Here is a 71,819-nt window from a genome sequence, read left to right on the forward strand (position 1 = left end):
TAAAAAAAATTCATTAATATTTTACAAAATATATTCAAGATAAAAGTTAAATAATTTGAAATTCTTTCTAATATAGAAATAACTAAAGAAATTTGAACAATTGTTATCATGAATTTTAAAGTCCATCAATTCAAATGTACTTTTAATTATTGAGAATAGAATTGGTTTTCTAAATATTGTAAGAAAATTTTGTTCTTTGATACATGAATACTTATAATTTATGTGCAAGTATAATATTTTATTTTTTAATATTAATCATTGCACTATTGGTTCTTCTTCAGTCTTAGCTTATATATTTATACACACAAATATACTGTATATGTATTCATAACAAATTTAATATAAGTTAAATAATTCTTTTCTAATTAAATTATCTTTATAAGAGGAAGTGTACCTTTTAGTCCTGGTATGCATTAATATGTCAAAACGTATAAGGATAATTCAATAAGAAAAATTTGTTTAATCTACAATAATTCAGTAACAAACAAGAATGAATTTTCATCCCCCTTTTTTTTTTTTGTTAATATCAGCTAATTTCGTAAATTTTGACTAACAAATGACTCTTTTTTGTTTGATAAAAACAACAATTGAGATATTAAATGTAATTTTTCACCCTATAAAGAATTTACATATAATTACACCAAATTTAAAAAAAAAAGAAAAAAAGAAAGGGTATAATTATCCCTAATAAGTAACAATTTTTTTTATTTTCTTTTTGTCACACCATAACTTACATTTACTAAAACACACGAGGGATAATTATAATTTTGGTCCTCAAGTAAATCACTTATTCAATTTTGATCCTTAAAATTATTTGATGTTTGGTATTTTGAATCCTTCCCTTAATAAAACCATTAAAGTTAATAGAAGTTCCATTTGGAAAAAAAAAAAAAAAAAGTCATTTTTCTTCCATATTTATATTTTTTAAGTTTTAGTCCTATACACTCATTTTTTATATTTTTCTTCAAAACTTCGAGAGAGAAAAAATCAAAAACATAAATTTAAGCAATAAAGTTTATATAATCTCAATAAATTTTCTATATAATCTGAACTTTAACTTTTCTCATTTTACTTTTGTATTTCTTTTTGAATTTTTCTAATATATAGACAAAATAAATATGATACAAAATATATTAAAAAACTAAATTAAGTATGACAAAGTCAATATTATAAGGACAATTTTTTTTTTTTAGTTCCATAAAACATGGAGAGAATTTATTTTGGTACTGCAACTATGGCAAATTTTGCTTTTACTCCTATAAAACACATAATCACTTATTTTTAGTTCCAAAATAATCATGTACACTGTGGTTTTAGGACTAAAAAGACTTTGGCGTTTATGAGAATAAAGGTCCAAAAATCACATTTTTTGAAAAAATATGAATACCCGCACAAATAAGAAATAATTATGTAGCCCTAGACAGTGAAGTGGCCATTACTATTTTTTCCTTGCTGGAATTTTTTAAAAAATAAAAAAAAATATTTGAAAAGATAAAAAAAAATAGAGTTTGTAAAATAAATATTTCATAGGAAATATTAGTTCATAAAAATATTTTAGAGAATTTTAGAAAATATATAAAATTCTAATTTGTAATACAAAAAAATATTTTGATCAATTCAACACAAAAGTTGGATAAAAACCTAATGCAAGCTAACGAAATAAGCTCGTTGTTAGAAAAATAAAAAAAGTATTTATAATTTTTCAAACAATAAATTTTTTTTGTAATTATGCCAAGCTTCAAAGGAGTTGACTATAATTCACCCCAACTAAAAACAATAAAAAGAACAATAATTTAAAGACCAAAACTATATAACCTCAACCTGTTTGACGACCCAAAAACACAATAGTTCAAGAACTAAAACTGTAACTCAAAGTATTTGACGACCAAAACTATAAGTGGCTTTGCTTGAGAACCAAAATTTGTATCTATACCCACATGTAAAATCTTGATCCTTTGTAACCACATAAAAGCACTTATTGTTCACCTCAGATGCAACATTCCTTCCCACCTTATTACCAACACATTTTCTATATTAACAGCACAAAAAAACAAGCCATTCATAATCTCAATGATTCCTCAATATAATGGATGATAAAAGCATAAAACCCCAACTAAAGTGAATAAATATTACCATTTATCGCCTTACGGTTATTAAAACTCAATCAGTTGATTGAACTTGTCTCTCACAAGTTTGAGTTCGTTCGACAACACCTAAAAAGTCCGCAAGGTCTTATTCCTACACCAGAAAATGTCCAGTCTAATTCTCTACAGCAGCGCAAAAGTGTAAATAATCCATATATAAACTCAGCTCTTTTACCACAAAAACCAGGACACAAGTTCTTTGGGGAACTAAACAATGAACACAATTACACGTCATTCAAGCGTCTAAAATTTCATAACTGAAGAGGTTACTGCATAATTCCAAGCTAATCTATGATTCATGACTCAAAGTTTGCAAAAGCAGCATAACTTATGTCCAAAAAAGGGGGGGAAAGGAACATTTCCCGAATACTTGGCCACAAACAAGCGAGCTACCACAGCCTCTCAGGATACGACAAACGGCACCCCATCAAAATCTCAAGATGCGTACCAGAGTACATCATCACAAACTTAACGGCGATCCCTGGAGGACTGCCAAGTGGAGGACCTTGGGGCACCAGAACCAAAGGAAGGCCTTCGATCCTCCCGCCACCGGTCACCTTGTTGGGGTGTTCGATCGTCCATCCTGTTGCCGCTGGACCACCTGTCAGTTTCAGGAGGTGGGGCCTGACCCCCGCCTTCAGCAGCCACTCTTTTGAACCTGGGCACATACTTCCCAGTCGATGGTGCAGCAGCAGCAGCTGCTGCGGCTGGAGCAGCAGGTGCTGCCTCCACAGGGCGTGAAATGGAAGAAGGCTCAGTCCTTGAGGGCACTGCAGCTGATCTCCCCAAGACCTCTTCCCTCCACTGCCTTTCTTTTTCTTCCAACTCCCTCTCCCGCTGCCTCTGCTTCTCAGCAATTTCATCCAGCTTGGCCTTCCGCTCAGCTTCCTCTTTCTTCCGCCTCTCCAGCTCTGTAAAACCCAGCAATCCAAACTCAAGCATTACATCATAAGCATTAACCCAAGACATGGACTAAAAAAGTACAAAAACCAGGATATAAAATATGTTCTGAACTCATGATATTCACTCTAAATTCTTTACACTATAGCGTGCACATAGTGAGCTTTCAGTAAAGGAAGACAATAGATAAAATGCCATTCAAAAGCATTGCTAGTTTAAAATTGAGTGGAAAAGGAATACACAGCATCACCCTACTAACACACTTAGAAACCCTCCCCCAAAAAAATGAACTTCAGTGAAAGGGGCAGAAAAGTGAACTTTTGCCCTGGGGGCTTAAAACACAACACAAGTCAAAATGACGAACCAGGGAAAACTACCAATTCTCAACGAGAAACAGCAGTGTATTGCAAAAGAAAATAACTTCATGTTGGACCAGAGTAAGGCACAAGAGCATTCTTGATAACTAAATAAGTTTGTGACCAAAATTGGAAAAAATTGTTAGATATGCAATTCAAATAAAATGTACCTTCAAGCTTTCGTGCTTCCTCCTCTTCACGCAATCTTTTCTGCCTCTCCTCTTCAGATCTCAGGAAATATATCATTTTCCTCTTCGCATCCCTTTCCTGTTTCCTTGCCTGGATAATTTGGTGGATTTTTTCTTCTCTCTCCTCCTTAAGTCTGTCATATTCAGATTTCCTGCGGCTCAGAACTCTTTCTTGGAAGATTTTCTAGCAAGAAGAGAAATACATATATATCCAGAATTAGGACTTGCACTAGAAAAAAAAAAAAAAAAAAAGAATCCTCTGTGCTATGTATTAGCACAAGAATATCTAAATCGCAAAAGAACATAATGCAATTTGTGAAAAGCTATAATCAGCAATTCATTCTTATTTGAACATTACTATAGCAAGGATAAGCCAAGAAGCAAGTTGTAACTCGGTTAAGAGCTAACAGTTCTGGAGGATCGCACGCCTTAACAAGTCATCACAAACTCATACTTGAGAAGCACTACCCAAAATTTTAGTTTTTTACCCTAACCAGTTGAGGAATAACAAATCAGGCCAAGGCGCCAAGCTCGATTTGGAAATCTTTCTTCATAACATTAGCCAGTCAGAATGGCAAAAAGAACTAACAAAGGAAGCCACAAGCATTCATCTAGATCCAACAATGGTATTCTCTCAGGAGTCACAACCATCTAATGAACTAGGTAACTTGAATACTGGCATCTCTTGGAAAATGGCTAAATTATTAATTTTAATAAAAAAAATATTAAGAACCTTGTTCTCCAACATCCGACCGAGCCTCCTTTTCTCCTCCAGGTCTCCAGCATGTCGTTGTCGGCTTACATCAATCTCTTGCTGTATCAAGACAGAAAACCTCCGGTCAATTTAAAAGTAAAGATGCAGTCATACAACTAATCAAAATTCATTTGGTAGCAAGGCAACAGATATCCACGCATCAGAGCAGAATATCTCCCAGCAAAACATGCATGTTATAAATGAAGTTTCCAGCCCAAACAACATCCCACATTCAGACCTGCTGCTCAAGTGTGTGTAGAGCCTCTTCTTCTGCTAAACGCTGCTGGAATGCAGCGTCAATAAGGGGGGCTGCCTCTTCTCTTTTAGCCCGCTCCAAGTAATCCATAGTCTTGGCAAGTTTCTGTAATTTTTTCTCCATTTCTTGCTTCTCCCTGAGCTGCTCACTGAGAGCCAGCTCCATTAAAGTCTTCTTAGTTATTTTTTCCTGAGTCCGGATTACAGTTGTTAGTTCAAACAAGTTTAGCAAAAGAATGCATAAACCTAACCATGCAGCTTAACTCACTCCTTCCAAGACTGGTTTCTTCCCTTTCTTTTTACTGCGTTTTTCAGCTTCCTGCAGCAAAGCTTGGGCTTCCTCGAGCTCACGTTCCTCTATTTCCCTGAGAATTCTTTGGTTCTTCATTTGCTCAAATTCAGAGGCAAGCCTTTTCTGTTCTGCCTCTTCAGTTATCTTCTGTAATTTTAACCTCTTTGCCTCCTCCTCTCGTTCCTTCAGAATTCACAGGCCAATGTGAAAAAATTAGATAACTTATGACCTTTCAGGTAATCAATAAAAATAACACATGCACCAAAACACCAACTTATCCAGGCAAAAAATGACATACCATCTCCAAAAGCTGACGTTCTTGTTCTTCTTTCCGTTTTTCAATTATTGACTTGCGTGCAAGAAGTCGCTTGTGCTCTTTTTCAACCACTTCCACTAAATCTGGAAGTGTTTCCCCTAATTTTGAAATTCGCTTAACCGGAGGGTAGATCATGCCCCTGGCTTTGCTTAGGGATTCGGCAAATGTGGACAGGTGATCTCGTAGGCCTTCCGATTCCAGACTCTGCAGGGAAAATAATTCAATATATGACTTAGTGAATATACTACGAGTTATTTAATGAATTCCCAGAAGACAAAGGAAAAAGACCAGGAGTCCTGGATCAACATTGACTAGATAAAAGCTTAAGCATCTTTATTCCGGTAGTTATTACTCATTGATGGAGTGGCTCATTACCCAGCCAGGGAGGACAATTTTAGAAAGAAGTCCGTCATTCTAAGAAATGGAAGACGTCCTGGAGTGGGAAAAGGATACTTGAACTTGGCACAAATAAGAGTATAATAGTATCAGCAAATTTGGCAGAACCAAGTCAATCAATCACTGGATCAGATGCAAATAGAAAAACCACCAAAAAATCATTTACCTTATTGCCAAAGAAAATGGCACCCTTCCTATAATCCACTTTCATTGCTAAAAAATTATTCTTCACTGCATCCACGGAGATCTTCTCAACAATTGAAAAATCAAAGAAAGGAATTATCCTTGATAGATTCTCAATATTCATAGTCTGATACACCTGCGAGACCTGGACATAGAGAAGTAGAGAGACAAGCAGCAAATCGTCATATTACAAAAAATGAGACAATATTGCACAAGCAGTAGCTTGAGAACTAGTCGTAGAACGTACCCGTTGCAACAACCTAAGAGCAGCAAGCTTCTCCAGAGAAGGAACATACTGAGACAGCTGTATTTCTGGAACAGAAGAAGCAGAAGCAAGTTTACCTCCAAGCTTTGAAATTTTTGTTAGCAAGGGCTGTACTTTCAAGGCCAGGTCTAAAGGGAGAAACTCGTGCTCCAAAATATGGTAAAGATCCTTGACTTCCTGAGTTACACAGTTCATCACACCTTTGGCCACCTAAACAAAGGCCAAAAGACAAAAACTTAAGGATGAACTAGCATATAAATGAAATACCAATGCAAGTCAATTAACCCGAGACGCATGACTGTTCTTCCTCGTCAATGTAGCTTATTGAGTGAGGTTTTTGAAATTAAAAAAGTCAACAATGTGAATTAGCTAACACTTGCTTACCAACTCCAACAGAAGTGATGACCTGGAAAGCTGAAACAGAATAAAACAGAAATGTTAGAGAAAAGCAATTAAAATGATATGCTGAAGTCTTTGATCAACCAAGACATATATTACCACTTCTCTGTTCTCAGGTTTGGATTCAACATCAAATGCAATAAGGTTTGCCACTCTCAAACTCCGCTCTTTCTCATTTTCAAGCTCCAAATGAGATGCGCCATACGAACGATCATAAGGGGGCACGGACAGTGCAGCTAGAACAACAGATGATGCTATCAACTGCAAATCCTTCTGATTTAGGTTCTTATTAAAGCTTTTCTGAAGTGAGAAAAGCTTAAGCCATGCATAAGCATGATAAAGATGGCTGGATGACATCCAGAAAATTTCTGAAAGCTTGGAATAATAAACAACCATCAAGGAAGGTTTAGGTGTTTTTTTAACCATGCACATCAACCCATATATATCCTCAATAGAACGAAATGCTTCCTGCAAATGGAAAAGATACAAAATGGATAACTTAGAAAAGATCAGAAATCCTTGATGAAAGTTATTGGTAACCTATCAACTGATACAAGAGTGAGTATGCACAAGAACAGAGAAGTTAACAAACCTGCCAAAGTTCAAGCTCAGTAGCAACTTTCAGTTGCTCGAATCTGGTGTCAAGATACAACTGCAAACTCTCCGGAGCAGCAAGATCAGGCCTATCTCGCTGGTCTCTGTACTTGTTAAGGTTTGCAAGGTGATTCCTGATTATTTCACACAATCTCCGAAATTCTGTAGTTCTTTTGTATTGCTTACAGAATTGGAAGGCACGATGTGCAGTCATCTGAGGATTTAAGATTAGAAGCTAAGTAAACATCCATTTGATCATACGTTGCACCAAAGATAAATAAAAATTCTTACACCAAACCAAAAGAGATCTTGAAGTTCTCCACTGATAACATAAAGAGAATATGACAAAAATAAGTAACGCGCACAAGTAAGATGGAACGAAGCACCTAACATCAATGTCCAAATACTCCAATAGATATTTAGCAGACAACCATGTTAGTATACATAGCTAAATACATTCAAATAATTTGAAACTTTATAATTCTCTTTCCTTGAACAAATAGGATTCAGGTTGACAGGATTGATACTTAGACAAAGAAAATGATATGAAATGTGGACTACAATTAAATGATCAGGTGTAAATATAACTGACTCAAGCTATACAACAATCAATGTAAGAATTCTATTATGTAGTTCCAAAGAGAAAATCAACAGCCCATCATACAAACAAATGAAATCTTACTTACATAGTAAGAGTACATAAAAATCTACATATAGTGGAAGAACAATTCCCTTATGGTTTAACTGAACTAGCATATGCATCAATTTGTTATTGTAACATTTTGTTGAAAGAAGTAACTAAAGTGCCAGGGTGCTGGACAATTTACGAAAATAGACAACCTAATGAAAATCAAAGGAGATCCAGTTATGAATAGAAGTACAGTTATTGAGTTGCATGCATAAATATAAGAAAGAAAACTTACCGCATACAGGGCCTCCAATCTAGAGTTGTTACGTAAGATTTCCAACACCGTTCTGTAAGTCTCCCACAAGAACTTAAACCATGGTGTGACAAGCTCACGATCAGATCTGTCTTTTCCTTTCTCTCCACTAACATAGCTCAACATCAGATCTTCTGGCCTTTTATCTGCTTCTAAGTCATCTATATCCAGAGCCTCTTCCAAGGCCTGCGCCTGATTACGTGCAAGTTCGGCTTTCTCGGTTGCCAACTGCATGAAATGCTTTATCACCTCCTCTAGAGAAGTGATGTTAACCTGTTGGCAGATGCCACGGTACTGGATAAGGCCATCCTTAGCATGCCTTCCCCTCCTCATGTCAACACACAGCTCCACATACTTGAACATTATTCTCTCATGTGTCCTTGTCCAAGCTCTATACCTCCTTGAAGTAATAAAACTATGAAGAGCCTCAAGAGCTTCTTGCTTTTGTCCAACATTAATCAACTCTGCAACACCAGGTATACATATGAAACATGCGACAGAGGAAAAGATAACACTATGATCAAAGAACACAAGCTTGATGTTTAGCTGTTCTGCACAGCCCTGTACCAAGGTGTTCTATCCACCACCTTCTAAGCAAAAACAGAAAAACAAAAGGATGAGATGCTCAATTCCTAAAATGACTATTTTCGAAGAAGAGCAAAGGCCATTGCGATTATTTCTACACGTGTCGCCCTCAAAAAGCAAACAGTGTCTCATATCAATCTCAACAATGGAAAAATTGTTGAAAAATTAATTTACAACTGGTTGATTACTATCTACTTCAACTTAGAAATAATACAGGTAAATCTTTACCTACCAGTGAATATAGCACAGTATTCACAGCATAGAGTTCAAGGTGGTAAAAAGACAGAAAATGGGCAGCAAATGGGGGAAAATTTTGATATTAAGATTCTTTGAGCAACAACATAAGAGGCAACTTAGTTGTGCGTACCTTCAGCTCGCTTCAAAGCATTCTCAGGTCTAGCAAAGGTCGCCATCTCAAATTCCCAATGGGGGACGATAATTCAGCTGTTGAGGCATAAAATGGATTACAACTGGATCAGGAATAGAATCATATGAGTGGCAATAACATTAAACACAAGAAAATTGATTGTCTCTAAAAAGCACGGGGTAATTCAGCCGTGTATAGCAGGCAAGGTGTCTCCAATAAACAGATAAAACAGAAAAACCAATTGCACATGCAATCTGGACTGAATAATTTACAATAAAACCCACGGGATGGAATCCCCCATTCCTAACCCTTTTACAGAATCACATTTCTCATATCGGTTTTGTTTAACGGCAGACAGCTGCATCACAGAATTAATGGAAATATGACATCTATCTCCATAGGTCATCTATCATTTTCCTCTGTATCCTTGCTTATCGATCTGCGATATGAATTACTTTTTGTGTGGGGTAGGATAGACAGTCCTTAAATTTTCTCAAAAGAACAAAAAACGAAAAGTTACAACCGCATCGAATCTGCTAACTACAAGCCCCAATTTGATTTCGATTTTACAGAAAATCCGAAGTAGGAAAACTGATTCCAAAAGGCTTCAGTTCCTCATGATAAATGAAAAGTACGTAAAGAAAATAAGACAAAAAAGGGAAGTTCAGATCTTAGAGCGCACTTACGGCCGGCGGCGGCGGCGGTGAGCAGAACGAAGAATGGAGCCTCTGCTGCTACAATTGAGATAGGGGAACTCTGAATTTTTTTATTATTGTTTTTTATATAGAGAGAGAGAGAGGTAGAAAGCCCTAATTCATTTACAGGTTTATGCAGCAGTTATTGGGCCGAAAACTATGTTTGGATTCGTTTTCGGCCCATCTCGACATGCAACGGTCGGTTTCTCTTTTTTGGGCTCCTTTTAGTATGTATGCTAAATTGCTATTTTAGTCCCAAAAGAGGAATCTCTTTTTTTTGGTCCATGATTCATTGAAAATTCGTTTCAGGTATCAAAATTATTAAAAGAAATTGCTGTGTTAGTACCAGAACCCATTTTCTACCAGGTTTTAACAGCAAAATGTAAACATTTGTTAACTCTAAAATTTAACAAACATCTCATTTAAATTAAATTCTCTAGAATTTATATTTATCATTAACTTAAAATCATTATATTTGTAATTTTTTTATAAATCAATCCACTATATTTACTAGTCTTCTAAAAATTCTTAGCTCATATATATATTATATATATATATATATAAGTCGACTCTGAGAATCGAACTTCCCAAATTTCTGCACCTTTCATTCAAAAGAAAATTCTTGAATTTCAAAATCAAATCCAAAAATAAATCTGTTCAGAACTACCAAATGCATTTTGGGAAATAAAAAAACATGTTATTACTCTCCCTTATGAAACAGATTTTGATGAAAGACAAATCCCTACTAAAGCTAGGCCAATACAAATGAACCAAGAATTATTAGAATATTGCAAAAAAGAAATTCAAGATCTTCTTAATAAAAAATTGATTCGCCCCTCAAAATCTCCTTGGTCTTGTCCAGCTTTTTATGTTCAGAAAAATGCAGAATTGGAAAGAGGGACACCTAGACTGGTTATAAATTATAAATCCTTGAATAAAGCATTAAGATGGATTAGGTATCCTATACCTAATAAAACAGATCTTCTTAAAAGACTATATAATGCAAAAATATTTTCTAAATTTGATATGAAATCTGGATTCTGGCAAATTCAAATTGATGAAAAAGATAGATATAAAACAGCCTTCACTCTCCCTTTTGGTCAATTTGAGTGGAATGTTATGCCATTTGGGTTAAAAAATGCTCCTTCAGAATTCCAAAAAATTATGAATGATATTTTCACTCCATATACTTCATTTACCATTGTTTATATTGATGATGTTTTAGTCTTCAGTGAAAATATAGAAAAACATTGAAAACATCTACAAATATTTTTTAAACTTATTAAAGACAATGGCTTAGTTGTATCAGCCCCTAAAATAAAACTCTTCCAAACTAATATCAGATTTTTAGGACACCAAATCCATCAGGGAACCATTGTCCCAATTCAAAGATCTCTAACTTTTGGAGAAAATTTTCCAGATCAAATCTTAGACAAAACTCAATTACAAAGATTCTTAGGAAGTCTAAATTATGTTTCAGATTTTTATCCAAATCTTAGACAAATATGTAAACCATTATATGAGAGATTAAAAACTCCACCACCTCCTTGGACCCAAATCCACACAGATTTAGTGAAAAAATTAAAAATAGAAATTAAAGAAATTCCTTGTCTAAGTATATGTCATCCAAATGCACCAAAAATTGTACAAACAGATGCATTTGAACTAGGATATGGAGGTATTCTTAGTCAAATTATTAACAATAAAGAAACAATAATAAGATATTATTTTGGAGTTTGGAAAACTACAGCTCAAAAAAATTATCCTACAATAAAAAAAGAAATATTATCTATTGTATTGTGCATTTCTAAATTCCAAGATGATTTGTTAAATCAAAAATTTCTTCTAAAAATTGATTGTCGAGCTGCAAAAGATGTTAAAAATCTAGTTTCAAAACAAATTTTTGCAAGATGGCAAGCTTTACTATCTGTATTTGATTTTGATATTGAATATATTAAAGGAGTTCATAATCACATTCCTGACTACTTGACAAGAGAATTTTTGCAGGGATGTCGAAATCAGGAGAAGATGCAAAGCTAAAGGTAAATCCTTTAGCAAAAATCAACACCCAAATTCTCAAATTAGAATACCCTTCTTTAACACCAGAGAAGACTCAATTGAGACCCCAAAATCTTCAAATTTCAAAGCCACAAGTCCCACAAAATCCAAAATCATTACGGGTTTTACCCCCATCTCTCCAACCAAAAACACAAAGTCTTGCCCAAACAACTCAAAAAGCAACATCATTATCACAAACTCCCATTCAAATTGTCAACAGATTTACCCCGTTGGGAAAACCAATTCCTTTGGCACCTTCCAAACTTACTCAAACCTATAAAGACATAGCAGGTACTTCTACTGCTAGGCCTACCAGTTCCCAATCAAATTCGCCAATTTTCCCATATTTTGAGAAAACAGATTTCCACCTCGATTGTGTAATTGAGGATGAGTGGATAAATGACCAAACTCAAGATAATCCTGTCTTGATGGCAACAATGATTCTTGATGAAGATCACAACAGGATTTATGAAGATCCTCAAAAAACCCAACAATTCTATGAAGACATTTTTGTCTCTACCAGATCCATCTTTATTTAAAATATGCCTCCCAAAGGAGCCCCAGCCAACTCCTCACAAATTGGCTACTGAAAAATTTTCATAAACTCCATCCTTTCTTTGACCGATTGGGGAAAAAGTCCCTATGAGCTCAAAAACATACCAAATAAAAAATATCCTTTGATATCCTATTGGGACTATATCAAAGCCTTCCAACATTTCCTTCCTAAACAAAATGAAAAAAATACCATGTCCTTCTATTTTCTTTTTGGCACCAAAATTTCTCCCAAAAAAATTCCAAACTGGTTTGTCAGATGGTGGTACTACTTTGGTCCAGAACCACATATTCTTCCTCAACCAGTCCAAGATGCATTCAAATTCTTCAAAGAAAATCTCAAAACCAGTATGTTTCCAGGAAAACATCTCCCCAACTTACTCAAATTCTATATCCAATTTAATCTGACCTGGATTCTAAAAATTGAGCCCCAATTCAAGTCCATCTAAATTGATGAAGATACAATCATATTTTCCTTAGGGAAAAAATGTTGTGTAAAATGGTGGGACAAAATGAATACCGAAACATTTGAACAAACATCAATATTGGAGTGGTTCAAGCAAAATTCTACAATGTGCAAAACGTCAACAATTCTTGGCAAAGAATTCAATTCAGAACAGGAACAATTTTTATTGAGAAAAAACAATTTATCCGCAAGAATTGCAAAATCAACAACAACTGAAGAAATGTAGAGAATTCTTGAGGAAATTCAAAGTGACAAGGAAGACTCACCACCACCAATTCACCTTGGAGATGAAAATGAAGATGATTGTTTCGGCATTTTTAGTCCAATTCTGTAAAAGTTCAGTTTAATGTAAAAATTATTATTGTTGTAATAAATTTTATTGTTATAACAAATTCCATTTAGAAAATGATGTAATCATGATGTGAAAAAAAAATCAAAAATCAAAAATCCGAAAATTCATATCAGCTTTTCCAGACAACTTGTAGCATTATGGAGGTTTGATGGACAGCCACAAACAGCAATAATTCAACTATATGATGAAGGCCAAGCATTTCTATAAATGGAGGCATTTGTGGAAAGAAGGATCCAACTTATTCTTGAGAACCATTCTCACACTCTTTCTAGCATTTGCTTCATTCAAGTTCTCTCTCTTGTTCTTCATCTCTTCTTTCAAGTTCTTTCTATTGTACTTCATCTATTTCCTCTTCATTCACTTCTTACAAAAATATGATGTCTTGGATGATTAGTTTCTTTGTACATCCAAAAAAGTTTCTATAGATTCTTTGTAAACAAATTCGGATATCCAAGTAAGTTTTTCTTGAACTCATAATTGCCTTAATTTCTACTTCATAAATTTATTCTGTTGTTGTATAATTTCTTACTTTATATAATTTATTGTTATAATTCAATCTTTTTGGATCTTTATATTTCCTTACATAGTTTCAAATATGGTTGTCATATTCAAATTATTCTTGGTTTGTGATATCCTGGTACAAATGGTATCAGAGCCATGCAAATCTTGAGTATATCCATATATAGAAATTCATAGTTTGAGAATCGAACTTCGACACGTTATAAGTCGGCTTACTTGACTTTATTGTGCCGCAATAAATCGTTGTCTGATTCGAAAGATCAAAATATGAAAATCTAATACTATGGATAAATTCATAAAAAGCATGAATTCTGGAGCCTCATCATCAGGGGACAACCAAGAAAATTCGAATATAATTACCACAGGAGAGACACTGTGGGAAGACAGAGATCTATTCGATTGGAAAATCTAAAGAATTCTCTTCTTGTTTCCTTGTATAGAGGAGCACCACGGTAGGTAACGGGAAGTGCCTTCCTTGAGAAACTGGTGATATGTTTGATTCAATGTGCCATTAGGTTAGCTTTTTTTTTTTTTTGGGAATGAAGACACTTTTTGCATGATTGATTTTCTGCTCGGAGGATTCCTTGAAGATTTGCAAGAATTGCATTAGTTTGATCAAACAATCCTTCTCGCAATTTGTGAACAAGATATCATAATCGGAGTATGAAAGATATGATATCTTAACCTTGCAGTTAGTATGATAGAACATACCGGGGTTCTCATTAAAGAGGAGATCGAGGCCTCTTGAGAGTGTTTCTGCTGATAGAATAAAGAGAGCTGAGGAGAGTGGATCCCCTTGTCTTAAACCCTAAAATAATTTAAAAAATTATGTCGTTTCTCCATTAACAAGAATAGTAAACTAATAGTTTTGGATGGCATGCTTGATAAGAGTGAGGAATTTGTGAGGGAAACCCATCTTCTGCAGAACTGTAAGGAGGAAATTCCAGTTGACTCTATCGTACACTTTAGAGCACAAACATTTACCAACGATGGGGTTCACGCACTACAGCCCCTTGAATGCATCTAGTGGGGAGATATTAGTTGTGGCGGAACAACAAGGGCTAATCAGTCAATGGCTGAAAAAGATGAAAGATAACCCCAACAGACTCAAATTCGATAAGTATTGTTGTTTTCACTGGGACAGAGGGCACGCGATGGAGGAATGCCATCACCTGAAGAATGAGATAGAAAAATTGATCCAATGGAAACATTTGAAGGAATATATCAACCACCATCCAACAAGGACGTCAATTTGACCGTGGGCCGAGTGACCCTACGTGGGAAAAATTATTTTTTGACTTTCACTTGTAATATGAAAAAACTCGAGTAGTAGCTTAACATATCCTTTTACCCTTTTGGTTTTTCCTAAGACATTGTATTACGAGTTTTAAGTAATGAAGTTAGTTTTCTTGTCGTAGTCACAAACCAAATTAATTTAGACGTAGAGATCCCTATAGTTTCAAGAGGACCCTAGAGGCAAAAATCGTCATTTGCCTATAGGCAAAAGCCGCTATTGCCCTGGAACCCCATAGACGGAACTTCATTGAGATCTCCGTTAATAATGTTGTCCCGAAAACTTTATATCCCTTTGAAATTGGTAAAAGACCGACTCTGGGATATGAATAAATATCCTTTGAGGCAATATCCCCTTATCAAGAACCCTTTAAGACAATGTCCGCTTCTTGACCTTTCCTCTTGACCCAAGGGAAGTGTCTAAAATATTGGACTCCTCAATTCTAATAAATTTTTGTGATCGCATGAGTAAGTCTTCTAGAGAGCTAGGGGTTTTGCAGCTATAGATTCTTTTAATCTTCCTAGTAGCAAATTTTGTAGAATTATATTGGCCAACAACTCGTGATTGACATGCGGCACCTCGTGCACTGCCTATACAAACCTTTCAACGTAATCTCTTAATGGTTCATTTTCTCTCTAGCGAATGGTGAACAAATATGCGGCCGTTCTCGGGACTTTCTTGCATGGAGAAGTGATGCAAAAAAAGTTGAGTCAACTACTCGAGGCTGGAGATAGTACTAGCCTGCAGTTGGTTGAACCATGCTAAAACACGTTTAGAGAGAGTGGTGCGGAAGACCTTGCAATAGGCAGCGTCACTCAAGTCGTACCAATCGATTTAGCATAAATTTGTCCAAGTGTTCTTGCGGGTCCCCTGTTCCATCGTATTCTGACATATTTGATACTTTGACACCCATTGGAAGTACTTCGGTAAAATTGTGGAGGAGAAAGGGCTTCGCCGATGAGGGGCGACAGCCCATAGCAAATAAGGATCCTCGGCTCTCCTAAGCGGTAGGGGAGCTAATGATTCTCGATTGTGGGGTTTTGATCTTGGGTCTGTGCACCCTCAGGTCGAGAGATTTTGCTGTTCACTTCCTCTTACCTATGCTCCTCCTCCTCGGGAGCCGAGGATAATTCTCGACTTCTGCGAGGGGAAGGAGGGGGCGGGGTTCACGGGTTGTTATGCTACAAATTGGGCCACGGTTTGTGCCGCCGCTCGAGTAGATGCATTGCGAATTAGGATCAACAAAGCCTTTTGTGTCAGTTGGACCATCGGTTCTTGAGGTGGAACTTTCGGGGGGAGTGTTCTCCTGGGAGGCGCGGGTGGAGATTGTCGACATGGTGGGGATCTCCCCTTGTGGGGAGCTTGTTCATGAGGTAGGGGGTCACCTCCTGAGGTGGCGACTGTTCGCGAAGAGGTTCTTGTTTCGCCCTGTTCACTTGAGCTTTGTTGATCGTGTCCAAAAGGGACAAATTTTGCATTCTCAGTGTCGAGACAAATTTTACCTACAGACGGCGTCAATGATGTGGTTTTGATTTTAACAAAAGGATGAAATAGAAATTTTGCCCACGACACGATTGCGTACCAAGTGAATCAATGTCGATTTTGAGAGAGTTTTTTACAAGTATGAGAGGTCAAATCAATGAATAGTCCTACCTCATAAAAGATAATATTTTTGAGTATTTATAGTGGTGTTGAAAATTATGTAGTATGATAAGGTGTATGTTTTTATTGTATGATTTGTATGTAAAAGATTACCTTTTTACCCTTGTAAATAAATAAATACCATCAACATATATATGAATGCCATATGGGATATGGAATGAATATGACATCTTCTTACAAATATCTAAGGATATGGGAGTGTCTTGCCTACCTTAAGAGACTAGTGAAAGTTAAGTGGGATACAAGATCCATTTTATACGGTTCTTTTGGCTATCCAACAAGAAACTATGAGTTACTAATTCAATGCCCTTTCAAAACAAAAAGTCTTCTGTATCAAGAAACAAAATATTCTTGGATACTCAAAGTGAAGGGTTACAACTTGAAGACTAGAGTGATTCACCACCTATGACAGTGCAAGCACCTATACATAGTATACTCGAATTTTGAGAAGGCTGGCTAGAATTTCTAAACTACCCAGGAGATATGGTACATTAATTACAAATCAATTGGATTGATCCAAAGAGTTCAAAAAGGAGATAGTGGCATCAATTCGAGAAATGGCTTGAGGTCGTTGTTGGATCCAATTGGGTCTAGGCAGCACATTGGCTTGAGGTCGTTGTTGGATCCAATTGGGTCTAGGGGTCGTTGTTGGATCCAATTGGGTCTAGGCAGCATTGACTTGAAGTCGTTGTTGGATCCAATTGGATCTAGGCAGCACATTGATAAGTTAAGATATTAATTCTAACAAAATATGCATAAACGTTTTTTGAGCATAACCAAAACTCCTACTTGCTAACAAATCATGTGCAATAACACAACAACTCATGCGCCATTACAAAACAAACGTATGAAAAGTCATATCGTATATGTATCCTTTTGTGCTCCAATTGTTGCAGACGTGAATTTGATCATTGTGAACCCTCCCCCCACCTTCCCTACTGGTTCTTCAAGTCATAGTTTTCATTGAATCAAGATTATGGATCAATGGTAATTATTGTACAGCCATATAAAATGACGAATTATATATTTTCAATGATGTTCCAACAAATGGTATAGTGAAAAACTTCAGTGTACACCATCAGGAAAACCGTTGATTTGAAATTTGCCACATTAAGGTTGTTAAAATTGTGATCTTGTTTTTCCTCTGCTGTACACCATCAGAAGAACCGATACATTCTTCATAGTCAATGTAATTTAGCTTCCGCTTTCCAACACTAAATGCGGCTGTGAATTCCAATCTTCGCAAGTCCACAAGTGCCCATGCGTTTCACAACAAACCCCAGGACAGACCATCCGTTTGTGGTTTTGCTGCGGCAGCAGGCAGCCACTGCTTCTCAGGTGAGGATCACCACAACTTGATTAACAGTCCTTTTGGGGTTTTGTAGAAGATACAAATGGTGATAATTGCATTGAGTTTACCGATCGAGTGCGATAGGCTAGATCTTGAATGAAAGTGCAATTGACTTTTAATTCCAAGGTACACAACAGTTTCAGGTTTGGGACTCACTTTAGCAAACATGCCAACAAGGCATTCTTGATCAATGTGCCCACCATGACCGGTGTGTTACAGAGAAACTAACATTCTTAACATCATACTCAAAACATTAAATCATACCACATAGCATATTGACAACAATGTCACTTTTTTCCAGCTTACAATGACCACAACTACAATGTACATATCTGGTTCAAAGAGATAACATTACCTGTACATCTATGCAAATTTGAAACAGTGGGGATTTGCCAAGCACAAAGAAAGAAGACTTCTCAGCCATTAGGAATCTGATCCTCATTTTCCTGAAGCGGTTCTTGACACTCTGGAGGATCTGAAAGTAATAACTTGTTTAATTCAACCTCCTCCATGCCCATGAGCAGAGCAAGAAGGCTGCAATGGTCACTTTTCCTTCTCTTGGATGAATCAGAAACTTCAGAAGTCTCCTTTACTCCAACTTCATCTGCATCTGATTCTTTTCTTTCCTCAGCAGGGGAGCATGGCTGATTCACATCTTCCTTTAAGCCCATGCTCGGTTTTCCCTCCACCTGGATCCCAGATCCAAAGTTAACAATGTCTTCATTGCGATGAGAATATACAACACCTAAAAGAAGAAAGCAAAATTAGTTTAGTTGAGAAAACAGAAAATAGAAACCAAACAGTTACATTTATATATACTATCAGAATTAAAGTACTCAGAGTGTCTTAATAGACAACTCCCTTGAGACAAAACTATGGACCCTCTCGCTGTGAATCTACATGCTCCCAGCTATAGAATATTTGCCCAATTCACACAGTGTATATTCTTCATGGAACAATAGACAAAAAGTTACAAGAACACAAAAACTGGGAAGTAATCAAACTCACCAAGATCTTCAAGCACTGGATTGAGTCTTGTCTTCCTCTTATCCTTAGGATCATTACTTGCATATATCACTGATTTCCTAGCAGCTGTTTTTTTCTGAGGATCAAAATCGATGCCAAGTTCAGTCAAGTCAAGCTCAGCATTACGAATGTGATTGTATTCTTTTTCTTCTTTCTCATGGAATTCCAGGATCTCACTTGTGAAAAGCTTATCAGAAAGATCACGGAACAAATTGCAGATACCAAACAGCTCGCCCTGAAACTTCTTGCAATCCTTCAAAGTTCAAAATAAGGGGGAGATAGAATAAAAACATCTTTCAAATGAGTTGGAATGATGAAATACATGACTATATGCTGGTAGAAATTTGGAACAAAGCAAGCAGCTTTCTATGCAAACGTCAAGACAAACAAACAGAATTTTGAAACAGCAAGACACACAGGGGTTCTCTACCTGTACGCCTTCAAAGTATCGCTTTTCCACTTTCCCAGCAACAGCAATATTTGATAACTGTTGCTTATATACCTGCCTCATGTAGACAAGTTCCTCAAGAGAACCTGCTGCAAGAAGACGGAAAACAGTTACATGCCGTTTCTGACCAAAACGAAATGACCGATCTTGCGCCTGTAAATCCTGAGCAGGGTTCCAGTTTGGATCGAATATTACTACCCGATTTGCACTAACAAGATTTAGACCAAGTCCACCAGCTCTAGTCGAAATCAGGAATACCTGAAATCAGAAGTTCAGCTTTTCATTAAAAGATTAAACATAATTACACTCCAACCTCGTGTCTGTTATGAAACTTTTACCTGTTTACTTGGACTTGAGTTAAAGTCATCTACAAGAGACTGGCGCTGACTAGCTGGAGTAGAACCATCTAGTCTTGAAAAGCTATAGCCTTTGCGTATTATGAACTTTTCAAGTATATCCAGCATCCTGCTAGACAACACATTCTTTGGTAAGAGTACATGTGACACAAACCAACATCTTTCAGCAGCATAGATGTGCTTAATGAACACGAGAAAACACTCAATGATGACAGAGGCAAATGGAAAAATGAACTAAAAGAGAGTGATACACCCCCCAAAAAAAATAGAGCAAAAACAAAGGCAATGAGACAGAATTGTTTTGTCAGAGATGAAGGTAGCCTCCATGATAGGAGCAGGCAATGTGCTGTGTCCTATAGCAGCATTAGATGTTATTATGAGCACGAAAAATACTCAATCACAACCAAGGTTAATGTAAGGCTGAATCTAAAAGTGGGCTATGCAATGCCACCATAAAGATAGCCAATAAAAAAGGATCAGACAATGAGACAGAATTACATTTTCAGAGATGAACAAAGGGGAGGCAATGCGTGCTGCGTTCTATATGACTTGTGGGCTTAAGTCACAATGACATTTTGGACCATGAGAAGAGAGGGTGCTGGCAGGGCCTCATAGCTCTGTACATTTTACGACTCAGAAAATGCTTACAAAGTCGAGTAGAAAAATAAAGAATACCTCCCAAACAAGAAAATAATGATGCTCCCAGTCATAGTAATCTAACACAATAAGAGCAAATGCATATAGTAAACTCCCCATCAGAAAACTATAACCGCTGGCTGGCTCTTGCAGAAAAGCTTGCATATAGGCTGCTATTGCATATTCCAGAATTCATGCATCAGATCTCATATTTTCAAAGTGAAAGCAATACAAGTTCATAAAAGGACAGCCAATTATGTGACAATGAAAGATAATCCTATTCAGCTACTGTAATTCAATAAAATATTTCACGCACAGCAGTTTTCTGAAAGTTATGCTTCAGTTGACAGGTAGATGTGCAGCTTGACAACTCCCCTGATTTTCGTTCCCTTTCACTTGTCAATACCGCACTGTCTGAATAAAAGATTATTCTAATCAACAATCATATCAAAGAAAGATATTTCAAGACATTCGGGCCCTTATTAATTAGATTACATCTGCAAAAATAAGCTTTGGACATGCATGCTAAAATTACTTGTAGTTTTTCAGATGCATAATTTACTGCAAGATCAAATAATCTTGGTAGCTTTCTTGTCTCTGCTTTCCAATTTTCTCTCCCCCTTCAACATTAGCTTTTTTTAATCTCCAATTGCATCTTGTTTATTCCAATCACAATAACCACGATGAAATATACTAGGAGCAATTGGAGCCTGAGTTGCACCAAGTAGAATACACCCCTTGAGGCAGGGAAATGTGGTTTTCCAGCAATTACCTCACTGAATAACTGAAGAGAAGAATCTTGTCACCAATGGAAATCCAGGAATGCATCAATCTCTCCAAAGCTCTCATTTTTCCACAATGTCTAACATCACTCACACCCACGAAACTATCATTTTGGCTGGTACCTCCCACTAACTCACTATCAATATCAAATACAGCAGCAGCAAATTCTGCATCCTTGCTTTGCTTCTCTCGGTCATCTTTTGGATTAGGCTTGATAAGCTCCAGGTGATTGCTTATCTGTTGTAAGTCACATAATGTACCAAAAGTGAAATGGAAAGTACAAAAGAAGGAAGGTAAACCTTAGAAGAAACAATGCTGAAAGCTATGTTCTGCTATTAGCATCATTCTCCTATTAAAATAGACCCAGTAAATCTTCAATTCCAACACTAATGGTGGTGTACTATCAGAATGTAATGGCACACTCAAACCGGACCTAGCTATTTTCCCAAAAGGAAAAGTAAAAAACAATATTAATAGCTTATTTCGGTTGTATCATGGAGAATAAATGATTAATACAGCTGGAGATAGTTATACTCAATATTATTCAGTATGCTCCATCCAACCCAGGGCCGTTATCTTCAGTTTAAACAGGGGAAAACCTTCCTTAACTCCAGTTATAATAATCGTCTTTTTCTTCTGAATCTGAATTGGGACTATACTTATATAAAGTAACCGAAAACCAAACTAGATAATTGGCAAGTTCCCCTCAATGCAAATAAGAACTACGATGCTAAAAGACAGATTAGTTGAAACAGAAATAAAATTAACACTCTTGCCTTCTTTAACAACTCAAAAGGAGGCACGGAGCAGGATTTATGATCCCTAAAGCAAACCAAAAAAGTTAAAACTGTGGAGAAAAAATTTAACCTAGAGAACACGAAAAGAACTCAGACACAGTATGCTTCATCAAAAGCAAGAAATTAACCACTCTTTCATATAGAAAGAACATTCACAATCATCATAGCCGATCAACTGATAATCATGCCGAAAAAAAGCTAATAAGTCTTTATATGTGGGATACATTCCATTTCATTTTTTACGCCCATCCTTTTCCTATTCCCACTATCACAATAATTTTACTCAAATTATAGTAATCCACTCAAATTATAGTAATCCATTAGGCAATTGTCACCATAATCGCTTATTTAGAAAGAGCCAGCAAATATACAGAAAAAGTCCACCAGAAATAGATACCTGCTGAAGCTTGACCAGGCATGGAAGGACAAGGCAAAAAGGGCAAGAATCACAACCCTCCGGATTCTCCCTATGAAGATAAGGCCAGACAAGACCATTTGGAACTGTCCTTTTGCAACATTCAACTTGTTTAAGAGGGCTCCCACAACTGCATGGAAGGTCCTTATTAACAAGACATTGGATGTCAGGTAGCTGCAATACCCTGAGATAAACCCGTTTTTGCAACTCACTCATGGCACAAAATACAACATTATCTTCCTTCCCCATCATAAGATGCCCTATCGTTTCTTCTTTTGTCCTTCTAAGCATATATTTTCGTAGTACTAACAACAAGTGTTCTTTTCTCTCATTAGCAACTTGGATAAATCGTTGTGGAGCACTTGACCTCTGCCCATGCTTGAGAGGTTCATCATAAAATTCTCGAAAATGTTCCCGTGTCCCCAACTTACCAGGTACCACCAAGTCAAATAGATTGAATAATTCCATTATTTTGTTCTGCATTATAGTTCCTGTAAGACCATATCGCTTCAGGGTTCTAATCTTCAAACATTCTATATACAGTTTCGATTTTTCATTCTTAAGTCTATGTGCCTCATCAATAACCACAATCTCCCACTGGATATCTGACAAAATGCTTCCTTGTATCCTATATGTGTCAAAGCTGGTTATAAGAATCTCAACATCATTTGCTTCTAGTTTGTCCATTATTAAATCACGATTTGGCCCATGGTAAACAGAAACACTAAATGTGGACCATTTAGAAAATTCACTTTCCCAGTTAAGAATAACAGAACTTGGGCAAATGATCAGTACAGGACCCTTCTTCAGTTTTCCCTTCTGAGGTGTTAAGTCAGGCTCTGAACCCTTTCCAAAAACAGCAGCCAAGAAAGCAATTGTCTGAATGGTCTTTCCCAATCCCCTGATGCAAGCACATCATCAAATCCAAAAAAGAAACGTAGAAAGAATTAGCTTAAATATGATGAGAGATGGAAATAGAAGTATAAGTAGCAAATAAACCAAGAAGAAGAATATAAAAATGTAACTGATAGCGAAACCATAATCACCAACCAGAAACTTTCAGATATGGGACCATAACAATGCTTTCATAATATTACATGCAAATTTAACTATGCTCCATAACAAGTGGGACCATGAGTTGTAATGGGTTTATCAGATATCAAAAAGAGATTAAGATGCAAATATTAATTAAGAATCACAATCAGCTCCTGTTCAGAAGCAACAGCTGATCCAGAATATTATTTTCATTTCGACAAGCTACTAAGAGAACTGGAAAATATGAAGCTGATAGGGTAATTAGATGGCTGTTTTCACTTTCGCTAAGACCTCTTTGAACAGTTTTATCACATGACTACCCCTCTATTATGTACAACCAAACAATAATTCATTAAAGAGGATCCCCATCTGATGGGTAATCAGTCCTTCACAGAACAAATCCTAGGAGATGCCACTTCAATGAATGCCGAAGAAACGGGCACAAGCACAAAGCATTTAGCCCATACCGCAGCCCACTAAGTCATAACGTACGAAAATCGCATTAAGATGGAGATACAGATGCTTACCTCCCCTTTGAAATAATTAAATTACCATTCCTTGTTCTTTCATAATTGCAAAAACTTCCCATCTAAGTTTATCAAGTGTATCAAGCTTTCCCTGTCATTAGGGTTTTCGAAAATGAAGATTTAGAAAAACATTTACTGAGCTTATTTTAGCCCCCACCCAAATTATCTTCATATATTACTGATAAAAATATTCCCTTTGTAAGATGTAATCATGTAACACTTAGAGGTAGGTGTTTTGTAATAAGTAAAAAGAGGGGGAAAAGTTAATGAAACATTGTTCCAAAAGTATAACCACCAAGTGGAAAAAAATCAGTTCTTCGGGGATAGATATTAGCCTTTGTTTACTATTTCTTGGCATTCTCAAATATAAGATAGGCTAACAATAAATCTTGAAATTGTAAAAGAAAAGTGAGTTATTGGAGTACCTTTTGTATGATTGTCTTGCCTTTCACTATGCACACTTGGAAGTATGTAGCGAAGTGTACGCTGTAAGGAGGAAGACAGACAGCATAGAGGAGGAAAAGAGAGAAGAGGGTGGCTGAAGAGAGAGCGTAAATGTGATAATAAAACAAGGCAGGACGACAATGACAGAGAGAGAAGGAGAAGTCCAGAAATGAGAAGATAGGCAGCTTCAGAGGCAGAGAGGAGGAAGATGAGGTGATGGTAGTAAGGAGCAGGAAAAAAGAGAAAGGGAGAAAGAGATGGAGAGACACGAGGGGTAACTCATGGAGGGAAGTAGAGGGGAAAAATCAATTTATACTTTGTAACAATGTGCCTCTTAGTGGACTAGAATAATAAAAATTGAGATTGAGTCAATTCTTAAAGCTCAACTTCAATATCTGACTTTTATTCATAATTGGCAAGTAAAAAATGAGGTTTACATTTGAAACATTTTCATTCTTCAGAACAATCAAATTTAATTAAGGACTTATTACAAGTATATCCTTTACCTATAACACATTGAAAGTACACCCTTCAAAAACATATAAGCAAAAGACAACCATGGGCAAGATGATTACTTATAAACTGATAATTTGACAATTTTTGTTTTAATTTTTAAGTTGCAAGGGCACAATGATCAGCCAATGTCTTCTAACTAGATATTTTTAATGGAACAACTTAGAGCAGAGGCTTTTGTACTTATGAAAGACCTGGAACTTAAAACATTTTGCATGTAACTTTACCCATGTAAACATAAGTATTTCCAACAACCAGATTTACTACTATAGACCAATGAATGAGCACTGAATGCACATGACATCAAGAGAAGGCAATAGTTGGATTATGTAGAAGAAATTATTTTAGCCTTCTTATACATTGACATGTAGTGGAAGTTGGGTAATCAAATAGCTGGTTAGTGCATCATGGATTGGGAGGGTGGAGATGATGATAATGTAAACCAGGAATAGTTTAATTAACACCCAAAAGGCATCACGTTTTGGTTTGATTGCTCCTTTGCATCTTATTAGTGATATAATTTCGGATAATGGACATGGTGATATGTAAAAAGTGTGTTCTTTTCATATGCGGATTGATGTGTAAAAAGTTCAAGTACTCTTTTGACGAAAATCAGATTACTATCGAGGCAATTTGTATGCATTCTAATAAGAGTTACATATATAAGGAATATCTCATCTGTTCAGGTAGTAGGCAATTGCTGACATTCTTTGTTGAATCACCTGAGGTGCAATTTCCAAAAGCCAGTTGGGACAACATAACCCCGATTTCAAAATAATTTATGTTTTTAGTCTATAATACTTCCAGGAATTTCTTAAGTTGCTAAAATGTTTAAGGCTTTGAGGTCCTCAAAATACATTGTATAGTCGGCAAAAAGCCAGTATTGGAAGTGCGGCAGATCTCTAGTCGTAATACAATATCAGTAGAAAAGAAAGAAGCGCCTACAAAAAGAGTTGCAGCTTCAGTAGAATCAGTATCTCCAGAAAAGCAACAAAAGATTCTCACAACCTCCTATCAAAGTCTGTGCACTTGGAAGTGCAAAAACAAGGATTCTAGGTTAACATACCTTGTTGAATAGCTTAATCAAGAAAAGATTAGAGCTGCATATGATTTGTCAGGAGAACAAGAAAAGGAAAAATGACAAAGCAAATAGTGCAGCAAAAGAAAAGGCTGCTGATGAAAACAAAATAGGTACCAAACATTTATCTTCACAATCCCTTCTACGTAGCAAATGTGACAAAAGCTGAAACAGAAACTTACATGTCATCTCCTAGAATTCCTCCATGGCTGTTCCTGTACAAATTATACAAAAACTTCACTCCTTCTCTCTGATGTTCCAGAAGTCTACTATTTACAGAAGCAGGAACCTGAAAAAATTGTTAAATAACAAAATAAACATAGGATCTTTTCAACATTCAAAGTACACCACAAAAAAATACATGTGCATGTAGAATTTGTATTATATGTAGCATGGCCAACCAAAATTGCTAAATAAGCTAATTTAAAGGTGTGCCTAGTGTTCCTATTAGTGAAACCAACTTCACGAGCCTACATTTAGTCCTTACACAATAAACACCATCTCTACAACAAGGACAATAACACAAAAGCATAAGGAATTTCATTTTCAACAATTACAAAAAAGTTATTGCTGAGTGATTGGGGTGAGAATCAGAGTACAATCATGATGTGTCAAGTTTAGTGCTAAAGACTATAACTAATCTCCCTCCTTTCTCTGCAACGGACCAAGTAAGGTTTTTCACCAATAAAACGGATAAATTACACCCTTTTGCAGGCAATTCTTTCCTAAACACGGGTTATTTCTGATTGTCCCCTTCCTCCTTGCAGTTAAGGGACTTTGGGACACAAACATATATATATAAGAAATCAAACACTTTTTCATGCAAATTAGAAGAAATAAATGAACTATAAACACTACATATTATGTCAAGCGTATCGTAGCAATAGCAATAACGCCAAAATTTTTTGACATAGAACCGCACCAATCAAGCACACACATCAAACCACAGTCATTTAAGAAAATGCCAGTAGTTGAAGATGGAGCAACAAAACGACAATGTTGAGATTCAAAAGAAAGCCCTCCAATTTACGAGAAGAAAACTTTCCATGTGTCTCAAGACCATCACTGATGTTGTTAGAGGTGAACAAACAAAATTGAATACCAAAAAGAGAAAGAAGGTGTTAAATATATATACGTTACCTAAAAATAAACAAAACAAAGGCAAACATCTTGAATTTTTAACAAATGGGCACTCACAACATCACCTGTACCACAGGAATTTCGCCCGGTAGAGACAGAACAAGAGGCTCATAATGTCCAGCGTGGTCAAGGTGACGAAAAGACTCCAACTTGGGATCTTCCTGTCCACTTTCCTTCCCTTTCTCCTCCTCAGCTCTACAAATATCATCATTTTCACTGCTAGAATTCAAATTGAACTCTCTCCGTAAGCTTTTCAGTTGGATTTGCGGACGGGAAGCAGTATCTTCCTGAAGGCGCAAAAGCTGACGAGTGAGGGAGGATTTAGGGGGCTTTCTCGATACAATTGAGGAGTCAAACTCTAGGGGAATTTGAATTTGTGAAGAAGAGGAGGATGAAGATGAAGAATTGGTTTTGCAGGGCCTGAGTGCCTCTTTGAAAGCGTTGAATGACATGACGAATGGATGGAGATGGTCAGAAATTTTGAAAGAGAGAAAGAGTATGTTGAAATCCAGTGTGTTTATTTTCAGCTTATTGTAACCAACCGCCAACTCGCCGTCGCCGACCAGGTTTGAGTTTTTTATTACGTCCCATCAAATTTAGTAATATTATTAGTAAATCTTTTATAATTTAAAAAATTATTTAATATTTTTAAGATTTATTTTTATTTAACAAACGAGTTTTTCATTAGTCAAAATTATTAAATTTATTGATATTAATAAATATAAATTAATATTTATCGTCAATTGACTTATTACCGACTTATTTACTTCAAATTTTAGTTACTTAGCAAAAAACAGTATAATTCTCCCTTTTATTTACTCGCCAAGGTTGTATTATTTAAATTAGTAAGTGTTGCACGTATGTGCATAATTTACATAAAATATTTTTTAAAATTATATTATTTATTATTTATAAATAAAAAAATTATCTAAGATTTGTACACTTTATAATTAATTTTTATAAAATTAAATAGTTAGAGAAAAGGATATTTTATGAAATTAAATAGTGTGAGGTAAGGTGTATTAATTAACCCTAACCACCTAATCTAACAAAAGAAACTTGTGATTGTTAAGCCAAGAAACTTAATTAACTAAAATTGTGTGCTGAGAAAATAAGGGAAGAAATAACAGGTAAGTTGCTCTTTCAATTATACTAATGCGTCTTTATGCACAACAAGATTGTAGGAGAGTCCTAATTACTAAGTACTACTCAAGGGTGGCTTAATACACTCCTTGCTACATTGCTTGTCGCCTCTGTATACGTGCGAGTGTTGCTCCTTGTGATGCTGAGACCATAATTCTGGAAGTACGACTTGGGGTAGAGATACCAAGGCTAACTTGGCAAGAAAGATGGATTTGCAAGGGGCTTTGTAAGCAAGTCTGCCACTTGCATCTTGGATGAAACATGTGTTGGTTGAAAAAAACCCTCTTTGTACTTGTCCTTCACAATGTGATAGTCTATTTTCAGGTTTTATCTTTTATGAAATACCGGATTTGCAAATGCAGCTTTGTTGTCACAAAAGAATGGTATTGGTGTTTTCACGTTGATGCCAAGGTCTTCCAGCAGAGTATGTGATCCAAGTCAAATCACATACCGCGGATGCTCAGCTTCTGCAACAGACCTTGAGACTGTTGTTTGCTTCGTGGATTTCCACGAGATGGAGAAAATGCAATACCCTTACAAAGATCTTCTAGTGTCCACACATGCTGCCCAGTCTATATCATGGAAGGCAATCAGTTGAAACTCATTGTAAGAAGGGCAATACAAACTTGTTGATTGGGAAGCCTTTAAACATTGTACTGAGTGTAGAGCTGCATCCCAATACTCCTTGCAGGGATTTTGCAAAAATTGACTAAACTACTGAACCCCATGTGAGATATCTAGTCTTGTAAAGCTCAACTACAAGATCCTCCCTATTAGCCTCCAATACTTTGAGGGATATGTAAATAATCAAGTATTTACAATTATGTGGAATCTTAGAGAGCTTATTATAATTTATCATATATATATATATATTTATATATAAGGAGTTTACTTTGAATCTTAATATGTTGAGGGAGTAAAGTGCAATTTACCCTCAATTATTAATAGCTTATGTTACTCATATGACAAAAAATTGTTATATGAACTCACTTTATATGACAACCATAAATCAACTCATATATGAATGTCAGCAAAACTCAAATGTGTGATTTCTGATGGAAGACTCCCCCAATCTTCTGTTGTGAATCCTACAGCCACTGTCATCTACAATTACAAAGCCAATCGTAAAGAAATCAGAAGCTGGAACAAACGAGCAGCTGCAATCCATTGTTGATAAATCTTTCATAAAGCAAGCAATTATTTTCAAGAAGAGGAAGAAGAAGCAGCTACAGTGTTATAGTACGAAGCAGAAGCAAAGTTCTGCCTTTCATGTTTAATTGAATTAATTACCATTAACATACTAACCTCCATTGACTAACTAGACTAATTCAATAAAGTAAAAGACATGATCACGACTAAGAAACTCACACTTGTATTTGTACATGTAATAAACGTGCAACTGATAAGAATGCTTCTTGTGGAAATATACTGGGCACTTCTTCTCTTCATCATCAGAACAGAGTGAACGCATGTGAGAGTTGCATAAGCATGAAACTCGAGTCTTTACAACCCCTCCTCAAGTGGGACTTATCAAAAACTTTGATCAGTCCTAACTTGGAGACAAGGGACATAAAACTTGGACCTGGAAGTGCCTTAGTTAATATATCAGTTATTGGTCCTTGGATGGAACGTGCCAAGGTGCAAGAAAGCCTTGTTTATACTTGTCTCCAACTATATGACAATCAATTTCTAGGTTTTTAGTCCTCATGAAAAATTGGATTTTCAATGATGTAAATAGCCACTTGATTATCACAGAGGAAAGGAATTGGAGTTGGAACTTGTATCTAATCTCAAAGAACATTGTATATCCAAGTATCGACTTCAATTGTAGTACGTGAGATTGTTGCCTGCTTCTTTGTTTTCCATGAAATCAAACTTCCTCCAAGAAATATGCGATAACCAGTTAAGGAGCTCCTTGTGTCTTTGCAAGTAGCCCAATCAGCATCACAATAAGAAGTTAGGCAAAAATCTCCAGCTGCAGAGAAAAACAACCCTCTACTGACTGTACCCTTCAAGTACCTAACAAGATGTATAGCTGCATCCCAATGTTGCTTGCATGGATGCTGCATATATTGACTTAACTGCTATGGAGCATGGCAGATATTAGGTTTGCTGAAACTTAGATAAAGCAGTCTCCCCAACAGTCTTCTGTAAGCTTTAGGATGGCCAATTGTTCTTCTGCATATGCTGTCAACTTGATTCCTAATGGTAGTGGAATGCTAGTTTCCTTAGCTTGAGCAGACCTGAATCTACAATAATATCTTCACTATACTTGGTCTGTGTGATAGTAAGATCTTTACTAGATGTCGCAATTTCCAAGCCTAGGAAGTATCTTGCTGAACCAAAATCCTCGATAGTGAATAACTTATCTAGATAAAGTTTTGTCTATGTAATTACTTCCTCTGTAGGCCCTGCAATTAAAACATCATTCGCATAGACAAATAAACAAAATAAACCTACTTAAGTAACCTTAGTGAAGAGGTCATAGTCATGTCTGGATTGAATAAAGCCAAAAGCCTGCAATTTGGTGGTAAGCTCTTGATTCCATTGCTCTGAAGCTTGTTTGAGTCCATAAAGTGATCTCTTTAGCTTGCAAACATGCCCCTTAGGAACCGAATAGCCTTTAGGAGCTTGCATGTGAAGCTCTTTATCTAGAAATCCATGAAAAAATGCATTATTAATGTGTAACTGATGTATATGCCATTGTAGTTTAGCAGCAACAACCAATAAGATCCTGACTGTTACAGCCTTTGCTACAGGTGAGAAGCTGTCTATATAATCTACTCCTGCTATCTGATTATACTCCTTGGCAACTAATCTAGCCTTATACCTTTCTATAGAGCCATCTGATTTCAATTTAAGTTTAAATACCCATTTACAACCTATTGCTTTTCTGTGTTGTGGAAGCATTGTAACCTCCCAAGTGTTACTCTTTTCTAGAGCTTTTAATTCAGCAGTCATTGCATCCCTCCATTCCTTTTTCTAAACAATCTGTGCAAAAGTTTTGGTTCCTGCAAATGTGAAGATGCAACAAGAAATGAAGATTGCATAGAAGCTAAATGAGTAGCTATGGGAATATCTGACTCTTCTGAGGTATATGTACATACAAAATCTTGGTATCTAGCAGGCTTAGAAATAGTCCTAGATGATCTCCTCAGTCCCTCAGTTTCTCCTAGTTGCAGATCCACAGCTTCTTCTTGTGGTAAGTTTTCTAATTTTTTTTGTATAATTAATATCTTGTTGTAGCTCTGCAGTATTGCTCAGTATTATCCAAAAGGTCTTGGTCAATTTCAGAACCTATTGTTGGGATAGAACAAGTTATAGGGTCAGTTTGTTGTCCTATATAAGGAAATGTGTCTTCTTGGAATGTTACATCTCTTGACACCACAATTGTTCTTTTATTGAAACCATTCCATTTGTATCCTTCTTTATTATTAGCATATCCAAAAAAACTCCATTTCAAAGCCCTTGGATCAAATTTAGATTTATTTAGCAGTGTATTTGTAGCAAAGCATAAACAACCAAATGTTCTAAAATGACTGTAATCTACAGGTTTATTGAAGAGTATTTCATAAGGATTTTTCCACTTTAAAATTAGTGTCGGTATTCTATTTATGATGTATGTTGCTGTTAAAATTGTATCTGTCCAAAATACTTTAGGCAAATTTGACTGAAACATTAATGATCTTGTCACTTGCAAAAGGTGTTTATGCTTTCTTTCTATAATGCCATTTTGTTGTGGGGTATATACACATGTTGTTTTATGTATAATTTCTTCTTCTTTAAAGAAATTTTGACAGTGATATAATTCGATCCCATTATCAGTTCTTGTAATTATGATTCTTTCATTAAATTGAGTTAAGATCATTTTATGAAAGTTGATTAGCATGCTTGCAGACTGTGATTTGTGTTGCATTAAGAAGGTCCAGGTGCATCTACTTTGATCATCTACTATTGTTAACATGTAGGTACATTTAGACATAGAATGTTGGTTGTGGGTCCCCAAAAGTCTACATGTAATAGATAAAAAATGCTTTGGGAAGATGAATTACTTAGAGGAAAAGACAATCTCTGCTACTTAGCTTGAGGACAGATTTCACAGGGCAAACATTGATCTTTATTTCCCTTTATCAAACATGTATGTATCAATACATTGTGTGAAGTATGTCCTGATCTTTTATGCCATGTTTATGATGTAACAAAAGATATACTATGGCCAAACTCTCTGTTGAGATTCAAGACTTAATCTATATAGTTCTTCTCAAATGATTGTTTCTTGAGGATGTATAGCTTTCCTACTGCAACCACTTGTTTAGTTTTGTGATGCTGCATAACGCAATATGGTGGGAAGAATTTAAATCTAATGGGAGAGGTATCACATAACTTGCTTACAGACAATAGATTAAACTTTAAATCTGGCACAAGAAGTACATTCTTAAGGTATATTTTACCAAGTAGCATATCTCCGGAGTTTCCAACAGAATGTTTAGTGCCATCTGCAAGGTGTATAAAAGCATTAGAAGCATTGTTTTTTAGAGTTATCAAACAGTGAAGGGTTGGTACACATATGTGTAGTAGCACCACTGTCTATAATCTTCATTTGCTGAAGCTGGTGTTTCAGGCTCCAACCCTCCAAAGTATCTATGTAGTTCTGCCCTGATGATTTCAGTGACTGATTTTTCATTAATAGCATTATGTACAGACTCCTCAGATTTAGGGGCAACTACTGCTGGTAGCTCAATTTTTCTTCCTTTGCTCCACCAGTACTTACACCAATCTAGATATCCATAAATTTCGAAGCAAACTTCCATTAAATGTGCAGTTTTTCCACATTCTTTGCATATTTGAGTTCTTTTGTCTGTTGTATTCTTATTCCTTTGAAAAATTTTCTGAATCTCAAATCTTTTTTAAATGCCAGCATCTCCATGTTTTAGCAGTGTATGGATTCTCTGAATTTACCTCCTTTTGCCTTTCAATTCTCAGTATCATGGAGTAAGTTTTGCTGACATTAGGAAGATGATCCATCATAAGAATTTGATTTCTAACATGATCAAAGCTCTCATGTAAGCTCATTAGGAACTGCATTAGTTGGTCTGACATTTTTTGATCTGCTACCTCCTTGGTAGCTCCACAAGTACATTGTGGAGTAGGTGCAATGCAAGCCAGTTCGTCCCATAGTCTCTTAAGCTTTGAAAAGTATTCTGAGACTGATAGAGATCCTTGAGACATAGAGGCCATTTCCCTTTTTATCCCGTAGACCATTGATCCGTTGCTTTGTCCAAAGCGAGTGTCTAATTCAATCCACGACTCTCTAGCAGTGCTGGTATATACAACTTTCAACAATTTCCTTTGAAATGGAGTTCAAGATCCATGGGGTTACCATCTAGTCTACTCTCACCCATTGTTCAAGTTCTTTGCCGCTTTCTGCAGGTTTAGTTCCTTCAACATTGATGAAGCTTAACTTCATCTTAACTCCCAAGGCTATTTTTACTGATCTACTCTAAGAAAGGAAATTAGACCCGCCCAAGGAAGTAAATACTAAGCTCAAGCCTGGGTTGTTGCTGCATGTAACTTCAAGATCTCTGGATCTTCTGCCATTTTATTGTAAACGTTTCTTGAAAGTTATGAAAGAAAATCAAGTAGGAAGAGTTTGTGAAGGAAGAATCAGACACAATTAGAGATGTCTCTGATATCATGTAAAGAAATCAGAAGCTGGAACAGACGAGCAGCTACAATCCGTTGTTGATAAATCTTTCAAAAGCAAGCTTTTATTTTCAAGAAGAGGAAGAAGAAGTGGCTATAGCGTTACAGAACGAAGTGATACGCGACTGATAAGAATGCTTCTTGTGGAAATATACTGGCCACTTCTTCTCTTCGTCATGAGAACAGAGTGACCGCATGTGAGAGTTGCATAAGCATGAAAATCGAATCTTTACACCAACTCAAAGAGTGATCGACAACTGAGATGGATGAGATCATGCACAAGAACTTGAAGGTTAATGGCATAAACATGCACATAACTGAGATAGGGAAGGCCCCAATTGTGTGCTCTTCTTGCACGGCTTCCCCGAACTTTTGTACTCATGAAGCCACCAGATGCTTCGTCTCTCTGCCCATGGGTGCCCCGTGCCATCGCTCCGGACCTCAAAGGCTATGGAGACACAGATGTGCCACCATCTGCCGCCAGCTACACGGTGTACCACGTTGTCGGGGACCTGGTGGCGCTGCTGGATGAGCTGGAGCTGAAGAAGGTCTTCCTGGTCGGACACGATTGGGGCGCCATGATTGCCTGGACCTTTTGCCTTATGAGGCCTGACAGGATTAAGGCTCTGGTGAACACCGGCATTATTTTTCAGCCCAAAAATCCTGTCGTCCAACCCATCCAGGGGTACAGGGCCGTGCTCGGCGATGGCTTCTACATGTGCAGATTCCAGGTATAAATTTTATATTTTCATCTCCAGTAGTTTTTAAGCATGAATTCAATTCATTAGTTACTTTTCTGCATTCATCCCACCATAACTGTCTTGCAATTCTATTTTCTAACATATCGGTTGTGCATGTTTGTTCAATTGTTGTAATCTACTTAGTAAAGTAGTGTACTGCATGAGTTGGGAGCTGAGTTTAGCTTGGACAGGATCACAAATAAAAGTGCCTGTCAAATTCCTCATTGGCGACTTGGACTTCACATACCATTTCCCAGGTGTAAAGCAATACATAGACAATGGTGATTTCAAGAAGTACGTTCCACTCCTGGAACAAGAAATTCTGATCGGTAAACAATCTTATCGGCCCATATATATTGTACCTTCATTCCACATTCCAGAATATGTACATACTAGCAATTGATTGTATTTATAAATTCAGTTTCAGATGGATAATTCAAGCAAAAATTTATTGACTTTGATGTTGTTTTCTGCACTACTTAAATGATGGAGCATGTAATAGTGTCATTCACAAGGGAGGTTCACAGACTCATGGCTGAAGCACCTGACTTTCTCTTCGATCTCCCTCTACCGAACAAGCTTATCCTTCGAAGTACCTTGAGTAATCTATTTGCGTACTTCCTCTGCGGACCAAAATTCACTGTTCCTATGCAACTGGTCACTTGTCCAAGGGGGTTTTTCTTCTTGCTCATTCTCCTTTCAACCAAACCGTATGGCCTGATGCTCTGCAGGTTTTCTGAAACTGGTTCAACCTTTTTGGAACCCTTGTCGTTTTTCTTTGAGATTTGTTGTACTCGAAGGCTCATCTTCAAGGACATGAGTTCTTTCTCAAGATTCTGGATTCTGAAGCTTGTGGACTCGTAATCCTTCCTTGATATTTCAGAGCTCAACTCAGGCCTTCGTATTGATGCATCTTTCTGCAGCAAGAAGCTGAGCGGCCTGCTGCCTCCTTCACTTCCGTTTATATACGGACTCTCACCTAAATTTTGGCTTCTTGAGTTTGCATATCTAGAGCTTGAGACGCTGCCAGAAAATTCTCCACAATGGGTGTATCTAAATGAGTCTGAGCATTCTCTGAAAGCTTGTTGAGTGTTTAACTGCTGCACAAAAAGTGCCTGGACTATTAGTCTTAGCGGCATCAGTTCGTTCTGAACAGCTTCGATGCAAACTTCTTGAGATAGTTTCTGGCAGTTGAGGTATTTGCATACCAACCCTTTCTCCTCTTGTGATAAATTTGGGTGCGACTGCAAGCGGAAAATCTCGTATGGGATCAATAATTGTCATTTCAAGTGAGAAAAATAAGAATTAGCTCATCTAGAGAGCTTGTACCTGGAAGAAGGTGTTCACTGCTCTGTAGAGATGATCATGTGTTTGCCTGCTGGAAACCGGAACTGTCTCGATGAGATTCATGAATCTTTTGCAGCACAACTCTGAATCAGCAGCTATCACATTTAGATACATGTCCCATGATTCTGCAACGGCGTAATTTTTCTCCACAGGGGTACAATCCGACTCCATGACACATGAAAAATACGTCGAAAATATAGTCTCCATGATGGACAGTTCCTTATCATCCTTTGGCAGGAGAAAATCTTGTACCTGAGCCAAATGCAGCACTAATGCAATCTGATTCTGTAGCTTCTCCACACTGTCATTTCTCAAACCAAGCTCAACGGATGTCGAAAGTAAAGAGAAGTAAAACCCGACAGGAATACCTTTACTAGTGTTCACCCCATTGGGCAGCAAATCAACAACCACTTGCATGATAACTTCAAGATTTTTCATCGAATCGTCAGCTCCTTCATTCGCCGTGTTTCTCAAAATTACCCATTTGTCTGCATAGAAAAGTATGATGGGGCTAACGTATTTTTCTTTCATACCCTGCCGTCTCAGCGATCCTATTACCCTCTTGAAGAATGCAAGCGGCAGCGCAATAAGATCTTTAATCCACAAATCTTGGCTGATGATGTTTTTCACCATTTCATCGCTCCACGGCCTACAAGCCAAAGTCTCCAAAGTAACAACTGGCTGATCCCTTCTCCTCTCTGGATCAAGAATTTCCATGCAAGCCATGAAGGCAAGAGTCTCGATGCACCGGCTCACGATCAGAAGCTCTTCAGCCAGTGGGAGTAAGGTTTGGCACTTTTGGAGCACAATTAGGGTGTCATTCCAGCTCTGCAGAACAACTTGGTTGAGATAGATGTCGAAACGTTGGCAGAGGTTTCCGGTGCCATATTCTTCGGTCATGTGGAGAAATTCTGCTGCACATCTTAGAGCTGCTACGTTGAAGGGATCTACCAATGTGGAGGAGCCGTAGATGAAGAGGGCAATCATCTCGAAGGTCTCAGCTCCGCCAGGGAAATTTGGAGGCAGCTCCACCTCATTTGATTTTTCCAACTTTTCCCTGAAATATCCGCTCTTGCACGTCAACGGATTCTGCAGTTTCATGACACACCAAGTGTTGAGACAGGTGCATAATTTCCATACAAATGAACAGTTTCCAGGCACAGATAGAAAGCAATTAATTACCTTGTGCAGGTTGAAGGTTCTATCAGCAATCCGAACACGAATGCAGACAGGAAAGCCAGTTTCCTGGCTCCTGAGACAACATATATCAGACAAAAAGAATCAGGATGCTTGAATATTAAGGGATGGATGATGATGTATATATACAAATCCAATTACCATGAAAGAATCTTGATTTTGAGCAAGGCAGCAACGTTGGGAGATGAGAATGGACTGGAAAGCAGTGAACAATGTGGAGGGGTACTGCGGGTTGGGAGCTCCATCTTTTGCTTAACATGTCAAAGAATTAGGGTGTGTGAGAGGATATATCTCCCGCGCGCTCGCACCTGAATTCTTTCTTGTCAAATGGGAATAATTACGTGCATTTAGTTTTATTCTTTTATGTATCTTAATATATGGGGATGAATGTTTGAAACTGATCTCAAGGAAGACTTGACGGCTTCTAGAAACCAAAAATGAGAGAGAGAGATTGATGCATGTGGGATTATGTGCTCTTGCAGAAATTCATGAATTTTTGTCAAACTTGTACACACACGGGTGGAACTCAAAAACCCATTTTTAAGGCTTCACAAAAGTTGTTGGTTAGTAATAAAGATTTCGTTTTTGTCCACCCGTCCGACTTCAACAGTCCTAATCCATGAAAACCTTTCTATCCCATTATAATACTTTTGAAGTAAAAAGAGAATGTATCAATCACATATTGAACTTCAATGTATGGGATCCACTTCATATACTCAAGAAAGAGTAATTAAAGCGGCCATCATAACAAAATTGTTCTAATGTGAACTTATAAATTATTAATGTACAAGAATGGTTGGCACATATATATATATATATATATATATATATATATTGGTGAAGAAAAAAAGCATTGGAAAACCAAAAAGGTGGCCTCCAAAGAAAGAAAAGAGTGATAAAGTGCGGAACAAGTTATTGAATGGCGCTGTAGTTTAAGCCCAAAAGCGCCCAAGACGGCACGGCTTCTCACTTCTTGCGCTACAATGTGGAAACACACTTTTACTCACCACCAATGTCTAAATCCCCCAACATTTTCATCTTTCTTCTTTCTCATTCATGCTTATTTTTTCCATGCTGTAAGTGTTTATGTTCTTAAATCCAAACTCTTTCTTTCAGTTTTGTGTTCTAAAAAATACATAATCGATATTATTTTTGTACAACGTATTGTCTTCTTTGACTATATATGACTTTTAAGATTTTGTCTTTATAAAAGCTCCTCACTAGAGAAATGAGTTGTTGGGGGCGTACAAACCGCTTAAACTCTTTGTCTTCATATGAGATATGTACCTAGTAATACTTATTATATTGATTAATATTGTTGAATTAAATTTTCGAATAAAGTAGATTATATTACTTAGTACTTCACTAAAAAGTAGTCTAATTGAGCATTTTATTCAGATCTCACCAATCTCAACCATGCATGGAGAATGCACACTTTTTTCTTTTTTTTTTTGTCGGCCAGAATTTTCAGTTGTCGGCTAACTTAAGACTAAATATGCCAACTTAAAAAAAATTAGAGGATTAAATGTATTTTACATATTTAACTGTAGGACTAAATTTGTTTACTGTATAATTCTGGAAGTAAGTATATTAAAATCATTATTTTTAATGGATTATACGTGTTTTTAATAGAAAAATAATTAGAATTGCAACACACATATAATTACAGAAATAAAAATGAACTTTTGCAAACCTTATATCATAAGATAGTTGTTTGAGAGTTCATTCATTAGGAAAGTCCATAAGATAAGATATTGACCGCAGAGCCTCAATGAATCAACATTCTATGAACAAAATATTCTATTTACTATTTGTTCACAAGCACAACCATGTCAGGAATAGGGGGGGGGGGATTATGAGGCATAGAGACGAGAAGCAAATCTTCATAAGTGAAAGTGATCATGGACATACATTCATTAGCATCACTGAGGTCTCCCATCTCGAATAGGCAATCCTCGTTGACTGGAACATCATTCACATGTCTTGCATTAAACATTATGCATTAAAAGAACAAAAATTCGAATTATCCTCATCAAGAGAAATTTTTCCTTGAATCTTCTAGGCTAGAAAGCATCATATCATGAGACGAAAGCACCCCTAGTGGGTTTATTTGACCCTCTAAGTCTTCCTATTCAGTCCGCGAGACAATTCTATTAGCTTATTAGCATAGTAATTCAGTACCAAGTTTCCTATGTTCCTCATTACGAGCCACTTTGGCACATTAGGCGGGTGGGCATAAAAGGATTTCATGTGCGTAAAGGGGATTTCCTTTTTACTATGTAGATTTAACTCATTTATCACATAGATTTTTCAACCTATTATTTTTATTACGAAAAAGAATTAGACATTGCATTATATACAAGGATAGCATTATCTAAATAAAATAGAAACACTTTTGAATAAACAAAATGAGATCTTTTTGATAAAAGAAGAGTCATTCTCCATTGAGCATCTGTTTTCACTTTTCAAAGAACTTTCATTTCAAGATTCAGTGAAACTTGGCTTAATAGAAAAAGGTTAGCCCTCTGGACTTCAATAATCTTCCCTAAAGAAGTGTACAGATATGCTCCACACAAGATAATGCCAGAGGCTTTATTAGTAGAATTTGTATCTTGAACGGCTTGGTAAAGTTAAATTTAGGATTTCCCTTGCTCCATCTGGCTCCCAGTGAGCTCCTCAGAAAACTAGGCTAAGGGGCTTTAAAGGTCTCCTCTCTTGTTGAAGAAGCTAGTCTTTCATAGCTGTGCTATCAATGAGTCAATTCTGGACCAAGCTTGTGTACGTAGCCTATGCGTCGTCTTACATACCACACAACTCTAGTCCGTCAAAGCTAAAAAGTCCTCCTGCGATTACTAGACCAACTTTGTCTCCATTAATTCTAGTTTCAGTGCCAGCCATCTCATTCAAATCCAACTATGCTTATGTCACTAGGCTAAAAGGTGTGAACAACGAAAGCTTCTTTTGGCTTTTAGGCAAGGCATCACACCCACATCTTCTTTCTCCCGTCAAAAGAAAGCAAGCATTTTCCAACTTTGAATATCACTATATCCAACTCAAGGTTCCTTATCTGGCTGCCTCAATTTTCATTTCCAGTTTGGTTTGGAAGAGGGTTCTGTGCCAAAGAGCGATGATAAGGGAACTAGGGACCCTTGGGGTGAGGGGCATGAACGAGGGAGCTATGTCTGTTACTGTTTTTGATTGTTAGCTAAGGCTTATATGCATATGATGGGACCACTCGAACTGCGCATGGTATAGTTTGACTTAATCTAGGAACCCTTGTGGTCAACTCTATTCCATGTAGCGAATATACTATGAATATATAAAATCTTGCTAGCACAACCTTAGAGTCCTGTGTGGATGTCCTATATGAAATTCGCTATGGGAAAATCCTTCGAAATAACCATAATACGAAAAGAAACTCAAAATTTACATTTTAAGGAAACAAGGAGCTAGCAGCTAAAGACCCGGTTGCAAGATATTCACTGGTCGAACCATATCATATTAGGGGATAAAGAGAAGCATATTCCATAGGCTAAGGCTATGGGAACGAAACTACAAAGTAATAATACACTACGGTAACTATGTCAATTGTAAGGCCGACCATTACATAGAGTACTTATCGGACATTTGGCAGTTGCTTTAGTAGCTCCTTCTATAAGAACTTCTTCAATAGCAACATTTATTCCTACAAGAACAACAAGAGCTCATTTTTATTCCTTACTCGTTGGTGATTGTTGTTCCTTTCTTAAGATCTTTATGACAGGATGTGTGATCATATCTGATGATTAGGACTTTGAAGCCCTAAAGCTATCTGAATATAATTTGACAGGGTGCCTCAAGAAGGCCCGAATGAAAAACCCAACCAACTCTATCTATGAAACATAGTTCCGAGAATAGAACATTAACAACACAAGAGAAAAGGTGTCTTGCATAGTTAAAATATCAGATCATAAACTTTAGTATGTGTGCTTCTTCAAGTGTGTTCTTTGTTTGACCACTTTGCAAGTCAGGATCAAGGGTTGATCTAGTTGCCCGCTTGAAAGCGACCGCGCACATTCTTCTTCATCCTACTCTTACCTCCACAAAGAAACCCCTTGTCAAGGCTTCCACTTACCTCCCCATCAAAAGGGCCAATGTTACTCTCTAAAGAATTCTTTTCTTCTTAGGTTTATTTTGCATCGATGGACGAGAAATGACTTGTGACGAGAAAATTTCGTAAAAGGAGAAGAGGGTGGGAAAGTTTGCCCAGAAAGTTTTGAACTCAAAAACTAGCTCAATGGTTGCTTCAAACGCTTACATAGTAATCAAAAGAACTTAAATTGTTTCAATTTTTTTGAAATAAATATCCACTAAGGACACGGGTTTCTTTTTCTAGCGAAAGCCTTTGGCAATTGTATCTTAATCTTAATAATCATGGGGAGAGTTGTGCCTATCATCGTCTTTGCAACTTGGCGATCTTACTCTACACTCTATAAAGAGAGTAGGTAAGCGCGATATATGTTATTAGTGAAGTGCTAACGCTCTATCTAGAGTAAAGGACCTCCTAAACTTTTAGAACTTAGTAAGTTCAATAGCCTTTGATGGTTATATTGGTATCGAAAGTATGAATGAGATGGATCGTGGGATTGCTAGTTCAAGTGTAAAGGGAGGTATGCTAATATCTGGTTAACTTGATCTCTAATCTCTTCCACGATAAAGAGCTAAAATGCTAGCTAGTTTTGAATGAGAAAGGATCGTCCTTTCGCTTCTGACTTAACGAGCTTGCTTGCTCTCCTTTAAAACCATTAGCAAGACTCTTAATTAATTGTTCTCGATCATATTCAAATGGACCTAAAAAAGGTACTTATTGAGCTAGGAATTCCTGAGTTAATGAGTTATGAGTGACAGGCTTATCTTAAAGAGGCTTTCATTTCCCGTCTTCTATTTTTGTGTTGCATTTAACAGGAAATATAAAACCACTTCTCTTTTTTTATTCCGAAATATATATGGCAAAATAGGGTTCTACCAAAAAATCATGAACTTTTTAGTTTTCACAAAATATTGAAGATTTTTTTTCGCATCTAATGGATGGCTAAAACTTCATCTTGATGGCTACTCTAGAGGATTCACGATAATCTCATTTCTTTTGATGGATCCAAACGATGTTTCTTTAATGTTAAGTCGAAGAATTCCATCCTTTCATATTCTAAATAATCTACTTTGTCAATAGTCAACCTAGATGGTATTAGGTTTTATCATAACCCTATCCTTGAACATATAATAGTCTTGTGTTGGATACTCAACTAAACGAAGGTATTTACAATATTTTGGATCCCTCCACTTCTTCAGGTTGCTTTGTTTCAAGCATCTCAATGAGATTAGCTTCGAACAAGTTTTGAAATATTCCAAGGATGTCAGAATTAATAAATGGATAACGCTTTACTTACATTTTCTTCATAGTTATTTTTTTTTTGTGGTGTCTATTGAGGGGCATCATTTATTGAGACATTACTGCCATTCACCCTACTTCAAAGCTGGAGGGATATCGCATTTATTGTTATTAATATCATGCTTTGAGCTTTTGAAAAAGGTGTGCCTCCTTGTTGACTTTTTGTTTCTCTTGAACTCGCAGTGCTTTTGGATAGATGGTCCTTCAACTCTACTCGCTGTCATATTAGTTCCATATCATGTGCTTGAGTGAATGATTTTTTTAATAACTTGGGTAAGATTTCTTGAAGGATATACCAGAGGCCCCAATATAGTCTTTGAATGCACATCTCAATGATAAAAGTTTCAAATAATGGATCATTGTAATTGAGGTTCAAGTTCCTAGGTTTATGTAGTAAATGAATGGTGCAGCTTTCTATTAGCGGTAGTTGTAAGCTCAATCATGCTGGCAATCCGTCGAGTGCTATAGAAGCGATTGAGGAATTCTTGCTCTAAATGTTCATGTTCATCAATTTAGTTCAGAATACAAATCAAACATATTGTTTTAGTAATGGGAAAAATTGCTTCACAAGATGATCCTTATATGTTGTGATGTTGTTACAATTCAACAAAATGAACCATGCACGTGTTGCTTGGGATTTCCTTTGCCATCAAATTGTTGGAATGTTGGTGGTTGATAATCCATTGACATTTTTCAACTATCAATCCTTAAAATGTCTGGTTTGAGATAATTTAGAGCATCCCACAAACTATTTTTTAGGGTTCCTTTGATGAATTATTTCAATTGATCAACTGAAATTAAGCCATTAGATGAAACTTGAAACTCCTTCAAAGACTCGTCTTGTCGGTTGGTTGTTACGTTGAGGATATCTTCATTCATCATCACTATATTTGTCTTAAATTCGATCCATCTTGAACCAATGTTTGACTTGGTGTGTTTTTTATCTCAATTTCAAAACTGTAAGGGAATCCAGTAGAGAAGAAGAATTCAAATTCTAACCCAGTGTTGTTGTCAATATGGGTTTTTAGTAAAATATTTTTAAAAAACTTACTTTGGTTTGATTGTAATTTTTCTACTTTCGGTATTTTAATTAAAGAAATAAAAAGGAGGATTTTCGGTTGTATTTTTATGAACATTCGCATTAAAAATTCCTAAAATTTAATTAATTAATATTGGGATTTATTTATGTTTGAAATTCCAGAAAGTGAAAGATGAGTTTGAAGAGCTCTTTTTACATCTTATATGTATACAATTTTTTTTTGTGTACTATTTTTCATTAAAAAAGTATATTATTTTAATCATTTAAATAAATTTCACTCTAAATGCCCTATAATATTTAAAAAAATTTCATAATACAAAAATTATTTAAATTGATTCAAATAATCTATTTGAATTTATTAATCCGAATAGAATGTTCGGAAAAATTCTCAACCTGTTACTAATATGGAAAAAAATATTTATTAAACATATAACTACCAACTATAAAATAAGGAAAGAAAAATCTGTGAATGATTTTTTATACAAATATAAATACAATATTATATACAATTGAATCCACATACAAGGAAAATAATATATATATAAATACATATAAAAGAGACATGATTTGATAATGAAGGATGAATTTTGTCTCCCAAAATTCAAAATCAAACATACAACACTAGTTTATATCTCCAAAAATAAATCCAGACATACACACTATTTTCAATACATATTTATCTATGTTGTTACACTGTCTATCTCCACAAAACAAAATAAAGCGAAACACTATGTAGGAATGTTTGGTGTGTAAGAGTAAGTGTGCACAGAGTAAGTGAATGAATGTAGTCCTTCTCAACAAGCCCAACTAGAGGAGGAGTCATTTAGGAAGACTATTTTAGCTTTTTCTACATACTCAGGTAACACTAACACTTTTGGTACTGGAGATTGAACATTGTGTTTGAATTTGTAATTTGAGTGTTTTGTTTTGTGTTTTGAAGATAGAGAGAAAAAAATAGAGATAAATAAGCGTGCGTTGAAAATAAATAATATATTTGGATTTATGTTTTGAGATAATTTAAAATATTTTAAAATAAGTGGTGTAGGTTTGATGTTGGGATTGGGATATAAATTGAAAAATCTCATTTTTATTCCATAATTTGGATCTTTTTCACTTTTGATCCCAATAATTACGAGAATCTCACTTTAAAGGACAATAAGCTTATATTTTTTCTTACTTTTAGTTCTGTCTTTTAATATTTGATGGAAATGGCCACGTGACACTCACGTGGCCATTAAGTTAGGATGTTTCGGAGAGAATATTGGCATGTAGAAGCACGTGTTCGATTTTCGGAGGAATTATAATTGTTAGTTTTGGCAAAAGAGAGGAAAAATAACAAATTAAATTAGTGCTCATACCATTTGCGTTCTTATGAACTCGCAAGAATTGAGCCTCTCATGTTGAAAATACGGCATCAAAGAGTGATTCAACTACTGCAAACATGACCAACATGTAGCTTCCTAGAAAGCATAATAGATGTGTGGCTCAGACTCTCGCACGCCAACTCACACGAAAGATTTACCAAAAGCCAGAGGAGATCTTGGAGATTAAAGAGGCCTTGACGAAACCTTTTGCCCAACCAATTTACTGGAATGGGAACAAGTTCGGTTTAATAGAGAACGTTTATTTGCAGAGAATCCCTCCGCAAGGAGGGAATCCAATCCTCTCAAGTCTAGCTGAAAGAAATCATTCCTATAGTTAGAAAAGTCAACTACAAATATAAAATGTCACTTTATTTGGGAAGGTAACGCAACTTTTTACTCAGTCACATAAAAGAATCTTGACACACAATTATACTTATTCTCATTTCATTGCTCATTATTGTTTTTAATTTCTGTTTATTATATTATTACGATTATTTACCAATTTGAGTGCAAGATTACTAACATGTTTTATTCAAATCCTTATTCTAAAGAGTGTAAGAATTTAAACCCACATACTTTGAGTAGGATTTGCTTTGCATGGACCATTTTTTACTCGTCTCGGATATCAACCAATTGGAGCAATAGGTTGATGATATATATGGTCAGATTTTTAAAATATTGCACAAAGAATCTAATATAATTTTTAGAATTAAATTTATATATATATATATAATTGTATTTTATTTCATAAGGGTCAAGTCCATGTATGATTAACACGCTCTCTCTCTTTTGACCCTTCTTGGCTATCTACAAATAGCAGAGATGAGCTGTTTATCTAGGAACTTCTACAGCTGCTGGCACTCAGCGCTGCCGCTCACCCCATCTTCGACATGTCTTCCTACAAGAAATTCGAGATCCGGAAGAGGGACCCTGACCCTAAATCCGCCGCCTTGTTGGTGATTGACATCCAGAATTACTTCCACTCCATGGCCCGCCCCATTTTGCCATCCCTCAACGCCACCATCGACCTCTGCCGTCGCTCCTCCATGCCGGTCTTCTTCACGCGCCACTGCCACAAGTCCCCCGCCGACTATTCAATGCTCTCCGAGTGGTGGAACGGCGACCTCATCCACGACGGCACCCCTGAATCGCAACTCATCTCCGATTTGCACCGGACAGAGGCTGACTTGGTCGTCGAAAAGAACACTTACAGTGCCTTCAGAGGTATTCCTACTGCTCATCAATTTCAACTTTTGATAATCGCAGCAAAATAAGCTTCTTTCCTTGTCTTCTTGCTCTGTGTTTGAGTTCGATGTCATTGAATTTCAAAACATTTGAGTTTTTGTTGGATTATGCACTCTGTTTGAACGAAGAAGCAGCTCGTAGTAGTCATTTGGCTTGGGCGATTCAGATATAAATGGATTTAATGCTTCTTGGAGATTGAATGTTTGAGATAGTAGTAGTATTCACTCGAAACACTGCGCTGTTTGTAAATGCTTATTTTGAGTACTTATCGGCTTACTTTTGAGATAATCTGAAAAGAAGTACCGTTGAGACAATTTATTTTCTCATAAAGGTAGAAGTTATTGTAAACACCCCCTATGTCCCTCCAATTGCATACACATGCTAATACCCCTGATTTTAAAGGCCGTTAACAATTACAGTAAAACTTCTATAAATTAATAACCTTGAGACCATGAAATTTTATTAATTTAGAGAGATATTAATTTATCGATAAATTAATATTTTATTAATTAAAAGAGAGACTTTTGAAATTCAGCAAATTTAGTACATATGTATTGAAAATAAATAAATTCATATATGTTTCATTGATTATATTCATGCAACAATTAACTATTATATTCATAGACACATGTATCAATTCATTGGAATTACTTAAATATACATGTTTACATTAATTCGTTGCACTTAAATAACTATTATAGCCAATTAAATATATTCATGCATGATGAATGAAACATATACTGCATAAATCTCAACATGATAATAAAATAATTCATAACACCCAACCATGTCTTCTCATCTAAAAGGCATCGTAAAATCATCCATTAATGATCAAATGCGTAAAGCATTACAGATTTCATATTTTAGTAATTATCATAATATTTATAATTGTAATATTTATGAATTATTAATTTAGAGTTTTAATGGGACCTAATATTTATAAAGAAATTTTCTGAAAAATTATTATTTTATTATCTTATCGAATTTGATGATTTTTTACAAAGACCCAAGTCGGGACCGGAGGATTTTATTATTTTAGAGAGTTTATTAATTTATAGAGTATTAATTTATAGAGGTTTTACTGTACATTAGGTTTTTGTTCATTTTTATGGTGAACTGATCAAAATGTCCTTGTGGATTAAAAATTATAATTTTATTTATTTTTTAAAAAAGTTTATATTTTTGGACAAGTGGATTATTTTTTTATAATTATTGAAAAATTTTCATCCACCCTGTTCGATTTTCTTTTATAAGCTTTTAGTTTTTAAAAAATACAGTAAAAGCAAAGTTGATAATTTCATATTCTATCCAAAGATTACATAATTTCTTTAAATATCAAGGGTTATTTGTAATTTTTCAAAAAACGAAGAAAATTCGTAATTACGACACATATCATGAGAGGTTATGTGTTATTTAGGCTTATCAAATTCACTAATGACACCCAATATGGTAATTACTAAAATAGTTGATTTGATCACTTGTTGCAAGTTAAGTTGTTTGTTATGTTATAGCTGTCTTGATATTGGAGGCAGGTAATAGATAGGAGTGCTCATTCTCAGGTACAGGCTTAGAGGAGAGGTTGAAGGAGATGGGAGTGAAGGAGGTTATAGTGACTGGGGTGATGACCAACCTCTGCTGCGAGACCAGTGCTAGAGAGGCATTTGTTAGAGGGTTTAGGGTTTTCTTCTCTACGGATGCGACTGCAACCTCGTCGTTGGAGTTGCACGAAGCCACTTTGAAGAACATGGCTTACGGTTTTGCCTATTTGGTTGACTGCGGACGGCTGCAAGAGGCGTTTTCGAAATCTTAGATCATGTTTTCCTACCGATTGGTCAAAATCATGTATAGAGAATAATTCTTGGCCAAGCTATGAGTCATGGAAACGTCGTATGTTTGTTTGCCGGAGTAATATAGCATGTATGTATATCTGATGGATGGTAAATATTGAATTGGTTTGAGGAGGAAACAATTCCGGGATGGGCTAATTCTTCTTTGCAAGTGATGTTTAATTTTGCAATTGTCAGCTATAGTTTTTGCTTTCTCGGAGCCGTATCTGTGTGGCGTGACATTCCAGAAGTCTTTCGTTTCTGAAATATGCTCTGGATGTGAAGCTGACATAGAGTTAACATTTAGAATAGATGATAAAAAAGTCAATTATATTAGTTCTTTTGTAATCTATATGTAATTTCTTTTTTTATAATATTAAATTAAATGAATAAGAGTGAGTATTCATTTGATCTTACTTAATTGTTTTTACTCATGTAATTTTCATACATGCAACAAAGCCCACATATCACTAATTAATCAATGAAGTTGGGTTGCGCATTTTATGACAACTATGAAAAACCAACTTCCGATGGTTGAATTTGAAATGCTCCAAGTTGAGAAACCTCGAAAATGAAAATCGAGGGTTCTGTGCGACTTGCACTAAATATTACGTTTATATAATAGGTTCATTGTTTCATAAACGACAGAACGTATGACTTCTATGCATTTTTAGTGGGGAGTCGTAATATGAAAGTCTGTGAGGCTTGGTCGGTATAATTTAAACTCCTCGGCTCCGATAGGATGGGGGGTTTAATCCTCAGACTTGAGGATCCATATAGTCTCATATACGGAACTACTGTATTTACGGCTTGGTAAAAGATGATCATGTTCTGATGTGGTGGTTTAAGTCTTGTTCCAGTGCAGTTAAAAGATGTATGAAGACTGGTGAGTTCCACGAGAGAATCGGGCGCCTATCATGAGATGATAGCGATCTCCTATGCATTCTGATGTGTGTTGTGCTCCCAAGAGTCTGTTGGCACATCAGGTGATCAATAGGAAACTGTTTTTTTATGTTGATCAAGTGGAGAAACACAATTAGAATATTAAGCATAGATGTCTAATTCAAAATGACAACCGTTGACCAATTCCATACCCTAGACTAAGATCAGGAGATGACCGATGGAAGGACTGTACCCATATGGCACTCGGTAGCCTTAAGGTTCACGTCATTTTCACCTATTTTCTAGTGCCATGAACAGTTGCTAGACGCTCACCCATGGTGATGGGTGCTTTCGGAGTAAGTGTTAATTGAAAGCAATTAATTAAGTATAGTTTAATTAATCTAGTGCAAATACATTAGTCAATTAAATTATGTGTTGACACAAATCCAAGTCTAGCTGAGGGTGAACCTACAGAGTCACACCAAACGCCATCCAAGGAAGTAGTAGAAATAATTATGAATTAATTCTAGAAGGAATGAATTAATCTAAATAGCTAAAATTAATTCGAGAGATTAAATAATGTGATCATTTAAATGGGAAAACCCATTGATGGGAAGCCCAAGATTTAATTAATGAGATTAATTAAATTTGGGTTAGGTCTAATTAATTTGATAAGATCAATTTTTATTGAACCAGATGAATGAATTAGAGTTTTGACTTGGTAATTTAATGAGATTGAATAAATCGGGTTAGACTCTGTTATTTGATGGATTAATTAATTGGGCTATGGGCTAGGATTTATTTGATAAGAACAAATAAATTCTCAAGAATTGATTGATTAATTCTATGGAGGCCCAAGCCTATGGGTTTAATTTATTTTTGAATTAAGCCCAATAAGATATATATATATATATATATATATGTAGTCCTCGCTTGAATATATATTTATATATAATATACATACATATATATATATATATCGTAATTTTATCTTTTTCAGAAATTTGGAACTATAAATTTTCAGAAATTATAGAAATTAAATAAATTATCAAAATTAAATTGATAGAAATACTTATTTTCAAAAGTTATTATTTTAAAAAATCCAGATTTTACACATATTTTCTTAAATATCCTAAAATTACATATATTCATAAATTAACACTAATTACATAAAAGTATACACATTGCACATATTATATAAAATTGCACAAATGACACATTTTCAAAAATTGCATAAAAATAAATCCCAACATGTTTTCATAAAATTACAACATTAAGAGATTAAATACCAACATGATTTTAGAAATTACATAAAGTTAAATCCCGGATATCTTATAAGGGTTCAAGATGCTCAGTAGGTCGAGCTGGCGTAGCCGATCTAGGACTGGATTGAGCCAATAGAAAAATAGGTCGGGCTGGCCCAGGCTCGCTTGGTTCAAGTCGGTCCTAGGCCGCTCCCAGGTATTAAAACTTGGGACTAACCCACCCTAGTTGCCCAAGACCACTTGGTCCGAGCTTGAGTCGTGCCTGTTGGGTCATTTTCTTCTATAATAATAATGCATTTTATATAGGTTTCATTTTATTTTCCTAAACTAACTATTCTGATAGTCTTTTTTATATTTTTTAAACTCTAAAAATTATTATCATTATTGTTTTGCTTCTAAATTTTTTATACTCTAATTCATTAATACTTTTTGTTTAATTTTTCTATTATAAATCCTCTTGGTATTTATTATTATCTAAGTTCATTATATGTTTTTAACTATTATTGTTTTCTATTTATGATTTTTTGTGTAATTTATTTATTACTTATTTTATTTCATAATACTACCATAAATTTAAGTAATTGTTCAAAAGAAAATCTCTATGTCATAAAAAACTAAAAATAAAGTAGGCACATTCGAGTTTGATTCAGGCCTGATCTGGACCTTAATCAGGCCGGTTCATAGAGCCTGAGTTTATAAATGGACTAATTAGAACCCATTTAAAGGCTCAAAACCACCCTAGGACCAATCATGAACAATAGTGAATTAATTCTGAGTCGAACTTTTGATATCCCTTCTACCTTTTGATAATTATAAAAACAACCTAAAGGGTATTTCTGTCCTTGAAAAATTATTTTAAAGGTTGATTTAGTCAACAAGGGCATTTTGGAGTTTTAAAGGCTGCCAAGGATGATTTTTATAATTTTTCAAAAGATACGGGTGATTTGTGTAAAAAGACAATAGGTAAGGGGCGTAAATACAATTATCCCTTTAAAAATTGTACAAATAAGATTAATACTAAATCAAAATCATTACCAGTAATATTATGTAATAAAATGATGTACATCGATATTCAATTTTGGTACAAGGGTAGTAGTATAAAACTATTGTTTCATTAGAATAATTATGCTACATTCTGCAATTAGAATAATCAACAATACTTATTGCTAATCAAAATTTTAATTTTATTGTATGTGTATCCCTTTATTTATTTTTGGATAACTGTAAATTTCTATAAATTCTATTGATATTGATGCATTATTGTTTGAAGAAAAAAATAATTTTATATTATTGATCTAATTAAAGAAAAAACTCTTAACTGATTTTCATATAAATATTTTTTTAAATATAATTTCAATTATAATTAAATTAAGTATCTGAATAGCATGGGGCACAAATCTTTTTTTAAATATAAATACTTATCTAAATTAAGTATCCCTTCCTATATTTTTTTAAATTAATTTTCATATAAATATTTTTTTTAAATATAATATCAATTATCTATCTATTCCATTATATATAATATTTGAACGGGGTTCTTTGACCCAAATCCTTCAATTTTGATAAAACTAGTCAGAAGTATCTGCGTTGCACGTGATTCATATTTTTACAATAAAATTATTATATTAAAATAATAAAATTAATTATAAATAAAAATTTATTGACTAATTTTTTTAATCACCGACTCAGATTTTTTTGTATATACCAGATTTTAATAGAAGATATAGTAAATTCAGATTTATCTTTTTTATAAGTAGTGCATGATTTGAAATTAAATAAGAATCATAATCATTGAGTAATATTATCAAGTTAGAGTTGAATTAAAAATATATATGCAAGAAACAATTTAAATTTCAATTTGGTTAAGTTTTTCAATATAACAATTCATTTCTTTATATTAAAGAATAATTAATATTTTATAATAAATTATTAAATTTCAAAATCATAATATTATTTTAATATTGCCGAACACAACCAGCCATTTTTTACTTAATTACCAGTAGTATATATGGTGAAAATTTCTGACATTTCAATGATGGAATTTAATAAATAATAGTATAATACCATCTCATAATAATTAATATAAGAAGAAGGCTATGGTTCTAATTCCACATGTCTAAACAATTCAACAAACTCTAAAGATTGCATAATCATGAACTTGCTAAATTAGCTAAACCAATTCATAATTACCTTTCATATATTTAATTACACAAAATGGTTGAGATCCCATTTCCATACAAACACATCAACCCAAAAATGCACTGGATTCTTCGTCGGATTGGATTTTCTATTCCAAAATTTTATTGTATTTCTTGTTCCAATGAACACATGCATATCTATGTGTATAAAATCTTACCCTGAATAAAATGAATGATGCACGTAATCAATCTTTGTTGTGTATATGTTAATTAGAATCGAACATACAACAAGATTTGATCTTTATATAATTAACCTGTAAATATTAATTTTCAAGGGAATTCAACAACACTATATAAATAGATACTTAGAACACTAATATTAATCATTAATTAGAGCATCAAAAAATCAAATTTGATCTCCCCATGGGCTCAGACAATTGTGTCAGCTGGTCATGGGTCATGATTGTGTTCATGTTGTTGTCCATTTGGAACGTGGATGTTGATGGACAAAGCACAAACTTCATTGTCACGGATTTTGGTGCCGTTGCTGATGGAAAAACAGACAGCAGACAGGTAATAATGTCAATCCATCTCTTATTTTTCTTGAAAATGCATGCAAGAGAAGCTTTAATTAATTCCCTGATCCTGTGTTTGATGTCTGCATGCTGCAGGCTTTCCAGGATGCCTGGAAGAGTGCTTGTCAAGCTGACGGGGGCGTAGTTTCAGTGCCGCAAGGGACATTCCGTGTGAGTGGTAGTGCAGTCTTTGAAGGGCCATGCAACGGCCAGACGGGGTTTTCTGTCGATGGCACTGTTATAGCTTCTGATGATCCTACACTTGATAAAGACTATTGGATCACATTTCATAAGGTGGATGCCTTGACAGTTTCTGGATATGGTGTATTTGATGGAAATGGAGCCTCGTCTTGGTCAAGTTGTAACGGCGTCAAAAACTGCAACCCTTTACCCCCCGTGGTAATTAATTCACTCCATTCTTGGAAACTTATACATAGGTTATGTCTGATCGAACTGAACAATCATACGACAAATGTGATTGGTCATTGAATTGTGCACTAATTATATAGGTACTATATTACAATTACATTTTCATTTGTTCAGGTTTTGATCAGACTTGATTTGGATTAGTATTTTGCCTACTTGAGTACTGCTTTTTGACTGAATTGCTGCTCTATATATACGTTGTCGTGTGAAATTAACAGACTATGAAGATCAATTCCGTGACGAATTCCGCAATCCATGACATAAACTTAGTAAACAGCAAGATGTTCCATCTCGTCGTCCAGGAGTCCCAGAACCTGAACGTGTACAATGTATCGATAACAGCCCCCGAAGACAGCCCCAACACTGATGGAATCCACACCAGCCGCTCCAACGGTGTAAACATCTTTGACTCCCATATAGCCACGGGAGATGACTGCATATCTATGGGAGACGGAAGTAGGAATGTGAACATTTCCGGAGTCTGGTGCGGGCCGGGACACGGTATTAGCATTGGGAGCCTGGGGAAGTACGAGGGAGAGGAGGATGTCAGTGGAATTACCGTCAGGGGTTGTACTTTGACCAACACGGACAACGGTCTGAGGATCAAAACATGGGCACCTTCTTTATCGTCCACCGTTGTTTCTGATGTTACATACACTGACATCAACGTAAACAATGTAAAAAATCCAATCATCATCGATCAATACTATTGCCCCGGTGGTTCCTGCAGGCATGAGGAAGAGTCGAGCGTGGCAATCAAAGGCGTAAAGTACATAAATATACGGGGGAGCTCAGCGACAGAGACTGGTGTGAATATGCAGTGTAGCAAAAGTTATCCATGCCAAGACATAGAGCTGAGGGGGCTTGAGCTGACCTACAATGGGCAACCCACAACAGCATCGTGCTCCAGTGCAGACGGCATATTTCAAGGAACCGATCAAGTTCCCTCACAATGTTCCTCACAATATGCATGTTTCTGACCATTTCGTATCTGCACTACTACTACTACTACTACAGATTTTTGATCATATCATAATATATATATATATTAGGAACCTAGGTTGGTAGGTAGGTAGATAGCTAGATCATATAGTTGTTTCAGCCGCCTATATATCTATTTAGCTGATGGATGAACTTACAGCGTGATACTAATGCATGTTTCTGATGAAAATATTTATCTACAAACTCCATCAATTATCCAACGTAGAAAGCGTAAATTATTTACATTGGTATATTGAAATTTTGGCTCAAGAAATTATATGCCCATACCCAAGCGTTGAGTGGACTGCACCTTGCTAGTCTGGTCTTTTGGCAATTCCATTGACTCGAGGCTTGTTTAAGCCCATTAAGAGATCTCTTGAGTTTGTAAACATAACTAGGTTTAGCACATATACACATCCTCATCCAAATGCCATGAAGAAAAGTATTGTTCACATCCAACTATAGAATAGGACAACACTAAGTAGCTGCTACTGTCAAGAAGACCCTTACTGTTACGTGAGAAGCGCCCACCATTCTAGCTTTGTGCATGTTCTACCATCAGGCTTCAAATTCAACTCGAATACGCGATAGTTATTTAGAGGTAGTGGTGTAAGTTCCCAAGTGCTATTCTTCTCGAGGGCATGTAATTCCTTTTTCGTAGCCTGCATCCAATGTTGATCTTTTCTAACCAGCACATAAGAGTTAGGTTTCTACACTGAAGACAACTGAGCTACAAATGATAAGTATGCTTGGGCAATATAGGAACCAGAATGAGTGGGACAAGCACATACATAATCACTCATCCATGCAGGTTTTTAGTTATGTACTTGACTGAGAAGGTGCTGGAAGTAGAGGAATGATAGGCAAATGTGGAGGAGGATCAACTTAAATTTACAAATTTAACAAATCTTCTTTGACTGTGAACGTTATAGAATGATATATTTTGAGAAGGAACAGGTCCTAGATCGTTAAGTGGGTCCATGTAAGTTCATTTTTAAACGTAGGACAAGCCATGGACCGGACTGATTGATGAGGCCCTGATCAAGCCTGGACCAAGCCTGAATCAGGCCACGATGTTTTTGTTTTTATTTTATTTTGTGAATTTGAGGTTTTCTTTTGAGCAATTATTTAAATTTATGGTTGTATTATGAAATAAATAAAGAATAAATTCAATCACACAAAAAATTATAAAAAAAAAGTTGTTACGACTATAAAATGAACTTAAATAATAATTTGGCTAAGAAGCTCAAATTAATAACCTTCAATGGTAATAAATTTAAAAATGACTTAAAATAAATTTGAAAAAAATAAACAAAAAGTATTAATGAATTAAAGTACTAAAAACTTAGAAGTATAACAATAATTTTTTTTTAAGTTTCAAAAGTATATAAAAATTACAAGAATAGTCAACTTAAAAGAATAGAATAAAAATTATATGCTATGCATTATTATAAGAAAAAATAGCCCAACAAACCTGACCCAGACCCGAGTTGTCCCTAGGACTTTGTGTACATAAACTTGACTAATAGTAATACTAAATTTACAAAGAAATTATTTTTAATTTAATAATAAATTTAATATTTTTATTGATATTGTATACATAAACTTGAAAAAAATAATATTGCGTGCTTATTAATGTTGTGTACAAAACGTTGATAGTATGATATTGCGTGACGTTACCCAAAGTAACCACACTAGCTAATTTTTTTTAAATACTTTTTTAATTAAAAAATTATTTTAATAATAATTATTTTATATCGTTCTCCCATTTTTAATTTAATGCCTATTATTATCGCAAATCTTCAAAATTCTATATATATATATATCATGAGTTTAATTTATATATACATATCATGAATTTAATTATAATTTTTTAAATAATGACAATATTCATAATGGATGTTGGTTATAATTTATCCTAAAATTAATTCTCTCGTAATTAACTATTGAATCTTCCCAGTGGAGCACGAGCCATTTAAGCCTTTTATAAGGGGGGTATGCAGTGGCGAGCTCCAACCAGCCCTCCCCGTGCATGACGGCAGCGATGGTAGCGACTCCAGCACTAGAAGACGGACATGACAAAGGTGTGCGCCGAGAATGCATCGGGTGAACATTGGGCTTGAGATGGCATTGCGGGCACATGCGGAGCGCCGTAATGCCGAGGCTGAACGACGATGCTCCTTGCCATCGATGAATATGTGGGTGGCTAGTGGTTGACTAGCTAGTTAGGGCCGGCCGTGAGAATATGCAAAAGTATACATGCCGAGAGCCTCGACGAACATGGACATTTCGGATAGGCGAGCGCACGGGCACGCAGGGAGGCGCTCAGATGTCGTGCTAGCAAGCTTTAGTATTGAAGACAAGCGACAAGCAGTCGGTAAACTTTGAGATGTGTGAAAGCTGGTTGAAGGTTGGGTATAACCTGAGATGCCACACGGGGTGAAAAATACATTCCACTGCGAGAAAAGAGAGTCCACCCGTGACATGTGGGGGGATGTTGCGAATAGCCTTCCACAGGAACACTTTAGCTTTATTCAGTACCTTAGCTTGCCAGACGGCTCGCCAAACCTTACTAGATCGAGGTCCCCCAGAGCTTGCTCCCGTTGAAGAGGCTCGCAACAAAGCTTCGTAGCTGAGAAGAAACCGTTGCTTGAATAGTGGCACACCACAACATCTGTGTCACACGAAAAGCTGAATGGGATCTGAAGGATAGCCTCAGGTTCCTCTGGCTAGAAGAGAGAATTAACAGCTTCTAAATCCCATTCTCTCGTGTCCTCAAGAATAAGATCACTAACATGAAGGCCCTGAAAGTTATTCATATTTAGGGTAAAACCCCAAAAAGAGGGAGTCCGTGGAAGCGAAGGATCCTTCCACATATCCACAGAATGTCCAGTACCAATTCACCAACGGCAAGCTGATAGTAAGATATACATAGCGGCCATAGTACTAATAATCTTACCCTACGCCAAGACCATCATTTAAGCCACGTATGAATGTCCTTCAATAAGACAACTAATAATCTTTTTAAATTTAATATTAACTGCTAAATTATTTTTTGTTTTCTTTCTTTTTTTCTTTCACTACAAAAAAATGCAGGATTTGTAACGTCTTTGTTGTAATGGTCATGTGGTCGTTCCAATTGGAACGGCCGTTGTCATAAATTGGATGTGTTGATGGAGTGATAAAAATGTATTTATTTTGTAACAACCATAACCGTAACTAAAGTTGTTACAATTATGTGACGTGCATAAAACCGTTATAATTTAATGGTCGTTATGAATTTACTAAGGTTTCTGTAACGACTAGGTTTTTTGTGTAATGGCTTTTAGGTAAAATAAGGAGCCGTTACAGTGGCTATTGGAAAAAGCGGGAAAATGTTAAAAAAGACGGTATTACAAAAACTGTGACAATTGGCACGACTTTTTTATCATTGGTCGTTACAACAACCACTACAAAATAATAGAACATGAAGAGTTCCAAACGCCGTTACAAAAGCCGGTACAAAATAATTTAACCTTTGGAATGGCCAAACTAATAAGAAACTGTTACAACGGCCGTTCCAAATGATGGGAAAAAATGGTGGAAAATAGTATTTGTAACGGCCAAATTATATATATCCGATACAAACGCCATTACAAATTAATATTTTTAAAATCAAAATTAAAAAAATGATGGGAATTCTAAATTCAATTGGCCGTTACAAATGTTGTTACAAAGGCCGTTAAAAAGGTAAATTACAAAGACCGTTACAAAAGCAGTTACAAAAACTGAGCTATTTTTAAAATTCAAATTGAAAGTTACGATATCTTTACATTAAGGCACTCGAATCATACCAAATTTAAATATATATAAGAATGTACCCCATTAAGTCAGAAGGTGTGATTTTGATTGAAATGGCCTGATTTAAAAATACACCAATTTGAATTATTACTATTGCATTTCAGGAACTATATGTGGAAATCAATATACCCAATAAGGCTACAGCTTGGCCAAATGGATTCTTTCATAAGTGTGATCATATCTGATGGTTGGATCTTAATTTTGACGACCCCATTAACTTATGCAGTTCAACATTGTAAGAGGACAGTTACATTCAATTTAATACTAACATTTATGAATATACAAATTTATTGCAAACTGCATACATGTATGAATATCAAACAAAATTTTATTTTTTTAATATATTTCAATTATATTGTTCCAGTATAATAATACGTTTTCACAGTATTAAATCATTGAAAACGGCATCTTTTTTTAAATAATAATTTAGAATAAAATTAATTAATATAATTGTATAGACTTTTGTAACGACTTTTCAAATTTTGTAACTCTCTCTGGCACGGCTTTTGGAACGGCCATGGCCATTTCAAAATTATATATATACAACACTTGTAAAAAAAATTTCCCTTCCTCTTCTTCCCTTTCTTTCTCCTCTCCACACCGCATGCCCCACCACCTCTCTCTCTCTCGCTCGCTCTTTTTCTCTCATTTGCTCACTCTTTTTCGCTTCCTTCCGCCGTCCCCACCACCATCTTCGGCCGCCCCTGCCATGTAAGTTTTTTATTGTTTCAAATTTTATGTAATTTTTTCTTGAATTTTTTAAATGTATCTAATATTTTTTTTAAATGTATAATTTTTTTCTTGAACATTTTCTGTATTTTTTTTATTTTTTATAATTATAAAAAAGTTTCTGAAAATTTTGGATAATTTCTGAATTTTTTTAAAATTACAGAATTTGAAAAAATTTCTGAATTTCTTTTTATTTTTTGTAATTTAAATAAATTTCAGAAATTTTTGAACATTTTGGAATTTTTTTTTATTTTCCACAGTTTAAAAAAAAATCTGAATTTTTCTGTAAATTAATGCATTTTCCTATAATTTTTGGTAATTTTTCTCAACATTATATGTAATTTTATTACATATGTATGTATTTTTCTATAAATTAGAGGACCTTAATTTAATTTAGAAAAATAGAAATTTTAATAAAATTATTAGAAAATTAAGGACTGCAATGTAATTTTTAAGAAAATTATGCACCTAAATAAAATTTTAAGAAAGTTAGAGGACCTTAATGTAATCTTAGAAAAATAAAAATTTTATGAAATTATTAGAAATTAAGGACTAGAATGTTATTTTTAGGGAAATTATGCACCTAAATGATTTTTTTAAGAAATTAGAGGACTTTAATGTAATTTTAGAAAAATAAAAATTTTATGAAATAGTTAGAAATTTAAGGACTACAACGCAATTTTTAGAAAAATTATTCACCTAAATGAAATTTTTAGGAAATTAGAGGAATTTTTAATGTAATTTCAGGAAAATAGAAATTTTTAGAAATTTAAGGACTACAATGCAATTTTTAAGAAAGTTATTCACCTAAATAAATTTTTTAGAAAATTAGAGGACTTTAATGTAATTTTAGAAAATAGAAATTTTATGAAATTTTTAGAAATTTAAGGACTACAATACAATTTTTAGGAAAATTATTTACCTAAAAATGAAAGTTTTAGGAAATTAGAGGACATTAATGTAATTTTAGAAAAATAGAAATTTTAGGACTACAATGCAATTTTTAGAAAAATTATTCACCTAAATGAAATTTTTTAGAATTATGTTGTTAAAGTTTCTGAAATTATGTTATAAATTTCCGGAAAATAGGAATTTAATAAAATTATTAACATTGTAATAATTTTTTTTTAAATTTTATCAATAATTAAATTTTAAAAAAATTTAACATTATATAATGACGATTGGTGCTCCGCCTACCCCGGTGTGAAGGGTCACCCGCGCACTCGGCACCCTTGACGTGCATTTCGGCCACTCAACCGTTCTACATGGTCGACCACTCAGCCTTCACCGACAGATGCTGGACATCCGCAATCTTAGAGTCTTAGGTTGTGGTATTTTACTTGCTTTGTTATTTTGCTTTCTGTTGTTTAGATTGCTTAGAGGACGGTATGTCTCCTGATGTGCGTTTTTCAACCTTTTTAATGTCTACTGCTTTCAATAGGATTTATTTTTTTAAGCTTATTATAGGGGGGAATGAGAACAAGAAGCCTGGTCTAGTGACGTGTTAGAATCTCCCTCAAGGCGATCCCTTTGCTCTAGCATCGTTGATCATTGTATACGCACTTTTCAGTTTAACCACACGGTGCGCGCTGCGAAAGGCGCCTCGTAAGACTAGGGATGAGGACGTGGCCGAGGCCGTGGTCGTACCCGTGGTAATGGCCCTTCCCGAGATGAGCCATCTACCGCAGCCCATCATTGGAGGTTGTGTTCCAGCCCCTACCAAATCCCGCTGACTCTGGCGCAGTGGTGTCAAATGTGGCGGGGGCAAGTAGTTCACAGGCCTCGACCCGACCGTGGGATGTACCATCACAACCACCACCACCAGCGTTGCTACTTCCCCTACAGGTCTAGAGGCGTTACATCAGTCTCTGGGATGCGAGGTACGTATAACAATTTAGTTAATTGATTTTTTTTCTTGTTTTGAATAGATTTTAATATTGTTTATTATTTTTAGGTCTGACTTGATTTTCACACAGCCATCAATAATGCGGTCAAAGGGCATTAGTCGCATCCCTAGGCCAACATCTCTCAAATTCCACAGGAGCACCAGCTAGTCTAGTTCCAAACGCTGAAGGTAAGTATATTATAGTTTAATTTTAAATTAAATTTATATTGTTTTATCAAATAATTATTTTTGTTATTTGGTCAATTTTGCAGATGTCATACTGGTGGGACTGCGACGACGAGTCGATATTCAAACTCATCAAGTCGCCAACTCCTGGAATTTTTGGTCGAGCCTAGAATTCCAGCACAGTCAGCCAAGAATAAGGTCAATCAGACAGCCAACCTAGATTCAGCTACTACCGTCTACCGTGGAGGGTCGTCATCTGTTAGGGCGCACAAGTGGAAGATGGTAAGTATTTCAAATTATATCATTACTTTTTTTTTTAATCTTTTTAATTTTTAATTATTTTTTGAATTGAATTTTGAATATGAGACACAACTAGGACGCCCAATCACTTAGATGGAGGTGTTCGAGAAGGTCTACAAAAAGAAGGAGGACCGCCAGTGGAGCGGTCCGAGGGTAGAGGAGGTTGCGGTAAGTAATTAAAAAATTTTATGTAATTTATACTTTTTAATTCTTATTATTTTTTAATATAATTATTTATAATGTTCGTAGGAGATGTTCTTGAGGTTGATGGAGGAACGCCAGAGACAACAAAATCATAATGAAGAGCTTCCATTGTCCTCTGAAGGCTCTGTGGCCCCAAACGAACAACAGGTCTGGATGTCAGCAACGGGTGGCTGGAAGAGGGGCCGAGTATTTGGTCTCGGCATCGAGGCCCACCACTCGATTATTGGACCATCCCAGGTGACCCAGTCGATTGCTCCCTCGTGCTCACCACCACAGCCTCAGCATCCCGACATAGATGAGCGAGTGTTGGCACTCGAGCACTACATCGAAAGCATCGATCCCAAATGGCCCAATTATCTAGCGCTCGAGCCTCCAGCTGATCCCATGGCACCCGACGGCGACGATGATGACAACAAACAAGTTGTCGCTATGGGTAATAATTTATATGAGGATTTTTTCCGGTATGTTGTAAAAATAATATTTTGTAATAATATTTTCATTTTTGTAATTGAGTTATTAGTTTTTTTTTTTTGTTATGTTATGTGTGTTTTATATAAATTTATTTACTTAATTTTACAAAAATATATTAAATAAAATAAATTTTAAAATATATATGACAAATTTAAATAAAATAAAATAAAATAAATATTAAAATATACTAATGTATAATTGTCAGGCCGTTACAAAGAATAAAATCACATGGCCTGATTCAACTGTACATTGTCTTGAATGATTACTTTTATATTTCAAGTCTGATATCTCAACATCCATATATCCAATAAGTCTAAAACTTTATCAAATGTATTTTTTTGTAAGTTTGATCAAATATAATGGTTTGATCTGAATTTTCATGGCCCGATTAACCCATGTTTTTCAATAATGTAAGATGATAGTTACATCAATGTAATACTAACATTTATAAATATATAAATTTGTTGCAGATTATGAACATATATTAATATCAACTATAAAATATTTTTATGTATTTCGATTGCATTATTTCAGATAATGGATACTTTTCTATAATGTTTAAATTATTCAGTATGATTTTTTTGGTATATTTTACGAGTTATATTACTACTAAACTAATTAGTAGTTTATATTTATAACAATAAGTTAAAATTTCATACTATATTTTGGTATATTTATAACATAGTATACATTATGCAATCTATTTTATTACTTTTAAATTTATGTAAAAATTTGGTGATTCAACCCATGATTTAATCTAATAGTAATAAAAAAAGAAAAAAAAAATTATCAAGCTCGAACTTGACTCATTTACACCTCTATGTAAGAGTCTTACGGAAAAAATATTTGACAACAAATATTAAACTATAAATTAAATTTTATACATTACTTCTCTATACAAAAAAAAATCAATTACTATATATTTTTCGTTATCTGTCTTAGTCATTGTATATCCTACACACATACATATATATGTCTGTATGTGTCTTTTTATGTACTTGTTATGTATGTATATAATTATTTTGACTCAAATTTACTTGTATGAATTAACATTTACTTAAAGAAAATACATATTTGCGAGTAAAAAAATATAATATTTATGATATAAATAATAAATAAATTGTAGTATAGTTATTTTATTTTTAACTATATTGTTTTACTTTGTAAAAGATAATATTTTTAAATTTAATTTAACATATTTTTATTTATAAATATATCTTATTATTATAATGTAATAATTTTATTGAGATAATAAGAATAATGTGCAATGCACTAGCTTCTCACTAGCATGTATATATATATATAAATGAAATCAAATTAGTTAACTAATTCTTGATTATTGGTAAATTTTTATATATTTTATGTCATTCATAAATACAAAAACTTGAAATAGATGATATCATTATTTTGTTACAATCTGTTTTCATAAAATATTTTATTGTATTTCAAATAACATTTGTTTTAAATATTTATATATTATTATGATCATTTATTTATAATTTAATTCGAAATAAGGACTTTTTTCATAATTTTATTAAAAAAATTGGTAAATTTTTTATCTTTATTTCTATTCTTATAAAATAAATAAATAACCATGCATGTATATTTTACATATTGTAATTGATATCATATTTTTATATTTTGCTAACTATCACTACTGAAGAATGCATTTATTATGACAAATAATTATAAAAATACATAAGTTGTCATAAAATACTAATTTGATTATACAAGTGATTGATTCTATAGTAAAAGCCGTAAAATCGCCCCAACCCAATTAGATCGAAAAATGCTGTTTTGATCTTTGTCGGGTTGGGTTTGAACTAAGCTTTAAAAAAATAAAAAAAAAATGGATTGGATCGAAAAATAAGAAAAGACTCTTCACAAATAACTTCTTTTCTTAGGTCCAAAAACCAAAATAATAATAACAATAACAAATCAAACTTTTTATGTTTTTACCTTAACGTTATGTAATAAGCTTCAAAATTGTTTTTACCTATTCTTTTTTTTATTTTTTTAATTGAAAAAGGATCAATGCTGGTTCCCCAACTACCCTCCAAGCGATTCGAATCCATGATCAAAATCATAGGTGCAACGTGCTCTTGCCATGCCACTTTATCTTGTCATCTTTTTTACTTATTTTATTGATGCGGGAGATTTTCTTTTCTTTTAAAAATAATCATTACAAGAATTATGTAATTATTTTTTTTCTTTTAATCCCACCATCATGTTTACAAAGTCCAAAAATGTATATAGATTAATAATTTTGCATAATTACTACAAAAAGAGCATTAAGTTGAAGTTTGAGGTTGCATTAATGCAAAGGTGAAGCATTAGCTGACGTGTAAAGAGTTAATTGGTTGGGATCTTAATTTAGCCCATATATAGATGATCTATACCAATGAACAATTAATTTATCTTTTCCAAACTCTCTCACAGAATCCATGCTTTCCTCTTCCTTTTTTTTTTTTTTAATTAGATAAATAAATTATCAGTTAATAACATAATTTATAAAAATTTAATTATACCTAATAATATTTTATTATTATTAAAAATTTTAGAATAATATTTATCAAGTACTCCATTTTCCTAAACTATGACATAAAGCAATTTAAGTGCTAGGGAATAGTTGGTAGCTCTACCCATAATTTTCAACAGATATTTAGGAAATTAGTTGAATATGCAAATTTACATTTTTAGTCTCTTAGAATTTAGAATTTTTAAAATAGTCCTAAATTCAAAAAATTCGACACATATGGTCTTCTATTTTATGGAATTTATCAGACTAAATATGACAAGTTTTCTTAATTTTGAGATTATCTTGAAAATCCCGTCAAGTATATGACTAAATATGTCCAATTTTATCAATTTTAGAATTATTTTAAAATTCTCATAAGATAGAAATCTAAAAAGTATTGAATACCAATCTTATGAACTAAAAGTGTAACAAGTAATATTTGGAATTATAGGTATATCTGAAGACAAGTGGGCAATTATTTAGTTGAGAAAGTTAGGCATATACATATAAATTCAGCAACTTTATTAAAATTGCAAGGTTTGACTAATTAGGTATATATATAGCTAGCTAGCTAGCTAGCTTGTAGATCCGGACAACATTAATTAAAAGCAACTCAAATTATACATCTACATTTGAATTAGGCATCACTTCATTCAAAATTATACTTTCTACCAATAATCTGTGTGCATTTAACTGTCACGTGACTGTGAGTGTCATGATTTCTCAAGTTTGAGGATTAATCTTATACTGTCGGAACTGAGAATCTTAATTATACCGACCAAGTCCTAAGAGGCTTCCATACAACGGTTCGTGTGAGTTAGTACAGTTAGTCTACTACCTTGCCGATTGACCTACTAAAACTGTACAGACGACCTATGTCTCCTTCTGATGAAACATGACTGCAGTATTTAGTGCAAGTTTCTATAGGACCATCAATGTCCTGTCTCGAGTTTCTCGACTTGGAACCTTTCAGACCGACTCTTAGGAGCTGGTTTCATTGCTGCCAAACCTATGCGCAGCCAAACTGTCACATGATATTGCATCTTCAGGTAGGATGTAACTACCAACTACAATAGAGAACTGTTTATACCTTGGATTAGGTGGATTATCCTAAGTATTAGAAAGGGAAATATCAACCTTTTTTATGTGAATATGGTTTAATTAGATGCAAATAAGTATATAAAAGGACTGTAAAATTTATTATTTATCAGAAATAATTGTCAAAAGTTTCTTATAGAAGAGTATAAAATCTATTATCCCCTAAATTTCAAAAAGGTATTCCATCCTCCTCCCCAATTTTTTCTTTTTTGCCTATTATAGGTTGATGGATCTTTTATCACATGCTAATGTTATATCCGTCCATGTATTGTATGTGGCAAAGTTTTTAAATTATAATTTAATTTAATTATACTTTTTAATTTTTTTTAAAAAAAAAAGTGTTTCAATCGTTGATTCGAAAGTATCAATATATCATGACATAAAAGTATGATAGAAAATTTACCGAAAATCCGTAGCATTTAACTCCAAGATTTCATTGTTAACATGCATATAAAAAGCAAGAATAAAGGAAAAACTATAAAAGATTTAGTCAAAAATAGGAGTTGGAGCACTTAATTTCTTGAAAGATTTAGCATTAGATCGCAATATATATGCAAAAATCTGGACGAATAATGACATTAATTAATATTTTACTCACAACGTACGTCCCACAATTAATTTTGTTTTACAATGAAGTTATTATTGCATTTCTTTTAAATTGATATTAGCTATTTTTATTATATAAATTCAAGATTTTGATTTTAATTCAATATGTTTCATTTATATTTATAAAATTTTGCTTTTCGTACATGATATATACAATATAAAAGATTTCCCATATGAGTTATGAGTTATTGGTACGTGTATTTCTTAAATTATATTTAAAAGTGATTTTCCATATATAATAGATGCGTGAATTTGATTTTAACGTATGACACAAAGGTGTTATAAAAGATTTTTCGTTGACGGTGTAAATTTTTTATGATACTTTTGTATTTCATATTGATAAATAATTGATGCTCAGTTGTTGCTGCAATGAGTTCTCTACCCTGCAATCACTTAGAAGTCATGTTTTTTAACACATTTTTTGTGTATGAATGTTACGTTTCTTTTAGTAAATAGGTATGTTCATTTGTGACTGTTGGATAAGTACTGTAGCAGATGAAGGGCACCTGGCTTTTTTAGTTTGTTTCTTAGTTAGAGATATATACTTAAGGCTTGTAATAACAGAGTTATGAATATATCCAAATACATAGTGATGAGGATGTCATAAGGAAAAGGAGATTAAAATAAAGTGTTGCTGGTTGGTCGCATAAAAGATCGTAGGTCAAAGTGGATAAAGAACATAAACAAGGTCGCAGAGTGAGGTCACAGGATCGCATGTGACACATTGTGGCTTGATGACGTCTCAAATCGGGCCTAGGGAACCCGGATCCGACCCGCAATACTCATCGGACAGGTGTCCATTGAAGAAACAGCTTAGTCACTGAATGGGTGAGCATGGAGCTGACACCTGTCCCGCAAGTGGGTTCCGTCCTCCATTGTCTATAAATACTCCAAGTCCCCACTGAGAGAAGGTACACTATATCTCTACACTTATATTCTAGATTGTCAAATTTTACCTTCGATCTCAGCATTTGACTTAAGCATCAGAGTATCATCGTCGGGACGATCCCGACTAGCTTTGTGTTTTGTTTCCAGATAACAGATCCAAATCGGTGACGTGGGAGGTCTAGATCATTGATCGAGGTCAAACGTTTTCGAGGCGGATCACATAGGGTTGGTCACTTCAATCACGTTTTTCTCAACTCTCACATCTGCCGTTGGATCACCATCGCATGTGTCTAATTAGTTACCATATAAGCTACATGGATTAGACTCTGTGGTACTAGAGGACAATTTTTTAATAGGATAATTTGACTTTAACCAAATCAAATTATTTTTTTAAATTATTTACGCCAAAATTCATAATTTTAGTCGTATAAGATTGGAATTCAATATTTTTAATTTTATTTATACAATTTTTAAAATAATCTCAATCTTGGAAAAACTCAATATATTTAGTCCGATTCTGATTACGATATTCAAAATGGTCCCTTAATTGGGAAAACTCAACAAATTTAGTTCCATATATCCCACAAGATAAAAGTGTCGAGCTTTTTCAATTTTGAAAATCATCTAAAGTAGAAGACTAAAACGTTTCGAGTTTCCTAAATGTTGGGACCATTTAAAAATTTTGTAAGTAGATAACTGAACCCTATTTTATAGGACTAAAAGTATAATTTTAGTGATTATTTAAAATTAGACTAGATACGGTTGCACGCAGTACCTGCGCGCATAATTTCTAATAATACTATTATTTTATTGAAGTTCATAATTGTTCCTTCATATTAAAATTTGTTATGCCTTATAACCTTACGTACAAAAAAAATGATTAAACAATAGATCGATCAATATAAATTACATTCAATAAAGATATTAATTAAATAATATAATTATACTAATTAATTAATAATTTAGCTTATGAATTTCTTACTTGAATGTGACTTCTGGCGGGAGGAGAAGGTAATACATAGGAACTGATAAAGACAAGATGTTTTACCTATGTATTTATATAGACTCTTTGGATTATCTTCAATTTGATAAATTGAGAAATAAAAGTCTCATTTTCCATATGTTATTATTTTATTATTATATATATTTGTAACATGGTGGTGTGTGTGGCCGGATTTCACATTTATTGGAGGGCAAATATAATGTAGGCCACGTGCAAGCTTCTCAATTAATCTCTCATTTTCCTTTTTTCTTTTAATTCTGATAACTTTTATTGAAATTGTAATTTAATTTTAATTTCTCAATTGATATAATTTGACCCCAAGTATTTAATAAAACTTCAATTTCGTCCTTTGCATGTTGTAATACATTCAAATTTCAACCTATGATTTATGTATCAACCAATTAGATTTATCTAACACTTACTGATTAATTGCTCAATATAAACACTCATGGATCTTACAAAAAAAGTCTCAAAATTATATTTTTTGAAACTAAAAGGACGTGATTTTAAGTATTATGAAATTAAAAGCGTCATCTATCATAATTGTAATATCAAAATAAATTTTACCTTTATTTTAGGCAAAATATCACTTTTGGTCCCATTAGATAGGGTCCTTCTCACTTGCAGTCCCACGCTTTACGTGTTCAACACCTTTAGTCCCAAAACCCTCTTTTTTTAACAGAAATGGTCCTATTCCGTTAACAACTAACGGAAACGGCACGTGCCGTTAGTCAATTGGGCAAAATATCACTTTTGGTCTCACTAGATAGGGCCCTTCTCACTTGCAATCCCACGCTTTAAGTGTTCAACACCTTTAGTCCCAAAACTCTATTTTTTTTAACAAAAATAGTCCTGTTCCGTTAACAACTAATAGAAACGGCACGTGACAGTCAACTGGCAGCTAGCGAAAAAAACAGAAGACCATACTTGTATTTAGTTTTTGGAGCGAAAAAAAAGGCGCCAAAAAAATATTTTTTTGCTATTTATATATGTAAATAACCCACAAACACCACACAATATTCTTATCTTTTTTTCATCACTTAATCTTGAGAGCAATAGGCTAAAAGATGTCACAAACATCTCAAAATACTTCAAATATTGTGTGATGTTTTAAGGAACAAAATGTTGCAAGGTACTGTAAGATGTTTGGGGGATGTTTTGGCACATTTTGGGTTTGTAAACTGATAGTATTTGGCAGATTTTAAGCATGCAAAGTTGCACTTTACAACACATTTCATTAATGATCAAAATCAGTGGATTTCAGTATATTTTCTGTTTTTTTGCAATTTAGTACTTTTGTGCAATTTTAGTTTCCGTTTTTATTGCTTTCAGGATTTATGCTTACACATTTAAATACAACATAAGCTATAATTACTTGCAAAAAGGGCATATCCATTAGTCATTTTATACATAATTCACAATTATTAAAAGGTCATCTAGTAATATATAATAACATCCTTTTACACATAATTCACCATTACAATAGCATTCAATATTTAAAGTATTTTGAGATATTTGTGACATATTTTGGCCTATTGCTCTCAAGATTAAGTGATGAAAAGAAGATGAAAATGTTGTGTAGTGTTTGTGGGTTATTTACATATATAAATAGCAAAAACATATATTTTTGGCGCCTTTTTTTCCCTCCAAAAACTGAACACAAGCCTGGTCTTTGTTTTTTTCGCCAGCTACCAGTTGACTAACGGCACACGACAACTCACATGCTATTTCCATTAGTTGTTAATGGAACAGGACTATTTCTGTTAAAAAAAATAGGATTTTGGGACTAAAGGTGTTGAACATGTAAAGCGTGAGACTGCAAGTGAGAAGGACCCTATCTACTGAAACCAAAAGTGATATTTTGCCCAGTTGACAGTCACGTGCCGTTTCCGTTAATTGTTAACCGAATAGGACCATTTCTGTTAAAAAAATTGAATTTTGGGACTAAAGATATTGAATACGTAAAGTGTGGGACTACAAGTGAGAATGACCATATCTAATAGGACCAAAAATGATATTTTACCTTATTTTATGAGATTAAAAAGCATTGGGCACGTTGATGTTAGGCTGGATGGATTATATCCATAGCACACCTCCTGGAGCAACTAGGTAGCAGCCAATCCTCCGAAGCACGTGCTTCCTGCACATATTTGTGTATATAAATAGACCACTATCTCCACCTTCATAAATTCACCATAAACTCACTATTATTTGGATTTTCTAGTACATGCAAACCCCATATACACTTACGTACTTGTAATAATCTCCACCATGTTGTTCCAATTCATATTTCTACTCCTCATCACTACTCTTACGTTTTGTACGTTAATTAGGCATACTAAGATGAGCAAGAAGACGAGGACGAATAACCCTCCAGGCCCTCCAGGCCTCCCCTTCATCGGCAACTTGCTTCAATTCGACAAAGCCAAACCCCATATCTACCTATTTCACCTTGCCAAGAAATACGGCCCCCTCGCCTTCTTGAAGCATGGGTCCACCCCGATTCTCGTCGTTTCCTCCCCGAGAATGGCGAAACTCGTGCTGAAAAATCACGATCTCGCCTTCTGTAGCCGGCCGCCGGTTCTTGGGCAGCAGAAGCTAGCGTATGACGGCATAGACATGGCGTTTTCCCCTTACAACCATCACTATAAGGCGATGAGGAAGGTGTGCGTCCTCCATTTGTTCTCTCCCAAACAGGTGCACTACTTTCGTCCCGTTCGTGAGGACGAAATCTGTCGGATGATCTCCAAGATTTCGGGGCTTGTGAACTTGAGCGATGTGGCCATGTCATTGGCCAGCAACCTCATCTGCAGGGTTGCGTTTGGGAGGAGATACGATGAGGATGAGTTTGAGAAGATGAGGTTCGACAGGCTTGTGATTGAGGCTCAGGCTCTGATGGTGAGCTTCTATTTCTCGGATCATTTTCCGGCAGTGGGTTGGCTGGATAAGGTGTCGGGATTGTTGGGCAGACTCCGCAAGAATTGCAAGGAGTTGGATGTGTTCTATGAGCAACTCATCGACGAGCACCTCAACCCGGCCAGGCAAACACCTGCTGGTAGACAAGACATCATTGATCTCATGATTCAACTCAAAGACCAAAACACTTCTTCACTAGATTTGAGTTGGGATCACATTAAGGCGTTGCTCATGGTATAGCATACTGACCTTCTCTTAGTGTGTGTGTATATATATATATATTGACCTTCTCTTAGTACAGCACCGCAATAAACATGAAACATGTAGATATATATAGGCTGTGATTAGATGGTACTAAGTTTAGGAAGAACATGAAATGATTTGAGATACATTTTTATAATTAAGTTTTTTCTTAGGAAAGAAATATTATAACCATGATTATAATAATATCGATACAATGATAGACCATTTGGGAGTAATAGATATAGCTTTTCTTTTCTTTTCCCCTAAAATTTGGAGATTTTAGAGTTTAGGTCGATTTTGTTTTCCAAAATCGGTTTTAACAAGGCAAATCAATTACATAACAAGTATATTACATTTATGGTATAATTAATTCATCAAGATTGATCAAACCTGGTTAGGGGTAGAATTTTCCAATTTCGACAAGGAAGTAATCTTGCGAAAGAAATAAGATTGATAAATTTTGGAACGAATAAAGTAGAAATAAACCTTATAATCAGCAAAACTCACTTTAAAAGACAAACTTCGGTTGTTTTTGAGTCCTTTTAATTATT

At 34.9% G+C, this 71,819-nt stretch overlaps 6 protein-coding genes, 1 long non-coding RNA gene and 1 pseudogene across 10 annotated transcripts in view; 5 read left to right on the top strand and 3 right to left on the bottom strand.

The window, feature by feature from the left end:
• Positions 1–2,280: 2,280 nt before the first annotated feature.
• Positions 2,281–9,766, bottom strand: EIF3A (eukaryotic translation initiation factor 3A). 3 transcript variants are annotated; one of them, XM_011087083.3, is made up of 14 exons: positions 9,622–9,766; positions 8,936–9,012; positions 7,966–8,447; positions 7,041–7,256; positions 6,548–6,916; positions 6,434–6,463; positions 6,032–6,259; positions 5,768–5,929; positions 5,188–5,409; positions 4,866–5,072; positions 4,581–4,787; positions 4,322–4,402; positions 3,571–3,772; positions 2,281–3,055 (listed from the first exon to the last, which is right to left on the bottom strand). In XM_011087083.3, exons 2-14 carry the CDS (start codon positions 8,979–8,981, stop codon positions 2,613–2,615), a joined length of 2,895 nt encoding a protein of 964 aa, XP_011085385.2. In that variant the 5' UTR covers positions 8,982–9,012; positions 9,622–9,766; the 3' UTR covers positions 2,281–2,612. The 3 variants fall into 3 exon arrangements, with proteins under 3 accessions (XP_011085385.2, XP_011085386.2, XP_020551380.2); XM_011087084.3 differs by having other exon boundaries at positions 9,618–9,738; XM_020695721.2 differs by having other exon boundaries at positions 8,936–9,038; positions 9,622–9,731.
• An 8,331-nt stretch (positions 9,767–18,097) lies between these two features.
• On the bottom strand, positions 18,098–27,634 carry SWI2 (switch 2). 2 transcript variants are annotated; one of them, XM_011087085.3, is made up of 8 exons: positions 27,148–27,634; positions 26,125–26,231; positions 22,328–23,246; positions 21,123–21,370; positions 19,697–19,823; positions 19,341–19,616; positions 18,893–19,163; positions 18,098–18,629 (listed from the first exon to the last, which is right to left on the bottom strand). In XM_011087085.3, exons 1-8 carry the CDS (start codon positions 27,532–27,534, stop codon positions 18,301–18,303), a joined length of 2,664 nt encoding a protein of 887 aa, XP_011085387.1. In that variant the 5' UTR covers positions 27,535–27,634; the 3' UTR covers positions 18,098–18,300. The 2 variants fall into 2 exon arrangements, with proteins under 2 accessions (XP_011085387.1, XP_011085388.1); XM_011087086.3 differs by having other exon boundaries at positions 27,140–27,274.
• Positions 27,635–34,190: 6,556 nt separating this feature from the next.
• LOC105167566 (epoxide hydrolase 3 pseudogene) lies at positions 34,191–35,071 on the top strand (annotated as a pseudogene).
• LOC105167391 (Phototropic-responsive NPH3 family protein) lies at positions 34,901–37,570 on the bottom strand. Its single transcript, XM_011087087.3, has 4 exons — positions 37,354–37,570; positions 37,198–37,267; positions 35,998–37,104; positions 34,901–35,912 (listed from the first exon to the last, which is right to left on the bottom strand). Exons 1-4 carry the CDS (start codon positions 37,455–37,457, stop codon positions 35,190–35,192), a joined length of 2,004 nt encoding a protein of 667 aa, XP_011085389.1. The 5' UTR covers positions 37,458–37,570; the 3' UTR covers positions 34,901–35,189.
• Positions 37,571–45,865: 8,295 nt separating this feature from the next.
• On the top strand, positions 45,866–48,273 carry LOC105167392 (nicotinamidase 2). Its single transcript, XM_011087088.3, has 2 exons — positions 45,866–46,267; positions 47,848–48,273. The coding sequence occupies exons 1-2, from the start codon at positions 45,934–45,936 to the stop codon at positions 48,096–48,098; spliced, it is 585 nt and encodes a 194-aa protein (XP_011085390.1). The 5' UTR covers positions 45,866–45,933; the 3' UTR covers positions 48,099–48,273.
• A 4,549-nt stretch (positions 48,274–52,822) lies between these two features.
• LOC105167567 (exopolygalacturonase) lies at positions 52,823–54,402 on the top strand. The gene is made up of 3 exons (XM_088883158.1): positions 52,823–52,972; positions 53,071–53,373; positions 53,619–54,402. The coding sequence occupies exons 1-3, from the start codon at positions 52,823–52,825 to the stop codon at positions 54,378–54,380; spliced, it is 1,215 nt and encodes a 404-aa protein (XP_088739284.1). The 3' UTR covers positions 54,381–54,402.
• Positions 54,403–58,801: 4,399 nt separating this feature from the next.
• Positions 58,802–61,293, top strand: LOC105167394 (uncharacterized). Its single transcript, XR_016066996.1, has 5 exons — positions 58,802–58,932; positions 60,160–60,275; positions 60,418–60,830; positions 60,905–61,024; positions 61,108–61,293. It is a non-coding gene; the product is annotated as an uncharacterized LOC105167394 (long non-coding RNA).
• Positions 61,294–70,290: 8,997 nt separating this feature from the next.
• LOC105167395 (6,7,8-trihydroxycoumarin synthase) overlaps positions 70,291–71,819 on the top strand; it is a 2,301-nt gene continuing 772 nt past the window's right edge. The window contains exon 1 of the mRNA XM_011087090.3: positions 70,291–71,259. Within this exon, the coding sequence (XP_011085392.3) occupies positions 70,381–71,259 (879 nt within the window). The 5' untranslated portion in view covers positions 70,291–70,380. The remainder of the gene's footprint in view (positions 71,260–71,819) is intronic.

The sequence above is a fragment of the Sesamum indicum genome, linkage group LG8, assembly GCF_026168435.1.
Source record: "Sesamum indicum cultivar Baizhima isolate 11 linkage group LG8, ASM2616843v1, whole genome shotgun sequence".
Classification (NCBI taxonomy): domain Eukaryota; kingdom Viridiplantae; phylum Streptophyta; class Magnoliopsida; order Lamiales; family Pedaliaceae; genus Sesamum; species Sesamum indicum.

Coding starts and splice junctions, on each gene's coding strand:
- EIF3A (XM_011087083.3), bottom strand. CDS start 8,981: ATGGCGACCTTTGCTAGACCTGAGAATGCTTTGAAGCGAGCTGAAG. Junction 8,448..8,935: donor TGCTTTGAAGCGAGCTGAAG/GTACGCACAACT, acceptor CTGGTGTTGCAG/AGTTGATTAATGTTGGACAA. Junction 6,464..6,547: donor AACCTGAGAACAGAGAAGTG/GTAATATATGTC, acceptor ATTCTGTTTCAG/CTTTCCAGGTCATCACTTCT.
- LOC105167392 (XM_011087088.3), top strand. CDS start 45,934: ATGTCTTCCTACAAGAAATTCGAGATCCGGAAGAGGGACCCTGACCCT. Junction 46,268..47,847: donor CACTTACAGTGCCTTCAGAG/GTATTCCTACTG, acceptor GCTCATTCTCAG/GTACAGGCTTAGAGGAGAGG.
- LOC105167391 (XM_011087087.3), bottom strand. CDS start 37,457: ATGGAGCTCCCAACCCGCAGTACCCCTCCACATTGTTCACTGCTTTCC. Junction 37,268..37,353: donor AAAATCAAGATTCTTTCATG/GTAATTGGATTT, acceptor ATGTTGTCTCAG/GAGCCAGGAAACTGGCTTTC. Junction 35,913..35,997: donor CAGTGAACACCTTCTTCCAG/GTACAAGCTCTC, acceptor TTCCGCTTGCAG/TCGCACCCAAATTTATCACA.
- LOC105167567 (XM_088883158.1), top strand. CDS start 52,823: ATGGGCTCAGACAATTGTGTCAGCTGGTCATGGGTCATGATTGTGTTC. Junction 52,973..53,070: donor GAAAAACAGACAGCAGACAG/GTAATAATGTCA, acceptor TGCATGCTGCAG/GCTTTCCAGGATGCCTGGAA. Junction 53,374..53,618: donor GCAACCCTTTACCCCCCGTG/GTAATTAATTCA, acceptor TGAAATTAACAG/ACTATGAAGATCAATTCCGT.
- SWI2 (XM_011087085.3), bottom strand. CDS start 27,534: ATGTCATTCAACGCTTTCAAAGAGGCACTCAGGCCCTGCAAAACCAAT. Junction 26,232..27,147: donor GCGAAATTCCTGTGGTACAG/GTGATGTTGTGA, acceptor CAATTTTTTCAG/GTTCCTGCTTCTGTAAATAG. Junction 23,247..26,124: donor GGAATTCTAGGAGATGACAT/GTAAGTTTCTGT, acceptor TGCTTGCATCAG/GGGATTGGGAAAGACCATTC.